We start from the raw sequence: 71656 nt of genomic DNA, 5'->3' as shown, positions 1-71656 counted from the left end.
AAGAATTATTTAGCCTATTAAAAATCTTTTTTATTCCTTGATAATATGCAAAAAGTGATAAAAGATCAACAACTTGTTATCATACCCCACTTTTAACATTTCCTTCAATATGTCTGCAACTGTACTTTCTTATTGCTGTTCCTTGTTCCAGAAGAGGTGTTTGGAAATGCAGGAAGGACATTTGATTATCCAGCACCAGCCTATGTCAGAAAATCATACTGAATAATGATACTAAGCTGGGGAGAGTCACAAAATTAATTATAATTTATATCAGACCTTCAGAAGCAGAGAAGTTGATAAGAATTAGATTAAGGTTTGGATAAACATTTACAATTTCTACTTTTGTGTTTGATAGCAACAGCTATAATCACCAATTTATGTTTCTAATAAGGAAAGTTACATTCTAACTTGTTCAGATTAAGTAAAAAGTTGCAGACAAAAGAAATAGAGTCCACTTTAATTTTCCACCTTACAGCAAGGCATTAGTGGGCAAGTTCAAAGGCTTAAAGACTGTGATCTCTTTAAATTAGAAGACCAATATATTCTCACATGGTACAATATGTAGGTCCATGGTAAAAAATAAATACAGCCTGGCAATAAGCAGTGGTGAAATACTACAAGGGCATATTTAGGATAGAAGCTCAGGATTATTCACTGTTAGGCACTTGGAGATTGATTTTATTTCCACTAAAGTGAACAATTATGTTTCTCTTCACGTCCAAGGTAGAGATTTGACACTTTGACTAAATAGTTTCCCTGTTTTTTGACAGTTTTTTACAATAAAATGTGTCAAGCTGCACCACTTCCCAGCACCAGAGGTGTGTCTATTTATAACCAACATCTCCTCAAACTTGTGCTCATTCCAAACCACTACTATGTCCACGTTGCATGGACACAGTTTGGGTTTAAGTCTGCATAATCCCTTGATGTGTACTGAAAGAAGACAGTGGGAAAAGTTGCATCCCTGGTGTCCCTGAGCACAAGTCCAAATGCATCAATATCCAGTGCTGATAGCACAGATATGCTACATTTAAACTGTCTGCTGGTACATATCCTGCTTGCTCTTGGAGCAGTGGCTGAGCTCAAGAAGACTTCTCATCTACAAGGTCCTTTCTGAGACCCTTTTGTGTGCACAAATGATGCAAGTGCAGGCTATAGGCAACAATCTACACACATATCATATGAACAGCTCAATATTTACCTTCCTCTCATGGCAGAATCCCTTAAATTCACAGGAGAAGCAGCTTTGATGCAGTGAAGATTATCTATGCATATTCTTCCCATGCTTTGCAGGACATCTTCCATCTTCTCAGCAGCACCAGACTAACATCGGGAACAGAAGAAGTGAATAAAGGTCTCATAATATCTTCAGTGTTTTCAGGGGGATTGAGTCACATGGAAATATCAATATTAGCATAGTCTTGAATGAACATTGTTATATGGACTTTTTAGCCTGTACTCATAATTCTTTGCAAACCTGGCCTTATAACCTTCAATTCTGATGCCACAAATATTTACACAGACAAGGAGTTTTTGGGATAATCGAGTTTTGCTCAAAGTGCAAAATCCCACATTTGAAACAGAGTTCAGCTATGTATACATGTGTGTGAAAAGTGCTGCTCAATTTGGAGCACTGCCTTTACTACACCAATGCACTAAAAACATAACATTTCCTTTTATTTCAGGATGCCACATTGTTGGGAAGTGCTCTGAGAAACTCTTAGACAAACATCCTGTGAAGACTTTCAGTTCTGCAACTGCTTTACTCCAGGCACAAATAGTGGCACCTCATCCCATTGTGTGCACTGTGAATTACACTTTGTTCCTTAACAAACCTCTCTCCTCCCCTTCTGAGATGGAAACTGTTCAATTTCTTTTGCAAAAAGAAGAAAAAACTTGGATTAAAAAGGTAGCAAAATGTATGGTGATTTGCCTTTTTCCCTGTCTACTGAGAACTGTCCTGGAGATATTCTCCTAAAGTCAGACGAAATGGAATAATATATTTTAATATCACTGAAGGCTAAGTTTGACCTTTAAATATTAATATTTAAATATTAATGAAATAGCAGGAGAAAGCAGACTGACAGGTGTAATATCAGTCAGACAAAATAGCACAGTAAAATTATATCATGCATTGAAATTCTCATTAGTGATAATGAGAAATGCACCTATAATCCATGATCTGAAAATGTACTCCAGAAAATTCTAGTAGAATAAATGATCAGAAAAAATTTGCTTGAAGTAATTATTCCTATTTTATAACTTAGGGGGAAATTCTGAAAAAGAGGAAAAGTCAGAAACCTCTAGTTATCCATATAAGTGGACTTTCTCTTTAAATTGGACCCTACTGGATTTGTTTCCTGAAATATTTTACTCAAGGGTCTATTTCCATTCCAATAGCATAGGAAAATCTTAATCTTTCTACAGTTCTTCACATTAGTTCACTAGACTGTTCTTCACTGATGGAAGTGTATCTCTCAAACACACTGAGTACTGCTTATATCACTAAAGCTGACTCAGAATAGCAGCAAATTACATGCTGAAATTATAAACATTTTCCCATTAGGTGCAATATAACAAGAGGAAGGCAGAATTCTGAAGCAGGATCAGTTCTTCATTCTGCACTTTGACTGCTACATAGAAAGGCAAAATCAGAGAAGCCAGATGGAGACACTAGGAGCTTTCAAATAATGCTTAAAATCCTGTGTGTTAATCTACCTGATGATTTGAGTATGAAACTCAAAGAATCTGTATTAAAATCAATGAAAACACACCATAATAATGAAGGAAAGATTAACAGAGCCACAGCTGCTGTCTCACAGGTCTGTGTCTCTGCTAAAGCTGGCCTGTTTAAAAAAACTACGATGTTAGAAATTATGCAATTAAAAATTATTTACAATTAGTTTGTTTGTCCATCTTAAAGATGGTTAACTATCTAGAAGGTGTAAAGTTACAGAAGGTGTAAATGTGTAGAATTGCATGGCAGAGGTGAGTTTAACTTCCCTGGAGGAAATAAATATTCCACACTAAACTCAGGCTGGCCATGGAATTCAATTTGATACAGCTTCCAGTGTCTCCCAGCATCACCTCCAATGCCAGTCTTATTCAATGCTTTACCTTCTGTCAGAACAAAAAAAATAACACTATTTCTGTGGCACAATCACAAATATCTTTCATTTTGCAGATGAATTCTTATCCCAAGTAATCAGACTCTGGAGAAAGCCTCATAGTGACCAACAAACAGCTGTACAACATCAGCCAGAGTCAGAGTACTGGAAAATCATGTACCTAGAATACAACCAAAAATGGAGTTTTCAAAGGGAATGTCAATTCTGAGCAGGCCAAAGAGAGAGGCACCACTGTGAGGCTCATGTGACATTGGAACTGCATGAAGTGAGGGTCTCTGATACTGTCCACAGTTAGATGGCAGGAATGAGATCATGAATGATTTCTTCCAATCATGTGGGATGTCTGTGGCAAGGGTAGAAGCTCCACATGTATTTTCTGAGATCCAGTCCTACAGCCAACCCAAAAATAATTTGATTATATTATTAATGTTGCTTTTGTACACCTATCAATTTACATGAGAATGTTTTGAGCTGTCAGAGAATGGGGGAGCTTAGAATGTAGGCTGTATACCATCACTTTCTTTTTGATTCATGCAGATCCTCCAACAAGGCTCTGTAATTATAATACCTGGTATGTTCTTGCATATCCATTAAATGACCTGTGTTTTACCACTATGAAAGTAAAGATAGAATATCTCTCCTTGAATTACTCAATGATTTAATAATTATTAATGAGACATTATGCTTTTAAACATTTCTGGGAAATGATTAAGCTAAGTGTTTGACATGGCTTTTAGAGGCCTGTAGCATGATGCTGCCTAGCAACTGAAATGTCATATACTCTTTCTGATATTTCTGATATTTTGTGATGCAGATAAAATAACAAACTTTGGTAAATATACTCTGTGGCATTCATACATCAAGGAGTCTTGCCATATCAAAGAGTTTTACACTTTCAGTGTATCCAAATTTTCAGTATTCCACACCTGTACCCAGATACTTTTATCACATACACAATTCTTACCTGCAGAATCCTGGCAACTCCAGACATTTGTGTTCCAGATGTGAACAGATCATCTTCCTGCACACCAAGTTAAAAATAGGGCTCTGCTGGGAGAACCAGTCATCTGGAGGATGCCAACAGGCATGGATGCTCAGGAAAACAGTGCCAAGACATTGAGTGCACCAAACTGAAGGTGAGCTGCAGAAGAAAAGGACCTTTACACAAAAACATGACCTGGAAATCTGTTATCAATAACTTGAAAAACCAAAGCCTCTCTCTTACACTACTGACAAATGCGATGAGTAAGAATATAGCTGGACATTTGCACCAATTTATTGTTTTCCTTCTCCTTGGTTCTGCAACAAGTTCACGTAGCAATTGGAATACTTAATAAACATTAGCTAACTTCTATATCCACTCCCCTTACTTAACACTGTCTAAAAGAATGCATTCATTTTACTATTGTTAATATTTCTATTAGTCAGTCATGTGTTGTTTAAGAGAAATTGAACTATTTTTGAAGTTCAAAACAAGAATTTGCCCCAATGAAAGACAAAGTATTGGCCAAACAACGTATGGGCCTGATCTGGTTATGAATAATAACAGTTCTTGGTCTTTCCACACATTCCCATGCATCTTACTGCAGTTCAAGGGAAGCAGTGGCAATGCTGACAGACAGCTTTGGGAGTCCAAAGGCCATGATGACTGGGGAGATACAAGATTATTAGTTTGCTAGAATTAAATCTATCACAGGTTCTAGTAAATAATTGAAGGCAGATCATGGTTTTCCTAAGCTCTGTTTGAATTGCACTGTGTCAATAAAGACAAAGACTTAATTTAAGCCACGTTTGTGCTCTCCTGTGCCACTTTCTGGTGCTTACTCTACAGAATAATATAAAGAAAAGTGAGATTCATGCTTGCAGCCAACAGCTCAAAATAACCTGGTATCTAATACTGCCATGATGTAATTATTTCTCCAGTAACAACAGACAATTACACACCAGGACAGTGTTATCCCACTGGGTTATAACCAGATATGACACTGCCTTTTGTGACATTACATAACAGAGATCAAAAGCACCACAGCACTAAAAACCATCTTGATCCCCTGAGGAAACACTGAGTCGTCCAAGAATGGTGAAACATAAATTGAGGGACAAGTTAACAGGGAAAGAGAGTAGGTCACACAGTCTCTGGGTTACTATGCTTTTGCTGATTAAACATACATGAATGAATTGGGTTTTGTTTCTAAGCTGGTTTTCTGTGAAATGGCCTGCCTTCAGATCAAGGGCACATTCTCAGCAAGGCTGGCTACTCACTGGCTTCTCCTCTGTGTTACCACGGAACAGAGAACTGTAATTCAGGGATGTTGAAACAGCCAGGTAAGAAAACTTCACTAAGGCCAATGAACCACTGTCTACCCTGGATTTATCAAGATCTGACAACTGAAAGAAAAGCCTCTGGAAAATAGCAGAGCACGCAATGGTTTCCTGTGCCAGCAAGACAAGAAATGTGGCCCTTCCTTCACTTCATATTAAAATTTTTCCCCATCCTGGGGCACAAGAACAGAAATTGTAGTCACCAACAGACTAAACAGTGATCCATTAAGAAAGACTGCCATCTCCTGGTTTCTTCCTCAACAGTCTTCCTTGGGGAAAAAAAAAAGAATCGGTTTAGTTAAAGCTTATGGTTGATCATAAAGTCATGCTTGCTCTGAACCTTTAAGGGAAAATGTCACAGTTAATAAAGGACAGGTAAGTGAAAGCTGGAAAGGCTAATGCATTATGACTGCACGATATAGGTTAAGCCAACGTGTGCAATAATTATAACTATTACAGCTTGACACAGTTTATAAAGGCCTGAACCGTAAAAGCTCAGAGCCCAGTAACACAAGCTACTCAAACATTCCCTTCTGGAGTGCTGACTCCCCAACCTTCTGCTGACTTTCAATCAGAAAAAGCAATATTAAATAGTGGTTGATAAGAACCAACCATTCTCATCCTCAGGGATATTAAATCTCCTTTAAATGCCAATCTGAAAGGGTCTTACTAACAGAAGTGATTTACACTGGGTTTAAGGACATGCAGAACTAGGCAGAGCAGAAGATTTCTGTAAAACTATGGATGTATGAACATAATAATGATATTGGCAGGGAGGGGTGAGCCACTCCAAGGAAAATGTGGCAAGGAACTCTTCTGATATTTTCTTGAAGAATGGACTAAAAGGACAGCCAGATGAAGGCACCACAGATTATTTGATATGATCTGTGTTCCCTATTTAGTTTTCTCCTATGTCCAGGTTGACGAGAATTTGTTCCCACTATATGTATACTTTGCAATAAAATTGTATTTTACTGCCACTTGTATATTTAAATTTTGGTGGTTAAGAATAACACACTTTTGTTTGATCAATATTGCAATAGTGCCCAGAGCTCCCTGATACACATGGGCCTTCTCTGTCCATTACAGACTCTGTCTTTTTGCAAATACCTTTTTTAAAATTGCTCTTTCTTCAAGGTCTTGCAATCTAAACAGGCAGTTTAGAAGGGAGTGGAGAAGTATGGCTATCCTCACCTTACTGATAAAGATATTCCCACTGTGGGATGACATAAATGAAATGAGAATGACCACTTAAAGTAATAGGAGCATCTAGAACTCAACAAGACATTGAGGTCTGTCCTCACAAATCCCACACTTGGGATGTCTTCAAAGAAACAAACATTTAAAGCATAAATGTCACTTTGAACACAGGCATACTGTCTGCATTACTGAATTCAGAGGCCTGAGCTCAAGGAGTTAAATTATAATTAGAAGAATGCTAATACCCATTACTTAATCAATGCTTTGCTTAATTCAAAATTTCAAGCCCCTTCTTCCTCAAAGGAAGAATGTTGCATTGCTTAGAAAGTAAAGGGAATTTCAAGCTGTTACATACAGAAATTATTACTCTTAAGTACAAAAAGGTTTATGCATTTTAGGAAGAAATGTGGCAATTCAGCTCATTATGCTATCTGAAAGTTTTTTCACAATAGTTACCATTCCATCCTTCTATAAGCTTTAAGACTTCTGGATAAACGTATGAAAATTAATGTTACTGAAGAAAATTCAGAAATATATGGATCTTTGTTCTCTATCATCTTTTTCACCAACAGTATTAGAAACATAAGGTTACTACTCAAGGAAGTAAAATCTGATACCAAATTTCAGAACCTATTTTTAAAAAGCAGTACAAAAACTGATGAATGGTATGAGAGAATTTTCTTATAAATACTCAGCAAGGTGGAGAAAATTTTGCAGTGAAACAGTGTTCCAGGATAGGTAAATGAAGGAACACATATGATGGACAACTTAAAAAAAAAAATAAAAAATCTTTCATTCTCTTTCCTCTTCAGGTAAAAGCACTTGTGTGTTGGAGCTCTCTCACAGCGAGGGTGACATCTTGTGTTCATTCCAGCCACAAACTGCCACTAATCAGCCCCATCCAGCTGCTATGCACCCAGAATATCCCTCCCCTTCAAATTTTACCTCCAAAACAGCTGCAGAGAACTTCAGCTGACTCTATACATTTCTCTTACTATATCAGATTTCATACTCTCTTTGAGTTTAATCATGACTTTATATCATTTGAACAGAGCTACTTTAAAGGAAGATCTGTAAATGATAAAGCAATATAAAAGGCACACTCCTTCTGAATAGGAGACAGTAATACATTTACTAGTATTCTTTAAATTAGTAAGGGCAGAGTAAAAGGAATGCCTTTTATGCCTGAGATAATTATTATTTCAAGGGTTATGAACCTGTCAGTCTGTAAGTTATAAACTAGTTGCTACACTTGCAGTTTGATTAATCTGCTAATAAATCACTTGATCCTAATTGTAGCCTTTGCAGCATTTTGAGAAACCTTCACTGAGTCTTTTCAAAAAAGAAAAATGTTAAAAATTGGTAGGTAAAAGAAAGAATATTGTGAATTTACATGCTATCTTAATTAAAGTGGCTGTAATTTACTGCCATGTGCAAACCAGGCTATTTATCAACAGCTGCTAGGGTTTGTGGAACAGGAGAAGCAAACAACTGTAAGCATCCTCCAAAAATAGAACAGAAAATGTTTGATTATTATTTCATCTGATTGAGAAAAGTAGCCTCTGAGGACCCCAAAATATTTTGTAAGTTTAAATTGCAAATATCAGAAACAAACTATGAATAAAAATAAAATTTAATACATAAAATAGAATCTAAACTCTTCAGCTGTGTGCCATGCATAATTTTGCACTCCAGTTATCCTCATGGTACCCACCTGCCTGCCACTGATACACTACAAACTGTGAACTTCTCTTGCATTATGTATTTTTTGTTCTCTCATTGCCTCTGTGAGGATAAAAATGTGTATAGCACCTTGTTTTCCTGAAGATTTTTTTGTTTGCAGTGTGTAGGTGATAAACATAAAATAATCTCTTACTGCAAGGAAGAACTCCAGCATTTCATACAAGGTGGAATTTCCTGGACTTTGGTCCTCTGTGTGACAAAGAGGAGATCATGCATTAGAACACTTGCAATGATTTCAGTTCCAGCTGTAAAATATGGGCTGAATGAGAAATTCCCTAAAAAAGTCACAGATGTGATTTGAATCCAGCTCTATTGCCACATCCACAAATTGCTGCTGATGTCAGTTATAACTGAGACCAGACTTTTAGAGTTTACAACTGAGACCAGACATTATCTGAAAGAAGTATGAAATAAAATCCCTAAAAAGATGTGATTGTGATAGTTTTGATAGATACTTTGCTTTTTCCAAACATGGGTACCTTACTCTCATTGTAAGTCATACTTTGAATTCCCTCACAGGTTCAGTGATACCCTACAAAGGAATGATTTGTACCAGTAACTTCTAACTCACATTAACATTGACATGTTCCATAAAACAAGTCATATATTCATGTGATGCATCCAAATATACCTGTATCTATGCCATTTCTATCAGTTCAGGTTTGGGTAACTTTTCTTTGTCAAAGTCCACATTTCAGAATTATATATCTTCACTAAATTAGAAAATTTATTATTTCTGCATATATCTTTGTATCCATAATTTGCATATTTACACAGATTGGTAAGGTAGACACATTAAAAAAAAAAAAAACCTCTGATTTTAAGCTAACTCCCTTTGTATTACTGTCTGACAGATAAATTTGCTCTAGTATAGAATATAATAATCTGCTAAAAATTAAAAGGCAGTTCTGAACAGTTTTCCAGTTTAGCAATAAAAGCTTTTGTTTTCTAGTTCAGAACTTTTAGCTGAATGGTGCATAAATTACATCAGTGTTGATTTTCTTCATGTCCAACTTAAAGATGTCAAAAAAGCATTTTTTCAGGAATTTTGATTTCTGAAAATAAAAGTTGTCTTCTTCAATTCAGCTCTGTCATATTAAAAATTACTACATACTTTTGTTTCATTATCTTTTCTAGATGGGATTTTGGCATATTTTGTATAAATTACCACCTTCTACTTGAAATTATACAACTGAAATCAATGACTACTTCTGTGTTACATTTTAATCAACCCAAGTTAGTTTATGGCAAGCAGGCACAAATATTCTGAATTTGGCTTTAAGGATCAATTAGCTCTGGGGAATAAAATACTAGATAAAATTGGAAGCTCATTAAAAATATTCATCTTCAGAAATAAATTCAGAGTATCTCATATGGACTTATTCAGCTCCATAAAGGTTTTACTCACACAAAACATATTTCCCAACAAACCTTCCTGCAAGATCATGTGCAGAAAATTTGAGACATTTTGACAACAACTCAATAACCATTTGAGAAAATCCTATTGTTAGTAATGACTGCCTGATAACTCAAGCAATTAGGAATGAATGTATTGGACAAAACTGACACTTGTACTAGAGGGGATTCATTGCTATCTAAGAAGTGCCAAAATTCAGAGAAAAGCTATTAGCAGGAGTTAGTGGTTTAAATTACTGTCTAGACCTGTCACAATAATATTATCATTATTATCTTCCAAGTCTTTTTTTTTTTTTTTTTTTTTTTTTGGTGACTTTCCACAATAACAGCTTGACGAAATATAAGTAAATACTAAAAGAAGGAAGCTCAAAAACATGTTTTGAAATGTCCAGAGAAGCACATTTCTTTGTTAAGTCTAAGTAACATGTTTTACAAGCTATTGAGAAAAATTAATTTTGGAACTCATGGTAATTTGCCACCTAAAAAAAAAAATCTGTAATTTCTGAATTCTTATACAGAATGCCCTGACACCTGTGTACACAGATGCAAGACCATCTTTTGTCTATAAAGTTTTCCTTGTGTGCCACGCTGATTTTAGCCAACAGACACAGCAGGTCAGTGGGATCTGACTAACTTTGCAGGGCATTTTATCATTGTGGGCCTTGTGCCACACTAATGTGATCTCACAGTCTTGCCAAGTCAGCCAGAACCCAGTGTGGACACTGAGGTGAGTTCTTTTATAAGGGATTTTTATCTGACCAGAGTTTCCAGGTCCTAATACTTGACAGAGCTGGGGTGTGATGACATGAGTGAAAGCAAAAATAGTGATGATCCTGGCACTGCTGGTTAAGATGGGAACATGAAGACCACGCCATGCCCAAAGGACATAACTTTGTCCTCCCTCAGTGTATTAGTGTCAGCTCCCTGCTGTCCAGATATTTATGCATTTTATCTGTACAATGACTATATTCCAGAAAAAAACACTGCCCAGGGTAAATCTGGATTCAAAGAGTAAACCTCATCATATCCATATAAATCAGTACAGACTAGGAAAAGCAAACCCATGTCTACTTAAAAATGCATTCTGCAAATGCATATAAGGCAGCTGGGGAGGAAATACGCACAGAACCTAAATTACACTGAACTGCAGTAAGAAACTTTCACCTGTTAAAATTAAGCAGGCAAAACTGAGTTCCTTTGGAATCTGTACCAAAAACTTTTCTTGCTGAGGATGGATCAGTTCAATTGAAATGCAGCTGATGGAAATAGCAATAATCCATTCAACTTATTAAAACAGTGGCCAGACACGTTATCCAGTGTGTGAAAGTCCAGACAGCATGGCAGGGTTCACAGCCTGAAACTCTGGCAAGACAAATTTAATTCTCATCCTGGTGATTACAAGGCAATAATTACAGATGGTGAAAAATTACTTTCGTTACTTAATATAGAATTAGTTCCGCAGTTTATTCTGTGTTACAGGAAGGTATCGAGAGCTGAACCTGACTCGGTTTGCAGTCTCGGGTCTCTCAGTTGCTGGTTGTTGGTTTCTCGGTTGGTTTCTGGTTCCCTGTGCTCCCTGTGCCCTCTGCTGTCGGGAAGCAGCCGCGGGCGCCGCGTGTTTGTTTTGCCCTCGGGAATCCCCCTTTGGAAAGGCTGGGAAGTGATTCTGGCCCGTGCTCGGCACCGGTGATGCCACAGCTCGAGCTGTGCCCGGCTGTGGGACCCTCAGCGCCGGGGCTCCGAGGGGCTGGACGGGCGCAGAGCGGGGCGGTGCGGCTGGGGAAGGGCTGGGCACGGCCCGATGGGCAGCGCTGAGGGAGATGGGGGTGCTTGGCCTGGAAAAAAAGGCCTGACAGGAGAGGGGTGTCGGGCTCTGCTACCAGAATACAGTGACAGGACAAGGGCACATAGCCTTAAACTGCGAAGGGAGGGTTTAGGTTGGATATTAGCAAGAATTTCTTCACAAATTGTGATTAAACATTGGAATGAACTGCCCGTGGAGGTGGTAGTCACCATCCCTGGAGGTGTTTAAGGAAAGCCTGGACATGGCACGGTGAAAAATCACGAGAAGGTCGTAAGTTGGATTCGATGATCTCAGAGATCTTTTCCAACCTGATTCTTTAATTTTGTCTCTTTCTCCCGTTGAACACTTGTAACCATGTATGGAGGCAGCACTAAGGGGCAGACGGGTGTTGTGAGGCTGGGGGATCTCTGTGGGACACGGCGAGCTCTCTCCTCAGGGAAACCCACGGCGTGCTCCGCTGAGGCGGCTGAGGCGCAGGGCCGCGAGCGGAGCAAGGGCTGAGCTCGGGAACGGGGCAGGGATCGGGGCAGGGATCGAGACCGGCAGCAGAGCAAGGAGCGGGTCCGGGATCACGGCAGGGATCGGGACAGGGATCGGGGGCGCTCCCCGCGGCGCTGCCTCCGCCGCGCCCCCAGAGGGCGCTGCCCGCGGCCCGTGAGGCCCCGCGGGCGGGCGGCGGTTCCGGCGGGTCCGGCCGCGGCCTCTCACACGTGTGCCGGAGCGCGGCGTTCCCGCTGCCGCGATGTCGGTGCCGGCTGCTGCCAGCAACCTGCCCATGCGGCTGCTCCGCAGGAAGATCCACAAGCGCAACCTGAAGCTGCGGCAGCGCAACCTGAAGCTGCAGGCGGCCCAGGGGGCAGGTACGGGCGGGCGGCGCCGCGGAGCCTCTCCCGGCTGAGCCGTGACTAACTTTGTGCTCTGTTCTCTCTCTCCTCCTTTCTCTGTCTCTGCCCTGCAGTGCCCTCGCCGAGCGAGGCTTCTCAGGGACCCCCGGAGGAGGAGCAGGAGGAGGCGGCGGTGCCTGAGGTGGGTGCAGCGGCCGAGGAGGGCGCGGAGCCTGCCGACGCAGCCGGACCCAGCAGCGGGGAGAAGAAGAAAAAGAAGAAGAAAAAGAGAAAAGCGGTGGCCAATGGAGGAGATGGTGCGTGTTCTTAGCAAAGACAGTGTGCCTCCCAGGGCTGAGTTAGTCTGGGAGGCCCCACAAGCGCCTTCTTAGCGTTGCCGCCGCGTCGGGGAAAGTTTAGATGCCATGTGCCGGTCAGGTGTGCGTTTTAAAGTACCTGAGGTTTCTAAAGCTATACCTGTTTCATTCTAGCTGCGATATTTCAGTTCGTAATTCATATTAGTAGCCAATTTATTTGTTCCGTAGGATTCTTCTTTGTAAGGTTGATTGGATGTTTTGCTTTATTATTTAAATGCATGTCCTGTGTTTCAGGGCTGTGGTATGTAGATGCTCTCTGTACTTGGCTGTGCAGCCAATACAGCTTTTTAATAATATGCCCAGCCTTTAACAACCTTTGTATATTATGAAACTGAAGTATACTGAAGAAAACTACCAAAAAACCCAAAAAAGGGTTGCTAGGTTTGCATATGTTTTTCTATGTATAGATTTATAGATATATATACATAGACATACATGAGAAATAGAAGCTTCCAAAGTGTATTTGATTTTTGGGACATGCATCATGGTTATGCATGGTTATTCATCGTGCCAATGAAGAGGTGCTTTTCTCTCTGAAGATTCAGGTACCTAAAGTGCAAATTTTCACATATCCTGAGCACATACGGTGTGGGAAATTTCATGTCTGCATTGCAGATGGGAAAGAATTTTGTAACTGGTTTAAGGACAGTTTATCTTGCTTCTACACAATATGTCATATGATATACATCAAGCTCCATTGTTTCACTATGTAAAGTGGGCTGTGTGGAAGGAACTTGGGGATTTTTTGCTCTGTGCCTCAGAAGATTCCACAGAAACCCCTTCCACCCCATGGGAAATCATGATCTTTGTACATGGCTTACATACTAAAGGAAATTCAGTCAGTGGAACAACTTTTCATTGTAACCATGGCCTTTGTATTTCTAACTGACTTATCTTCTGTATTATAACTTTCCAGCTACAGAAACCAAAAAAGTGAAAGTTGAACAAGATGAGTCTGCAGAAGTAGAAGATGGAGGAGATAAGCAGGACTCTGGAGAGAAAGAAGTGGAAGAGGAGGAGGAGGAGGATGAAGTGCCCAGTTTGCCACTAGGTTTAACAGGTATCTTGTGTTCACTTTTTCATATACAGGCAAAATCCCAAGGTCTAACACTTTCCTTCCAGAGTTGCAGTTTTCAAGAGATCTTTGCAAGTCAAGTGTTTGAATACATGATGTGATACTGGCAGCTGTACAGCTCTTACCCACCTCCTGTTCTTGGAAATTTGCATTATATCCACACCTGTTGGTCCTACAATTACTACTGAAATTTTAAACTTTTTAAACCTATGTACACATACCTGTACAGAAAAGTCCATGAAGAGCAAGCTGGAGTTGTAGAACTAGTAAATCTGACAGAAGAAGCAGTGCATCTTATTAACTCTGTGTAGTTTACTTATGAACTCATTAATACAGAGTATTTTGCCAGTGTCTTTGGATTTTGTGGAAGAATGCAATAAAAACAAGTACTTAGATTTTTTTTTTTTCATAGGTCAGTTTGAACTGGTTAATCTCAGATGGCAGAAGAAACAGAAGAAATAAGTTTAAATATTTTTAATTTTGTCCCTCATTTCAGGTGCTTTTGAAGACAACTCCTTTGCTTCCCTGGCTGGCTCTGTCAGTGAGAATACATTGAAAGGCATAAACGACATGGGCTTTACACACATGACAGAAATTCAACATAAAAGTATTAAGCCTCTTCTGGAAGGCAGGTAGGGAATAGAGCTTTTAAGTAACTCTAATGACCCCAGATGTTTTGTACATTTTGTTGGCAAACTACACACATGAATCATAAAATCAAATAATGCAATCATTAAGATGGCACCGATTGCTTTGACCTGCCTCTGCCAGGAAGCTCCTTGTACCAACTCCCCTGCTCTTGCTTAAGCCATGTTAGGTTTTTACATTGTCAGTATGGATCAAAGTGAGATGTTCTTCTCTTGGTATGGTCAGCTAAATACTTCTTTTTCTTACATTGCTGCTTACAGGGATATTTTAGCAGCTGCAAAAACAGGCAGTGGAAAAACACTTGCATTTCTCATTCCTGCAGTAGAGCTCATCTACAAGCTGAAATTCATGCCTAGGAATGGTAAGGCTCTTCATTTCATAGCAGAATTTTACTGTAAAGCAGCCATTCAGGGGTTGGATGAGTTGTACCTGACTCCTGTCTGATTGATGTCTTTTTTAGGAACGGGTGTTATTATTCTTTCTCCCACTCGAGAGCTGGCTATGCAAACCTATGGAGTTCTTAAAGAGCTTATGAATCATCATGTTCACACCTATGGTCTGATAATGGGGGGCAGTAACAGATCAGCAGAAGCACAGAAACTTGGAAATGGAATCAACATCATTGTAGCAACACCAGGAAGACTGCTGGATCATATGCAGGTAGGTACAATATTGATGTCTAATCTAGTTATTAAAGTGTAATCAACTGCTTTCCCTGTCTGACTGGGAGTTTGTTAATCTTCTAGAACACTCCAGGTTTCATGTACAAGAACTTGCAGTGTTTGGTAATTGATGAGGCAGATCGAATCTTGGAGGTTGGATTTGAAGAAGAAATGAAACAGATCATAAAACTTTTACCAAGTAAGAAAAAAAAAAAAAAATCTCTCTTTCCTGGAAATCACTTGACTAGCATTATGTCTTCTTTCTGACTCAGTTATTATAAGAGAAGTCATTAATTTTTATAGTTCTGTAAATGAATTTCATAGTGTTTTTTTTTTTTTTTCTGCTAGCCAATATATATTACTTGTTCAACGTGTTTTATCTGAAGAACAGAGTTTTCAAATGCTCTTCAAAGATATAATTCTGCTCATATAAAATCCTTTTAGTTTAACATCTCCATTTTCTCATTCATCTTCCTCTGCCTGTTTGTTTCCTGTAACTCATTATTTCCTAATAAGGTTTAAATGCAAGGAAAAAGGTCTTCTGACTTGCAGTTCAATCTTTTTTGATACCTATAAGAGCAGTATCTTGAAAAAGTTTAAGTATTTACCTTATATTTTTCATTTCCCAATTTTTCATTTAGCTGTCCTTGTAATTGATGTATTAAATGCAATTTGCACTTTTTTAAACAAATATATGGTAGTATTTGTGGAAATTAATTTAGAATTAGAAGATTGATCTCTTTTTAACTTGTTGTTCTGTGTCTAAATTTGATTGCAAAGGATGATTAACATTTTTACAGAGAAGGAACACTGTGTTTTGACAGCAGTTGGGATTTTGGGGATGGGGATAGCTGGAATAAACATGGTGTACACCCCATAATACAGCTCCACCTCTTTCTTTGTCAGTAGCAGTATGTTTGAATTAGAATTTCATTGGAAGATTTGCCCAGGAAGTTTGCAGTTCGAGATTTTACAGACTTGCTATTTGAATTCCTCTTTAAAAAGTGGGGCTATCTTTCAAATATTTTCCAGAGCGCAGACAGACAATGCTTTTCTCTGCCACACAAACCAGAAAGGTTGAAGATCTGGCAAAGATCTCTCTGAAGAAAGAGCCACTGTATGTTGGGGTTGATGATAACAAGGAGAAAGCAACAGTAGATGGTCTGGAACAGGTAAGACAAACATCAGTGGGAGGGTTGAGATCTCTGAGGACTCCAAGCCCTGTTATCTTTTTACTTGGGATGGTTCAGATGTATTTCACTGTTTAACTATTTGATGGGTTTTTTTCACAAAGTAACTTTTGCCTGATGTAATTGTGTTACTAAAGCACAAGTTTGCACCTTACCACTTTTATTTAACATTGTTTAAATTTTTTGCAGGGTTATGTGGTGTGTCCATCTGAAAAAAGATTCCTTTTGCTCTTCACATTCCTCAAGAAGAACCGGAAGAAGAAACTGATGGTATTTTTTTCTTCATGTATGTCAGTGAAGTACCACTATGAATTACTCAACTACATTGATCTGCCTGTTCTGGCCATTCATGTAAGTATCTTATTCATTGATTTATTTTGAATTATTCTGCTAACACCTGTAAGGTGTTACTGGTGTACATGTACTGGTGTTTACATTTGCTTGCTTTGTTTCAGTTCAGTTTCTACACCCTGCTCACAAAACTGATTATGATCTTGATAAATCTATAGAGGATGAGATAAAGCAAAGGTTATGTAATAAGACTTCAGTAATCAGACTTGCTATTTTTTGAACCAGTGCTGAACACTGATTATGCTCTCTGTGTAGCAACTTTTCTGTTTTCTTCCAAGAAGTTACCTTTCATAAGCACTAAAATTCAGTATGTGGAGGGAATTTCTTGTCAGAGAAAGACAGAGTCTGATGCCTGAATTGTTTGATGCTTTTCCTAAAGCCAGGGTGATATTTGGATTTACTATGCCAATTCTTAAAATCTGGATGAGTATTGTAAATTTTTTTTCAAAACTACAAAATGCACAGTTTAGAACAAAGAATTAACTTAAAGTCTGTGAAACAGTTACAACTAAAGGACAGAAATGTCCTTTTTTATTTTATTTTGGGAAAAGATTTTTATCCCCAGTGTGTTTGTTTCCTTTCAGGGCAAGCAGAAACAGACCAAACGTACTACAACGTTTTTCCAGTTCTGTAATGCAGAGTCTGGAATACTTCTGTGCACTGATGTGGCTGCCAGAGGATTGGACATTCCTGAGGTTGACTGGATTGTCCAGTATGACCCTCCAGATGATCCAAAGGTTAGTTAAGGAAATAAACAAATGTAACAGCAAGAAATCATATCCTGACTACAAACTTAGTTGCAGAGAAGAGCTGAAACTGCTGCTTGGCAGAGGGCAGGATTCAGCCATGGTCATACCCAGCTGCTGGTTTCTTTCACAGCCCTTCACCAGCTCCTAGGAAATGCTGCTCCTAGCCAAGACCTTTGTTGCCTTCTTATGAATTGCATTTTAAAATATTGTTCATGCTGTGAAATTAAAATCTAATTAGCTAAACAACTAAACACTTCTCAAAGAGGAGTTTGATTTTACGTATGCGTCCCTGAGCTTTTCCAGTTGAAATTTTCTTTTTGTTTAAAGATAATATTCTTACTTGAATAAAAGTCTACTGTAAACAAGGGAAATTCAATAACTGCCAAAATCAAGGTTTAATTTTCAGTTACTGCAGACTAGAATTTTTTTCTTCAGTAAAAGATAAAATGCTTTAGTTGGGCTCTGTTTGCCTGATGTTGCTCTGGACCTTCAACACTTTTTTCCCTTATCCATGTGTCAGTGCCAAGAAAATGTCTTATCAAATAGTGAATGATGACATTAGACATTACATTGAGGTTAACTTTGGTGTATGTTTTGTTGGTTATTAAGACTGCCTGACCTTGTTGCTTGTTACTCTTTCCAAAAGGAATATATCCATCGTGTTGGTAGGACTGCCAGAGGAATAAATGGTAGAGGACACGCTCTGCTCATTTTACGACCAGAAGAACTGGGCTTCCTTCGTTACCTGAAACAAGCCAGGGTAAACTTCTGTCTACATTTATTTTTTTTTAACTGTATATCCAGTTTTTAAAGGCAAAACCTGTTGGTTTGTTTCATTTTTTCAAAGACCAGTTTCATTTTGTTTAATTCCAAAGGAAGCACACTCTTTTTCTAAAGATAACCATTTTAATAGAACTACACAGAATTTCTTGGTTGCTCTCGTTATGGACTTGTTTTGTGACTTCAGTTAAAAGTGATTTAACTTCTAAAGCAAAAGTGGTAAAAAATGGTGTCATACTGAGTGTCTCTATTACTCTGGCTTAAAGGAAGTGATAATACTGTCATATTGATGTAAAGGCACTTTACAGATACAGCTGTGGTATTAAAGAAAATCTATTATCTAGCAGGTGATTTTCTGTTTGTCCTTGGTCTTAAACATATCCTCTATATTTACACAGTGTAAATAATGTTGATACTTCATTTTTTCTTTTGTTTTTAAGGTACCACTAAGTGAATTTGAATTTTCTTGGTCAAAAATCTCAGACATCCAGTCTCAGGTATGACATGTTTTTATACTTCAATTGCTTTAAATATCTTTATTATATAATTTGCATGGAGAATGTTGCAGTCTATAATGACTGCAACTCAAAAATATGTGTGCTTGTTTAGGAATGTTAGTATATAAGCCCATGTGTATTTTTAATTAGTTGGTGTTAATAAAGCCCAGCATCAGCTAAATTTATTTTGTGCTCTTGTGCTACAAAAAAGCCAAGGAACACAAAGTTGAGTGGAATAGCATAGGTAATTCTGAAAATGTGAATTTCTATTGTTGATTACTTCTGTAATATTTTGATAAGAGTTCTGTAAAATTCCTTTGCAGTAACTTGAATTTAAAATAGCAAGTACAGGAAGCAGTGAAGACAGTCCTTACAGAGAGAGGTTCCTAATTAAGCATAATCAGGAAGAAATTATGCCTAATGTAGCTTATTTTTAGAATGCTGAATTAATGAACCTTAAACATCAAATGAGGCACTGGGATCTCATGATCCAATGAGTATTGGGAATATGGCCCACACCAAATCTACCCTGGTGTATCTACATTTTTGGTTTAGAATTAATCCTGCTGATTTCACAATGTATTGGCACCATAATAAATCAGACTGTGCATGGAATTGCATGGAATCACAGTTCAGGTGTCAGGCTGGCAGTTCTCATACACACTTTCATGGTGTATTGTCCTTGATTAACTTGCTTGGACAATCCTGTTTAGTATTTAGTAAATTTTCGTTTTGCTGAGACTTTCTTTGTACTGTAACTCAGCTTCAGGCTTTTTTGTTCCTCTGTTTATAAAAGCATTTTTACAACTGTATGTGCACTTTGATGTCACAGGGTTTTGCTGAAGTGGGGAGTGAATGTCATTGCCACTCACACAGTAAAAATGAATGAATATCATGAATATCAGCTATAATTGTTTATGTCTCTGATGGTTTTCTTTTCCCCTCACCAGCTGGAAAAACTAATAGAGAAGAACTACTTCCTTCACAAGTCAGCCCAGGAGGCTTACAAAGCTTACATCAGAGCTTATGACTCCCATTCTCTGAAGCAGATCTATGATGTTAATAATTTGGATCTTCCCAAAGTCAGCCTTTCATTTGGTTTTAAAGTTCCTCCGTTTGTTGACCTCAGTATCCTTTTACTGCAGTGTTTCAAAGTTGAATTTCTGCATTATAAATGTTCATTGCAACTTGCTAAATTCCTATGGTACCTCAGGTTCTGCTGGTTTGTTGTTGGGGTTGGAGTTTTTCTGCTTACAATCATAAAAACACATCATGTTCCAACAGTGCTTTATCAAAGGAAATGTAAATATTTCAAATAAGATGCCTGCAAACATCTCTTTTAGCTCATGTCCATGCTGTACAGGCTTCAGTTGCTGTTGAGCAGTTTCTGGAATACATCCATGTTCCAAAGTGTTGTTCTCCATGCAAAATTATTTTCATTGAAATGTGCTTGCTGAAGTTTCGTAGTCATGAAATATTGGCATAGAGGGGCAAAAGCAGGAACTAGAAGACTGTATCTAATTACTGTCAAACCTGACAGTGGATGGGATTTGAAGTAGTAGTACATTGGACAGTTTAATTGGACAGCTGGAGGAGTATTTAAAACCACAGGCACAAAGTTCTGGGTTTCTCTATAATTAGGCAGCTCATCTTTTTGTGTAATTATTCTTTGTCACATCAGTAACCCTTAGTAAGCGCAAAATGCAGTATTTCAAATCACTCCTTTTTAAGTTCCTTAACCAATAAAATTTCAGATGTGAACAGCAACCATGGCAGAAGACTACAGAAAAGAGGTGGAGGTGGAGGATTTGGCTACCAGAAATCAAAGAATGTCCACAAAGCAAAAATCTTCAAGCACATCAGCAAGAAATCTGACAATCGGCAGTTTTCACGTTAATTACGGTCATTAAAATGCCTCGGGGCCTTGGAGCCTACCTTGATCAAAACCATCTGGCAGTTACTTCCAGTTAAAACAACTCCTTTCCCATTTTTAGGTCTCTTGAAGGATTTTTTCTTTTCTGGGAACATCTTTTATTTTTCACTTCAGGAAGACTCTTCAGAGCTGAGGCTCAAGGAGAATATGGCCAGCGAATTTTGCCATGCTGGTTGTAAGGAAGAAGATGATTTGAATTACCTTAAGTCAATACTACAGAGATTTTTATTAAAGAAAGGAAGAATACTTTTAGGTTTTATAGAAGAATTTGCTTTGCATTTACCCTTCTTTCTAAGCATACCTCTGAAAGTTGTTAGAGTGGACAACATAAGGACATTGTGAGATTAAAAGGTTTTACTCACCTGAATCATTGCAAGGGATTTTAATGCTACAGAACTCTGCTTTGGCTATCAAACATGTTGAAGAATATACCAAGATTGCTTTAGAATTGGACCATGGATGAATAACTAAAGCTGTATGAGCTTGTGAATAATTTCAGACATGGTATCTGTATAGTAAGTACAGTGTCCAAAATAAAACAAATCTCTTGCATCAGTTTTGGGACATTATTAGTGCTGGTTTAATGTGATATAATGGTAACACTACAGTGAGATACTTGGTTTTCCTTCATGTTCAGTTTAAATCTGAATTTATTAATCTGGTGACGTCTGCTATATTCTGTGAAGAATTAAGGAAAGTATATAAATTAAAGCACTCAACCCAGGTAGTGTTTCTTAAGATGTTTCATAACCTTGATGCAGTGAGAAGTTCTGCAGTTGTATCTTGTAAATTACAAAAGTGAATTGCTTTCAAGTTATAGCACATCAGATCAGCAATGAGCAAAGTCAGAGGTACTGCCACAGGACTGGTGGGATGGAGAGACTCAAGTGAAAAAGTGAAATGGGGTATAAATAAACTAGAAGAGTACTTTGAGGGAGGAATATAAAACTGAAATAGAAGAGGGTGGAATACACATTGCAGACAGGAAAAAATGCAGAGGCTTCAGTGCAAGAATATGTTGGGTAAAAGAGTAATTGTATTATATATGTTATTTCCATCTCTCTGCCATTGTAGCAGTAGGTAACTGCTCTTTCCAGGCTGCAGTGGTGGTGGGAACTGTTTAGACTGTGTTCATGTGTTAAGGGAAGATTAAAATGTCACAAAATCCTGAAATGTGGGCCATGTGTGATTACAGTAAAACAGCTTTTAATTTACATTTAAAATGCTATCCAGGAGCAGTTACAAATACAATAGCATAAGTACTTATTCCAATATAAACTGGACTCTTACTTAGGTCTTCTGAGGTAGCATGTCAGATTTTAAACTAACACATGCATTGAAGTATTTTTTAAAAAATCAGTGGACTTTCTTTTCATCTTTGGGGAAAGCAGATGGGGAGAAATAATAGGACCATTCTGTTTCTAGTGTTTCCACCATTCAGAACTGAGCATTGTCTAGTTTTCCCTCTTATGAAATGGCTGACTCTAGACCCTAATGGGCTTTTAAGATTTTTAATATCAAAATAATTTTTTTACTAGAATTTGAATGTCTTGTGCTTCTAAGCTTGCAATGAAATAACAAAATTTTCTCTGAAGCATAAGCAGTGCTAAGTATGATGCCTGTCTCATTGAGTTCTAATCTTTGATTCTGGGTTTTCTTATGAATTTATAAATAATAGATATCAAAGTAATTTTCTTGTCTTTAGTAATAGCACATCTTAGGAGTTCTCTCTGAGATCTACATCATCATACAGTTTAAGGCTTCTGTTTATACCTGCCAGCTGTGCAGTTACTGTATGGGAATTAACTTTTATTAAAACAAAAGGAACGCTGAGGGACTCATTAGACTTAACTGCAAAATTAATTACTGGGAAAGAGATGTAAGCAAAGCTGTAGTAAAAAACTGTGAAGATCAGAGTGTGGTTATGTGGGCACAAGCAGTGGCTGCAGTAGTGTGGAAAAGAGTTGGGATGTAGAGTCAGTGGCCACCTGTCTGACCACATGCTCATGGCCAGAACTGGCTGGGCTTAAAAGTGCATCAAAATTCCTGCTGCTTCTAAAGTCTGATACATGGAGAACTGACAAAGAGCCTGCACAACTCCTCCCAGTGATACTTGGGTTGTATTTTCCTAATTTTCTAATGCAAAGAAATCTTTGAAGCAAACTTCTGGAGAAGATGCAAAGACTGGATGATAGTGCTCTAGAGTAATAGTAGCTTACACTGAAGAAAAAGTTTCAACTGTTACTTTAGCATAGATGTGTAATGACTTCAGCTTGCCTGTAGTAGCTACAAAGTTAGCTCTAATACACTGATTAAGCAGAAGAGAAATTCATGAGGTAAGTGGGAATTAAAAGCTTCCTGTCTTGTGCAGATGCAATTACCTTCTGCTTCGTTTATGAAATCATAAATGACAAATAGTTTCTGATGAAATACCTGTATTGGGCAGCATCTATTCCACCGTGGTATTGCAAGAAGTGCAAGAGATTGTCAAACTGGAAATCTAAGGTTTCCAGTTTCCTTTGCAGCTTTCCCTGTTATCAATCTTGTGAGCAGTTAATAGACCTCAGCCATCAGGCTGCTCTCAAGGCTTGTCTCATAACAGTGACCAATTGCTTGGGGACTAATACTGTATGCCTTGAGAAATTGCTTTCTTCCTCTGAGAACCTTGACAAAGAAATTGGACTCTTTAAACCACTTAAGGGGATGATCAAAACTGTCCTGCTTGAACTGGAAGATATTTTGACAGTTCTTGGAACAGGCCCATAAAGGAGCACTCTGCCACCGAGTTACTGCTCATAATTGTGAAAAATCTTGTCATGATTCAAGTTTCCTGTGCCATAAAGCTGCCAAGCTACAGACAAGCACAGCACTGGTCAGAAAGTGTTGCCATCAAATTTTTCAGGGTGAATGTCACAGGTAAAAGGCACCTTGATTGACACTGTAGAGCAAGATTAGTTGAGAAGTGGATAAGATATTATCTACTGAGGTCTGTAAATAAGAAGTGTGTTTATATTGTGGCAGTAATCAGCCTTTCTGCTTGATGTATGACTTGACGACTCAGTTTAAGTAAGCTACCAAAGCTCTGATGTTCTGCTTTCAAGCCAGTGACCTGAGGCTCAGGGAAAGCAACTCACAGGAAGGGTGAAAAGGGCTATGTGATTTTAAAAAATAGTGTTTTAGTAGAGATCCCACTGTGAAGGAAGACATGGTGCTGAGAGTCTGTGACTTTGCCTGTGCTTAGGGCAGTGTCAGAAGACATTGTCAGTCACTTCTAGTGTCCAAAACTTAGAAGGGATTTTACAGAGCCCTGAAAACAGCCAGAAAAGAGCCAGTTATTAGCCCTTGAAAGGTGGGCTGGTTGTTGGATGTGGTTTTTTTCCAAAGTACTGCTGAAAGAAGTCTATAAATCAAGGGGTTAAGCATACAGAATAAAGTCTATCACTGCTCCTGGCTTTTGCTCTATTAGCTTGCTTTTCTCAGGATTTTAGCTGACATGAGAATTCATGCAACACTTTCTGAGATTTTTATTTGTTTGATGCTTTTAGATTTATAGAAGATGTTAAGCCCTGACAATAAGAATCCAGCCTCTTGAACTGGAATGCTCTTAGTGCTAAAAAATCTGCTGGCTTGCATCAAAGTCATAAATACCATGATGCTGCTTCTGTCAAATCTCTTTATTGCACAGCCACATGGGGTAGAGATTACTTTTTTTTTTTCCTCCTCTTAGCCACCACGATAACTTTTGATGTGGAGTTGTGAGGAGAGGTAGAGGAAAGATGCCATTAGAAGAAGGGAAGACAAATGGAAGGTTGGGGTCCTGTCTAGAAACACTTTCACTTTGCTATATTGGTGTCATCCAGCTTAAGAACTGCATTCACTTTTCAAAAAAATCCCCAAACCTTAGCATACTCTTCAGTAGCAGTCCATCTTCCCAGACACTTTTGTAAGCTGAAACACTGAAAAACATAAGCATCTACTATTTTCACCCAGTTGGTCAGAATTTAAAGAGAAAAAAAAAAAAAAAAAAAAAAAAAAAAAAAAAGAATTTTAGGCTCTGCAAAATCTGCAAAAACCAACCTTCCAAACTGTCTTCTCTATTCTGGCTGTCAGTTAAAGATGTTGAGCCACCCAGGGCTTTATGGGCTCCTCTCTGGTTGCAATCACCTATGAATGTTTTTATTATTAATAAAATCAATACCAGCTGGCATCTAGATTCTCTTATCACATTTTCAGTTGTAAAAGTATGGAGCCATCTGTCAAAGGACTTTGGAAGGTTGTTTTTTTTTGTCTTGAGCTGAATTTTTCTATATATTTCTCAAATTAATTGCAGGATTTATATAACTGACTTCTTAAAAATATGCTTTAGAAAGGAAGCTGATTCTCTGTTAGAGGATGGAATAAAACTGTATCTGCTGGAAGCTTGTAGCACTTTTGAATCTAAAACAAAAAATGGAAAATAAGTTCAGTGTAGTCCCTTTATAATAGTCTAAAAATAATCTGCCCGTAACGGATAAAATCTAATTTCTGGAAAATGTAACATTAAATTTTATATATTTGCTATAAAAATACAGCATCATTTCACAAAATGGGTTGGAATTCTGTTCTGTCTGGATGAATCATCACCCTCCAGAGCTGTTCCTGAGCTGTGCAGTCCTTGGAAGTGCTTGGAAATGATGCTGTAACAAAGCTGGCCAGGGCAGCTGCTCCCTGGGGAGGACAGACAAATCCTCAGCACAGCTGAGCAAAGGGGAGCTTGGACACCAATTACAAGGATGCAGGGAGGGTTCAGCCAAGCTAAGAACTTGCAGACTGACAGAAAGAAATATGACAAGACTGAGTCTGAAAAGATTCAGCTAAAGAGAGTCCTGAAGTGATGTTTGGTTAAGTGATGGAAATAATGTTTTGCAATTCCTCACCTCTGCCGCGAGTCCATTTCTCATCAGTTCTCAGGTCAACAGGGAAAAGTGAGAACAGATACAAAGGAAGATGTAAAGTATTTAGACTTACAAGAGATTGCTCTTTCCCACCCTTTTATGTTTTGCATCCCTCAGGTTTCTCAAAAGTGCCACAAAGCACAAAACATCCAGAGGGAAAGATGACATTCCCTCGTATTCACTGCTAATTCCATTGTCTTCAAGCCCTTGGTCACGTATTTGGTGGCTTACTTTAAGAGCAGTGAGCAGGTTGGTGGGAGCAGAGGGGGAACAGGCAGGAAGGGGCTGTGAGAGCAGGGTGTCCCTCATGGGGTCCCTGGGGACAAGGGGGTGCCTCGTCACCACCTGGGTCTGTGGGACACAGACTATCGCTGTCTGCACATCTGAGCATTGCCTCCAGATCTGCCTCTTCCACACGGGACAGGCAAGGAGCTACTGGGGAGGGTCCAGCAGAGGCCACGAAGGTGAGGAGGGGTCTGGAGCGTCTCCCTTACGAGATTCTGGAGCTGGGCCTGTTCAGTCCGGAGAAGACGGAGAGGGGATCTCATTAACGCACATTAAAATCTCAAAGGTGGGTGCCAAGAGGATTGTGCCAGACTCTTTCCACTGGTGCCCAGCGACAGGACATAAACTAAAACACAAGTTTAACCGTAACGCGAGGAAGAACTTCTTTACGCTGAGGTTGGCAGCGCACTAAAAGCTGCCCGGGGTGGGGATGGAGTCTCCGGTGCCATTCCGAACCCACCTGGAGGCGTTCCTGCGACAGCTGCCCGAGGTGGCCGTGCCGGCAGGGCGGTGGCAGGGGGCGATCCCCCCGCAGCCCCGGCGTTCGGCGGCTCTCGCTCCCCTCACGGGAGCCGCAGCCGGGGGGCGGCGCCTCCCGCCGCTCCTCACGGCCCGGCTGGGGCGGGGCGGCGGCGCCGGTGCCGCCCGCCCGCCCGCCCTCGCTGCCCGTGCCGGAGCCTCGCCGCCGTCCCGCCGCCTTCTCCAGCCCCCGTCCGTTCTGCAGCCGCCCGGGATGGGCGTGCGGAGCGGCGGGCGCGGGCGGGAGCCGCGGCGGCGCACGGCGGGCGGCCGCTGAGCGGAGCTGGGCTCCCGGGGCTGGGGACGGTGCTGCCGGCAGCGGTGAGGGGTCCCGGTATGGCGGAGAGCCTGAGCCCCTGCTCCCCACGGGGCCAGTGCCAGCCCAGCATGGGCGCCAACACCTCGTCCGCCAGCATGGACACCAACGCCTCCTCCTCGGTGGTGGGCGGCAGCGCCTGGAGGGGCCGGGAGCCCTTCTCCATCTTCACCGTCCTCATCCTGACCCTGCTGGTGCTCCTCACCGTGGCCACCTTCCTCTGGAACCTGCTGGTGCTGGCGACCATCCTGCGAGTGAAGGCCTTCCACCGGGTGCCCCACAACCTGGTGGCCTCCACGGCGGTGTCGGACGTGCTGGTGGCGGCCCTGGTGATGCCGCTGAGCCTGGTGAAGGAGCTGTCGGCCGGGCGGCGCTGGCGGCTGGGCCGGGAGCTGTGCCTCGTGTGGGTGTGCTTCGACGTGCTGTGCTGCACGGCCAGCATCTGGAACGTGACGGCCATCGCCCTGGACCGCTACTGGTCCGTCACCCGGCAGCTGCAGTACACGCTGCTCGCCCGCCGCCGCATCTCCAACGTCATGATCGCTCTCACCTGGCTGCTGTCCGCCGCCATCTCCCTCGCCCCGCTGCTGGGCTGGGGCGAGACCTACAGCCCCGAGCAGGAGCGCTGCCAGCTCAGCCAGGACCCGTCCTACACCATCGTCTCCACGGGCGGGGCCTTCTACCTGCCCCTCTGCGTGGTGCTCTTCGTCTACTGGAAGATCTACAAGGCGTCCAAGTTCCACATGGGGGGCCGCCGGAGGAACGCCGTGGTGCCGCTGCCCGAGGCTGCCCAGGTAAGGCTGGGCGAGGGGACGAGCCCCTGCTGCTGCTCTCAGCCCCTGCTGCTGCTCTCAGCCCCTGCTCCTCTCAGCCCCTGCTGCTCCCCCAGCCCTGCTGCTCCCCCAGCCCTGCTCCTCTCAGTCCCTGCTGCTCCTCTCAGCCCCTGCTGCTCCCCCAGCCCTGCTGCTCCCCCAGCCCTGCTCCTCTCAGCCCCTGCTGCTGCTCTCAGCCCCTGCTGCTCCTCTCAGCCCCTGCTGCTGCTCTCAGCCCCTGCTGCTCCTCTCAGCCCCTGCTGCTCCCCCTACCCTCAGCCCCTGCTGCTGCTCTCAGCCCCTGCTGCTCCTCTCAGCCCCTGCTGCTCCTCTCAGCCCCTGCTGCTCCTCTCAGCCCCTGCTGCTCCTCTCAGCCCCTGCTGCTCCTCTCAGCCCCTGCTGCTCCTCAGCTCCTGCTCCTCTCAGCTCCCGGCCCTCTCCCCTGCCATGGTGGGCTCGGCTCAGCTGCGACGTGCCCTGGGGCTCCCGTGAGAGTTTAACTTTGTCACAGACTGGACGTGAGCAGGAACTAGCCAGTCAAAAAGTGCAGCTCCTGGAAGAAGAGCTTTATTCTCATTTTTTCCTTATGTGTTGTAAGAGTAAGGGACAGTTGCATTCACTGCCACTCAGGAGAGACATTTGAAAATTGTCTCTTGGTTCTGCATTTGCCATTCATTGGGGTTTCTTTTTCTCTCTATGTTTTTTTTTTTAAAGCGTTGGTGGGGTAAAAAAAGACATAAACAGACCCCCAGGTCCTGTACCAACATAAATGCACATTTAACTACCAGCACAGACTTTGTATGTCTGAACAGATTTTGATAAGCAAATTACACACTATATATGATGGATAGATAGATAGATAGATAGATAGATAGATAGATAGATAGATAGATAGATAGATAGATAGATAGATAGCTTGGGCTATTTTACCCTGAATACTGCTCACTGCATAGTGTTGAAGCAATGAGCAATCGTTTCTGGCTTAAAATTACCTACTGGCTGCAAAACCATGTTTTCTTTATCCCATAGATTGTCTGTAATCCTGCAGTGCCCTTGCCATTTGGAAGGTCTTGTTCATTTGGGGGATGCACTTTGCTGACAGGAAGGCTGTGTCCCTTCAGAAGGGTTGGGGTTGGCTCCTTGTGCTCCATAAATCAGGCTCTCTGCTTGATGCTGCTGTCTTCCCTTCCATGCCTCCACCCTGCTTGACTGTGCTCTCTGTAAACTTTCCCTGCTTTCTGTCACATACTCTTCCTCTCACTCCTACCAGTCTTCATGTTTTTGTGATTGCATGTTGCACTTCCTAAGCCCAGTCCCTTCCCAGTAGCCAGAGATGAGCTGTGTAGATGTTAGGGATACTTATAGAGAACATTTCTGTCACTGGGGCTAATCCTGTGGGAGCCTCATTCCCCTGCAAAATTCTGTCTTTGATTTGGAGTCAAGGGAGCACAATATTATGGTCACAAGTAAGAGTCTGTAGGTTGTATCCCCAGATTCTTGCAAGAGATAACAGCACTAGCAATTATGTGTGATTAGACTCACAGATTTGGATCATAATGTCTTGAAGATACTTTTAATAGATATTGATTTATGACAGTATCTTCTATAAAAAATGTCTCTTCTAGTGGCATTTTTTTCCCTACGATCTTCAGCCCCTAGTTTGCACCAAATTTCTTTCAAATTGTTGTAAGTATGATGGAAGTATTGCTTGGAGTTAATGTATAATCTCTTCAAGCACAAAAGCCAGCTGATTGTTTGTAGTGGTTTTGCATGCTCTTTTATATACACACATACCCATACAGGACTAGTTGTTTGGAATCTAAGATTCTGGGAAGTGAAATGAGCTGAGGCATTGCTGCTCAAGCCAGTGGAGAGACACATGACATGGCAGTTTTAGCATGACAGAGTCTAGCAAACTGTCATGGTTCTGTCTGCAAGAGCCCTGCGTGGGCCCAGCATGGCTGCCAGGTAAGTGCTTTGTGCTGATGCAACCCAGTCTGGGGCTGGTTTAGGCTGCACTGACAAAAAGGCTCTGTCAGAGTGAGCCAAACACCCATTTTGGAGGGGTTATTGCAGTCCCAGCAAAATGCTCAAGCCAGTAGGTCTTCTTTCTCATGTTGGTGTGATTGACATATTAACTCCTCCTAACAGGGATTCTTGAATCTGCAGTTGGTGTGTAGTGGCAACTTCCTCTGTTGTCCCAGCAGCTCCATTTGCTGATTTAAATTAAAAGACTTCTGTGATTCAGATGCAAACTTTACTCCTCACCAGAAGGAAGAGCTGATGCTGCACATGTGTACTTTAAATGAACTCATGGATCAAGCAAGCTGGCATTCAGCATTCATTTCTTGTTTTCTTTCTAAATTAAGACACTGAGATTTACTCACCAAGTGTTATCCTGATCCTTTTTAAGCTTGTGGTAGTAGGATCCATCACATCCACAGGAAGAGTAGCAGCTCCCCAGTGAATTCTGGAGGGGAATCTTCACACACATCACTACTGTTCTTTGGCAAAACCTTGTTGTTTTTTTAAACATGCAAACACATTGCCAAGCTTTGCTTTTCTGTATGCAGGGTGAGTAGGCTGTCAGTATCAGCTCTGTCCTCTGTGATGGGGCAAATTCTGTTCTGCTTCTCATGGTTTTCCTGTAAAATCATTCTTATTTTCCCTTTTTTTCTCCCTTGATGTCTCTCCTCCCTCTACTTTCTTCCATCTCCATTCTCAGAGAATGCTCACCTGTCATGCTCATCCTGGCAATATTTTCCTTCTGTCACTGTGAGTCTGGATGTGAATTCCCCTCTGCACCCATGTCAGTTCTCACTCCAGGTGCCCTGCACCAGTTCATCTAGCAGTATTAGGGATTTTTTGGTAGGCAATGCCAAAGGCTGGTAGTGCTTCCCAGTCTGGAGGTGAGCAATAACAGCAGTGATCCCTGCTGGGAGAGACCTCTGTGCTGCACTCAGGAGTGTAATGGTTTGGTTTTTTTCACAGAGAAAGGGCATTTCTTTCAAACTGGGAGTTGGCATACATACCTTATGTTCTTACACTCTTACAGAGCTGCTGAATAGAATAGGTACAAAATAATTATTCTGAGTCATCCTTCAGTTAAAATTTTACTTGTGTTTTTGAAAAATTTCAAAACCTTTGAAAAAATTTGGGGGAGGGAGATGGGTGTGAAACATCTGAGATACTTCAGGTTTTAATGAAAGCTTGGTTATTTGTTTTCCTTTCAAATAAAAGAATTGCCAAATTGGGATCCTAAATTAAACTGGTTTTCTTATAGTTGTTTGTTTGCCAATTATGAAACTCCCTAAAAAGTGAATTCTGCAGGCAGCACTGACGTGGGTGACCCTCATTAAAAATCTAGTGACATATCATCACTGACAGAGAGCTATGCTCTGTCACACCTTGTTGACAGCAGGCAATAATTCTCTCTCTAAAGAGTCCAATTGAAATAAATGAGACTGCTTGAAAAACAGCAGATACTGCTGGATAATGCCCTTTAAAATCCATGAAATCCCTTGTAGCAGAGGGATAGCCCAGCAAAACCAAGGATGATGGGATTTGAATTACTTACATGTAGCAGTTGCAAAATCAGGGTTAAATTTTCATATGAGAAGTTAAAAATCAAGTTCTGTTGATGATTGGTGGAGGTTTTGGGGGTTTTTGTTTTGTTTTGTTTTGCTTTTTCTTTCTCCCCTGTCAAAGTACTTATATAGTGTATAAAAACATTAGGCATGATCCAAACCTTAGAGTTTTGTGAGAGTTCTTCCCACTGTGGATAACATCAGGCTCCACAGGTGCTGTGTTGTTCTGCACCTTGGCCCATTTAGCTTCTCCAGCTCACTTAACCTGTCAGGACAGTGTGGGAGAAAAAACAGATTCTCCTTTTCTGAGGGGGTCACAGGCCTTTTATTTCTTATTTCTGCCTCTGTACAAATAGAAGAGATGGGTCAGGCAACAAAGATCAACTGTCCAGAAGAGCTGCAGAAAATGTCCAGAAAAAAGTGAGGCAGGAAGCAACATGGAGTGGGTAGTGATTTCCTGGGAGCAATAGGGTTAGTTCTGCTTACAGCATAAGAAAATCCTGTGAGAGAAAGCAGGTATTCTTCTCCCTGTCAAATGAACTGTTTGTCATGTTGGTGGAGCATCCAAGAGAGTGTAGACATTTATGTTTTGATCCTTTGTTGTGCATTTAGTTTCTTGTGTTCTTGTTCAAAGAGCAAGAAGCTCACCCTGCAGGGTGCAGGGCTGCACTGAGGCAGCAATGACCTTTGCTGAATGCACTGTGATAGGCAAAGCTCTGAATTTGTGCTACTAAGCCAGATTTGTTTGATGTTTATCATCTTTACTGTTGTTTTGTTATTGCAGACCCTGCAGGTGCAGGACAAACATACACAGAGCACCTGCCATGAAGGACCAGTAATAACAGTCATTAAAGCTATAAGGAACATTTTAAATCAAGGAATTTTGTCAGAAGCTCCTTGGTGGCATGTTTTCTATGGCATTCTAAGAACACAGGAATTGGGAACACGCAGCTCTGGAAACAGGTAGCTATTTAGGAGTAGTAATTTACTGGGGACAAACAAGAGAAGGGGCATTGCACTGTAATGTCAGTCAGTGTACAGAATAATAAATTCTGGAACTAAAACCAAACTCCTTTGTGACTGTAGAAGGATTCGTACTTGAGCTCATTTCCTTCATTTACTCTTTATTTTCACAGAACAGCAGTCGTCTCTGCACTTCTCACAGCCTGTAGTCCTGTAAATAGCTGATTTCATGAGTTTAGAACTAAATTCTGGCCTCAGAGCAGCAGTCCTTTCATCCCAGCTATTTCCCCAGTGTTCCTGACTCCCAGCTCCTGGAGCAGTGCCTGGCAGAAGGAAGGAAATCTGTGCCTGAGGCAGAGTGTGCTGCTAGACACTGAGTGAGAACAGTGTGCAACACTGCAGAGATGGCTCCAGCTATACCCAGGGCACCTCTGTGGAGTGCTCTCATTTACAGTCTGTGACCATCTCTTCTGCTGTCACAGCTTGATTGCTAGTGCTCTTCAGTAAGCCCAACATGGGGGTAAAGGTTTTATACTTACCCTTTGTTCTGTGCAGTGCAGGATAAAGGTCAGCTGTTGTGGCTTAAATTAGAAACTGGAGCCATGCAAAGCCTCTGGGACTGGCACTGGGAACTGCAGATTTGGTACATTCAGAGCTTCATTTAGTTCTAGCAAATAATATACAAAATGTTCCACGATCTATTTTCACTTGCTGTTTGTATTCAGAGGCCTGATGTAACAACCAATGAAATTTGTCAAAACTCCTTTGACTTCTGTAGGAGCTTGACCAGCCTGTACATGTAGGCTTCATTGTGGAAGACATCTGAGGACCGAGGTAACTTCTAGCAAAGGAAATGAAATAACTTTTTCTTACAATATGTAATTAGGTGATAAAAGGGTCACTGCTAGTAAATTCTGCAGTCAGAAGTAGTGAGAAGGCTCTGATTTGATGATGGCACACAGCAAGCTCCATCTTCTGAGCAAGAGTTAAAGGTTAAATACAGCACTAAACTGCTTGTGATGCTTGTGAGGATGTCCTTTGTATGGCTGTTCCCAAGAGGCACTTAGGTAACTATTCCTCAGGGCTGACATAATCTTTCAGGGCTGCTTGTCACAGTTTTGTCCCCATGTCATACATTCATCCCTTTTGTAGAGTGTGATTAAGGACATGCAGAGCAAGTCTTTCTGCAGACAAATGGTGTGATCCTTGTTACATGAGGGCTGTCCCATTTTAATTGTTAGAACAGATGTGATTTTCATTTTCCTCCATTATTTGCCTGCGCCCATAATCTGCTGCTCTTACATTGTGCAGCCCTGTCTCATGTCTGAGGTGCAGACAGGGATATCCATCCTGAAGAGTGATTGTTCAGCCACTGCCAGTGCTTCACTCTCTGAATTGCTGTGCCCATTCTGAGTAGAGGCCTCCATCTATTACAAAGGTAGCACATGAATGTGGAATATGTAGATAATTTAACAATGACCCGTGTCTGGGGTGCTGTCTTGCAGTGCCAGAGAGTTTTCACTCAGGCAAATTTTACAGCCTTAAACTGTTGCTTTTATTGCACTCTCTTCCTAACTGTAGCACCTAGAAGAACTTTAATATCATGTACACTTCAGTCTTCAGATTAAAATCACTAGGGAGTGTCTTCATCTGGTCAGACTCAAAGCACATAAATATCTTCTACACAGGAGCTGTTTGCCCCAGAGCACTGTGCTGTACTCACTGTAGAGATCAATGTTTTGCCCTCAGTGAGACAAGACAAGAAGCACTCTTGACAGCCTGGAGTAGCTGAAATTTTTTTCTCTCTTGTATAACTTCTTCTGAAGCCACAGTTTGAACTGAAGGCAAATTGAAATGGCATTTTTCTGGCAATGAAGTATTTTTTGAGAAAGTTCAGAATAACAGAATGGTCGGATTTGGAAGGGACCTCTGGAGATCATCTCACCCAGGGTCCCTGCTGAAGCAGTTCACCCAGAGCAGGTCTGAAGGCCACACAGCAGCATGAGGCTGGTGCAGGGACAGGCAGCAGGCACAGGCCTCTGTTAGCCTGCCTTAACAACCTGATTTCCCCCTAGCTATAAAGATTTATAATAAACTGAAAAAGAGTCCCACAGCACACATGGCACCAGGTACTCTTTATTTAGCTCTGTCAGTTACACTTGGCAGCTTTTCCAGTGTAATGAGAAGCCTACTAACTTTGGCACTCTGGGGCATTTTCTTTCTTTTAGCATGGAAGGAATGGAGTTCAGGCCTTTTGTGGTAGGTGCACAGATGTTGTGCTGTCATTTAAAAGTAATACTTCACTCAGACAAACTGTCGTGGTAAGAAACTGTGTTTGCTTTTGTTTGAGGTGAAGGAAGCTTCACAGGAACCACAGATGGTGTTTACAGCTCGTCGTGCAGCTATCACTTTCCAGACAGATGGAGAAACATGGAGAGAACAGAAAGAGAAAAAGGCAGCTCTGATGGTTGGCATCTTAATTGGAGTTTTTGTACTGTGCTGGATCCCTTTCTTCATCACAGAATTAATAAGTCCCCTCTGCTCCTGCAACATCCCTCCTGTCTGGAAAAGCATCTTTCTTTGGCTTGGCTACTCAAATTCTTTCTTTAATCCTCTCATTTATACAGCATTTAACAAAAACTACAACAATGCCTTCAAGAACCTTTTTGTAAAGCAAAGATAAAAAGGGAAACAGAAGAGAAAATGATTATTGCATAACAAAGAGATTTCTTGAGAGAAACATGCCTGTGATACGTACAGTTTTCATGCACAAGAGCTACCTGAGGGGATTTAGGAGCAGTGAAAAAGAAGACGGAAGGTGTCTGGATATAAACCTACTGAGAGTTTACAGTTCCCCCTTAGAAGTACATATGTGCTACGCCAGTGTTTGGCAAAGAAGGTGGAAGCAGGGAATGGCTGCTGTCGGAACCGGGCTGGGACTGCCGGGGCGCGCTGCGTGTCCCGAGCCGCGTGTCCCACCCAGCGCGGCTGCTCCGCCCCCGCGGAGCCCCCGCGGCAGCACAGCGCCCGCGGGGCGGCCAACGGAGCGCCGCTGGCCTGTCTGATACGGGCAGGATGCTTCGGCTTTCAGATTGATTTTGGAACGGAATAAACGGGCTGCAGTCAATCGGGCCTTGAGATGATGTGCAATTAAAGCAGATGACCAAGCAGCTCAGAAGCACCCCCTGCCAGGACTGAGGGGCTGTGTGCTCTGCCAGCAGCCTGGCTCGATGGGCAGGCTTGGTCAAACAGGGGTCAGCTGTGTCCCCTGGGGTTAAGTGAAACTTAAGTGGCCAGTATATAATTATTCAGAGCCCCTGAGAATGTATTCTTAGTGCTTCCACAGGAGGATCTAGTGAGGATTGTGTTGTGTTGTCCTCTCTCACTCTGCCAGGCTCAGCCTCTCCCTGTTTTAAGAAACCTGAGTGAGCTCAAGATAGACACCAACACCTCCAAGTGAGCGGGGACTGTATGCATGGTTATTTCATGCTACCATAAAACTGAGCAGGCACCTGTGTTGCAAACACCAAATGGGATGTTCAGTCACACCAGGTGTGCTGGCAGCAACACATGGCTGCTTGGATGAGTGCCTGCACCGTGTCTGGGGCCCTTGCACCATAAATGTGCTCATCACCCAAGCTGGGTAAAGTCCACAATTTGTCAGCTGGCACCAACTTCTTCCTCCTGTAAAAAAGGTGTTGATGCCATCAGGTCTGGCTCCCCAAAATCCAAAGGGACTCAAACCCAAGACTTCAGTCATTTTCCCAAGATCCGACAAACCCCCTGACCCAACAGTATGTACATAAATAATCCATTTCCTTGCATACTGCCAAGTCCATCTTGCTCCATATTTGTTCTCTGGTGGGTTTCACTTCCTCCCCTGCTCTGAGTGGGAGAGCTGACAGCATCTCTGAGTATTTCTGGCATGGCAGCTTTTTACTGACACAGAGTCCCAGGAAGCTCAAGGGAGCTTGGCTGCATCTCAGTGTATGGTGAGGTCAGGCAGTGCTGTAGCTCACACCTGCAGTGCTGTGACAGTCCAGTGTGACCTGCTGTGCCTGCAGCCACAGCCACAGCATGTGTCTTGCATTCCTGCAGAGGATGCTTCTCTCAACTTCAGTGGGAATTCAGAAGTTTTAATAACCTAGAATTTAGAAGAGTTGTTAGATAGTGACTCAGACTTAACTTTTAAATAACTTTCCCTTGTGACTTCCAACTTGCCTGCATATGGAATAGCTACTATTCAAACCAGTGTTTGGAGGCTTAATTAAACCAGAAGGAAGGCACATATGTAAGAGACTGAATGTAACTAAAACCTGCAGCCTTATTCAGAACCACTGACAAATTTTTCAAGTTAATTGAATTTTTTCCTGTAGGAGAAGAAATGCTCTAAAACCTTTAATACCTTTAATATTCAAACAGATGACATGGAAGGAAGAAATGCAGAGGTCATCTTGAGCTGGTGTTCAAAGCATTCAAATCTTCTGCATGTGGCACTCCTGAAGTTTCTAATAATCATGTTTTGGGTAAATTTTACTCCTTCAGCCTGGTAAGCTAAGCCATTACCACCACACAAATCCAATGCCAGCCCTGGTGCCCTGGCCCATCCCAGTGTGGCTGCAGGAGCTGCAGTGATCTCCAGCTGACTGGAGCAGCACCCAGCTCCAGTTCCAGGACCCTTCCCTGAAGCAACACAGGCTGTGAAGGCACCTTCTACCATGTCTTGGCCTCTGGAACTTGGGAGAACACCCCAGAGCTGCAAGGCCCCAGGTGCAAGGCACTGCTGCAGACACTGACCTGCAGCAGAGTGCCTGCAGCAAGCAGGAGAGCTGCAGCAGGGCACTGACACAGCTCCCCTCCTCCTCCAGGATGAATTTAGCTCCCTTAGGAGGCAAGGCTGGGCCTCTGGGATTTTGCTGTGAGAAGTTCTGAAGATAAGCAGCCAGTGCTCTGCCCACCCAACATCTGTGCCAGCAGTGAGTGTTACAGTGACAGGCTCGCACAGCCGGCCTCTGCACGCACCCAGAGGACACCAGAGCTTTCATTTCATTGCAGTGCATTTAGAAAGCTCTTCACAAAACCAACTTCCCACACTGGCTCTAAATGCAGACTGCATTTAGAAGAGTAGCAGCGCATATTCAGGATTTAAAATTCTGGTTTTTAATCACAGCTTACTGTGGGGCAAAGAAAATGTTATCGGCAGTTGTTGCCTAACCTGCTGCACACTCCCATGTGAACTAAGATAAATGGCACAGTATCTTGACTATCTCAACAGAAAGAACATAAAAATCAGGTATTCTAAAGGGACATCATTTGGCACAGCTTAGATGTTATGGTCATTTATTTCCCCACTTGAAGCTGCCAATTTGGAGTACACCAGTCATCTCTGCTGTAAGCAGTGGACTACTAGTTTTAAACTGTTTCCTGACACTGAATTTGCTCCTAGAAAAACCTACTGGAGCCTATTGCTCAGCAGAAGGGCATTGTTGCATCCTGCAGCAGCTGTGCTGTGGGAGCCCAGAATGTGCAGAAATTAAAGGGCTTTGGAAGATGAGTGTGAGCAGACAATGCTAATAATCCTAATTAAAAAAAAATAAGTTTTGCTGCAAGTCCTGTAAATGTTACTTTACAAGCCTGGTAACACCAAATGAATTCAGGGCAAGACCTTTCTCTTTCAACAAGGAAATCCAGCAATACTGAAGAAAAATTCTGAGAAAGTCTCAGTTCCTCACTTGCACCCAGCTGAGATGGAGAATCAAGGCAGATTTCTCCCTGTTGTTTCCTCTCCAGGTATGAGAAATGGCACCCAACTTGTAGAGCCTGTGCCAGGAAGCAAGGAACAGCTATGGAACTGATTTCACACCCTCACCAGCCTCCTTTCTTCTCCTTGTCTCATGGGCTTCACACCAAAGGCAGTGGCCCTTTGCCCTGGGCTCCATCTACAGCAGACACTCAGTTATGATCTGGGCTCTGAGTTATCCTTTGGGAGCAACAACTGATCTTCACAAACCTCAGATTTATATCTTAGTCAAAAATCACAAGCTCCTAGTCAGAGTAACTGATCTCACATTTTTATATTCTTTGTGGAAGTTTCCAGGTTACTGTATTTGTAGCAGGTAAACATAAACTTTAACATTATACTGAACAAATAATCACATCATTTATTCTACATGCAAATTCATTATTTACCCTACCTAGGAAATTTTGCTTGATGCTAAAAAGCAATTATGATTAAAATGATAAATCCCAAATTGAAATATCCATTCAAGTTATTTTTTAGAGTTGCATGGTACACAAACACAGCACAGCTTGTGCTCCTTGGTGCCAAAGTGGACTTCTTCAATTTACAAACTAGAAAAGCCTTACAGTTTTTATAGAAGGCAAAGTGTGTAGACAAAAATAATGCCTCCTAATATCAATTCTGCCTACAGAAAGTCTTCAAGCTGCATTCAGTACAGCTTTCCTTCTTTGAAGGGACTTGGAATCTGATTTTTCCTTTGTTATTTTGCTAGCCCTGGGCAGACTGACTTTTTGATCAGATGCAAGAGCAGCAGCCAAGATCCATTCTCTCACTAACCTTGGGGTTCCAGCTGGAGCAGTGGGAAGATTTTGTTTGTGCTGAAGGAACAGGACATAACAAAAACAGTGACTCATTTGACTATGGACACCATTCATTTTTTTAATGCACTTGTAATTCAAGAGCCTGGGAAACTTCAAAGGTGAGTTCCACCTTAAAAACACGATAGCAGAATGTGATGGATTCCAAACATTCTTTATTTTATATTTGCTGCCATAGAAAGTAATCAAACAGCACTGTCATCAGTGTCAGTGGGAAAAAGGAACATGGGTTTTTTCTTCTCCTGAAGAAATCATGGACATTAAGAAGTCAGTCCAAAATCCTGGTGTTAAGTACAAAAAGCAACTGTTTGAATTATAAAATACTGTATATACAGATATAAAAATGTCTCAAAGTGTCCCACAAAGTTTCTGAACTTTCAAGAGCAAATCTTCAGCAGGGTAAGTAGGTTGTTGTCTTCAAAGGTGAGCATCAGTTGATTAGAGCAGAATGTTTCAATCTTTATCTTCCTATATTACAGGTGACAGACTTTGATTTTCATCCCAGCCAGGGATAAGGTGGTGATCCTAGTATTAAGGTGTTTTTTCTTGGAGCTATTAATTTAACAAGCACACTCTATATATAAAAATGAAATTTCAAAGAAATTTATACAACAGCTAGACTTTATAAAAATATAGATCTATAATTTTACACCAGGAATTATCCAAGGTAAGTTTTTCTTAGCCATTAGAAATTAATTGTTATCTTTTAGAATACTATCTATAGCTAGAGTGTAAACTAAAATAATGTGAAGTTATTAGCTGGTTGAAGACCCTCATTCTGTGGGCTTTTTTTTGAGCCAAAATTTATAAACTACTGCATTCTGCAGTGCTCATCCTGTGGGGTGGTGGACATACTACACAGTACATGTAAACTTACTCCAGAATTTTCACCTAATTCAGCATTAAAACCCAAATAAAAAACATTCCCACTGTCCTTACTGCAGGAAAAAAAAAATAAACCAACCCCAAACCCAAATAAATAAAATTAGATTTTGCTGTGCTGTGTTAACTCTTTACTGTGTAGTGGAGGCAATAATGAATAATACAGCCATGTGATGAGGGAATGTAAACTGAACACATATTGGAAAAAACAGACTTTTACAGCTGTGTGTATATATATTTTTTATATATATCTATATATATACATCTACATTGCAGTTATAACTGTCACCTCACAAAAGAGATTCAATGGACTGGACAATCTTCTATACATTTCCCCAGCTGGAGTTCTTCAGGAAGAACTGGCTTTCAGCTTGGACAGCAGCATTTCATTCTTACGGCATTCCTGAGAACAGAGAGCAAACATGTAAGGAGGAATTGCTCCTAACTCTGCTACCTGGACCTCCACATCAGAGCCAAACCCTTTCTTTCATTTTGAAACATCTCCAAAATCCAAAGCAGCCTGCAGCTAGTGATGAGTTGAAGATAATTCTGACTGATCCATTATGCTATTCCAATGGCAATATTCATTAAACTTTATGATATGTAAGCCAGAAGGAACACTTGACCACCCATCTGAAGTTGTTACATGTAGCTAAAGCAAACTCAGCTTTTTACTTATAAATAGAATAAATGTGAAATGGAAATTACTTGTAGGTGATCTGGAACTTTGCAGGACAGAGTCAGTGGTCAGGGAACAACTCAGTCAGGAAATATATTTACATAAGTACACCTGTGTTCAGTGCCATGACCATGACTTCTTTTATTTTTAATAGTAGCAGAGTTGAGAAAAAATACCCTCACATGGCAATGGAAAAAAATAGGTAAAAAACCTAAAAATAAATCTACCTACATTCTGCAAGTAGGATGCAAAATTACAGACAATTAGCTGAACAACCCCTGCCATTCAGCAGAGTACACTGTGTGAAACAGGAAGGAGCTGTCTCAGAACAAAGCAGGAATAATTACACAAAGGTGTTTTTCCTCAAACATATGAAGCCAAATGACAATTTTGCCTGCAGCATTCCTTTTCATTCATTCATTCTCATGGAGACAGCAAGTAACAGAAGCCCATGATGATTAAAAGCTTGGGAAAGGCTAAATCAATGAAGTGTTATACAGTGCTTTCACAGCCATCAGGCAACAAGGCTGGTTCCTGAAAATTAATGACCAAGACCCTGCACTTCCTCCTTATTCACACACATTTCCACACCCCTCTTTGCTCCAATACCTAACTGCTCATAGATCTTCAAGAGATTCCACTTGAAAACCTAAATACACCACTTGCTTGATAACCTCTCCCTATAACATGGACAGGTGCCAATCTAGCAGTGAAAGAACTCGAGAATCAAATTCAGAGTCCAAGATTCACATAGAGAAAACAACCAAGATACATCAGGATAAGCATCACATCAGGAAATCTTGTGCATGTATTAATGCAAAATCACATCAAAATGGGTCACTGGACACGACAGTTGAACATAGCAGAAGTGTTCTTACCTCTTTAAATTCTTTCACTGTTTTGAAGTAAAGCCTCTGTTTCTCTAGAAGCTCTAAGTATTCATCATTCAGCTGGTCTCTTCTCATTTTGTTTTCTTGCTTCTTCTTTTCCATCTGTTGGTATGCAAGAAGGGTAAGAGATCTTATGTATGGGATACACATGGACACACTGCATAAGAACAACTATCTATAACACACAAGGGGAGACAGATACTTCATAAATGATACCCTGGCTCATGCTTGTAATGCAGTGAACATCTAGGTCAGCTCTTAAGGATTAAAAGCCTAATGCTGAAGTCTCAGTACCAGTGGCACTGTCAGTGCAACTGGGACAGGGGCACATGATGGTTGGGATGCTGAGGTGCCCCTGACCCTCTGCAGCAGCAGAAAGCAGCTTCAATCAGCTCCCACAGACTGAGAAACTGCCTGAGGTGCAGGTCTGACTGCACCCACACAGTCCAAATGGAAGAGTTGTCACTAATTTCAGTGGCATTCAGCTGTCTCAGGCATTTAAATCACTACACTGCCAGTAATGAAGTTGAGGGGTATAAGATTCCTGTCAGGACAGAGGTGTTATAACACCTCTGTCATACTCTATTCATTGACATTTAGTGGTGAGAAGTTTCTGACAAATGTGTAAAGAAATAATGCTTGTTGGTTGCTTGCCTAATTTGCACCTCATATAATGGATCTTTCTATGCCCAGTTATTATCCAAGAGGTTTTGCTGAGATAATTCCCAGGTTCTAGCAAAGAAAGTGAGAGGAGCCAGACCTTCATTCGGTTCTGTTTGATGCCTTCTACAATCTGCTCCATCTGCCGCAAAAACTGCTCCCGAGACCCGGACGATGCCATGGCTCTGGAAAGAAAAGGGAGCACCTGACAGGGATGTGGGACACTGTGTCTCAGCTGCAGCTGTCTTGCACATCTACCCATGTCCAAAGTTCTCACTGCTTAGAGTGTAAAAATTCATCCCTTTAATCACTGGTACCACTGACAGTGCAGCTGGTGTAAGCTACCAAAGAGAGGGGCGCAGAGGGAGCTCAGAGCCCATCTCAGGTGTTCTTGTCTCCTCCAGTCTGTTCCTTCCTCTCATGTGCTGTACAGAAAGCAACTGCTAATAACCAAATTAAAACACAATTTTTTAAGAAAAGCCTCTGTTGTGAATAGTGGTCTAGGAGAACAGCGAATGTTATACAAAATTATTTCACATTGTAATAGAGAAAGTCTAGAAGTCATTTTAGAACTTGAAATCATTAGACAAAAATAAACTGGCTGATTCACAGACTGATATTTGACCATGAACTTCCAAGGCAACCACAATTTTTCCTAGACTGCACACTAAACCAAAATCTTCAAATACAGAGGTAGTTTATAATAAACATGTCTGAAATATGTCCCAGTCTAATGTACAGTCCCTGTATATAATGTAATAACCACAACTCCACAAAAAGGAGGAAAAAATTTAAATTAATTCCAGGAAATTTATGACTGAATTTCCACATCTAAAGAGTCAGACATTAAAAACATATGTTGGCTATAAAAGTTACATAATTCCAAGTCTATGATTCCCCAAACTGGCTTAAACAGAGTTAATAAACTATTCTATAAATCAGTTTATGACTATAAAATCTAAGAAATTTTTAGTCTTTGTAACCGATGCCTACTCCCATTTGTTTAACCACTTCTACCACTCTTTGCAACTATTAAGAGATAAAGATCCATAACTTACTGGTGGAAGTTGTCATAGATAGAATTCAGTAAGCTAACCTATAAGAAAAAAAAAAAGAAGAAAATACACATTTATCTTTTCTGGAATGAGCTTTCACAGACAGTAAGATGAATTTTTGTTTAAAAAAAGGCATTACTGCATAATGCCCTCAAAAGCAGACAGATGTACAAAAATCACGAGTTTTCTTTCAGAAGATAAACCACAATCCTTTTGATTTAGTAAAATCTATCCCACTGGTGGAATGTCAGAAGCAGAAGCGTTGGACCACAACTGAGATTTTTAATTTTACTGGCACTCAATTATACCACTGAGCATGATGCCTTCCCAAACTAAAGCAATAAAGTAAAATGTCCTGTACATGTGTTCAACATGTGTTAAAAACTGACACAAAAGCACCTTGCAGATGCTGGTCCAGAGTTCAACAGTGACTGTGCACAAGCACATCACAAACAAACAAGGAAAAAAACACTTCTGCCTCAACAGATTCTGAAGAACTATTTCCACACAAGGCTCTGAAGACTCTCCAAGCAGTGCAGGAGCAGCAGGGAATTCCTGCACTGCTGTCCTTGTGCAGGTGAGGTTTGCAGGTTTCCTACAGCCAAGCATCATTACTCACTTTGCTTTTGTGTATTTTACTGGATGCTAAAAGGTGAACTGGTAAAAAGGACAGAATGGCATTTCAGAGGTGTGGCTTCTCTTACAAGACAGAAACATTGCACTGAGTGAAGATAAAAACTGACATTTATAACAGCATCCCACGAATATTTTGCTGCTTGTATAAAGCCCCCAACTAATAAAACTACATGGAATACATCCTATGTAACTGTCTTTGATTTTTTCCCTGTTTTTTACATATTGCTGAGAGCATTAAAATTCAACAACTGGCAATTAATGTGAGCCTTTCTCTCAGCTTTGAATACATCCTGCAGGTCTCCTGTGGTTAAGCCTTCTGAGCAGTTTCTCCTTTGGATGAGTATTTGAAGAGTTCTGCATTAGGCAAACCCAGGGGCTGCAAACAGAATCACCTGCCCCACTGCCACAGAAAGCTGAACTCATCTTTCTTAAATCTAAAATCCTCCACCTGAATGAGATAGCAATAGTCATGGCAGAATTTGCAGGTGTTTCTGACCTTCCCTTGGAAAATTCAAACAAATTCTGAGCTGGCTCCCAGGCAGCCAAGGTGCTTAAGAATTCCTGCTATTTACAGCAGTGAAATTACTGAATAACTCATCCAGATTTGCCATGGTCACATCCCTGCCTCAAGATATTTCCACTAAGCCTGTGCTTGAGAACATAATTACAGTTTATACCACAGCACATTTGAGCCAGGAAAAGTAACTGCACAGCAGTGCTGCACAACCAGTGCCCAGGGAGAGTGTGGATGTGTTACACTGCAGTGAATCAGCATACACAAACACTGAAAGATATTATGAAAAAAATTACTTTTGAAGACTTTAAAAAATGCATCTTTCTCAAAATAGGATTAAATATGAGCCATGATCACAGTGACCTTCGTGTCATAACCAAAATTCAACTGTACAATAATTATCTACTATTATTGTTTTAAAGCAATGATGCTCAGCATATTTTACAAAGGGGCTGGTTTGGGGAACAAAAGGGGGAAAAAAGCTCCCCAAAGCCCAGGAACAAGACAAAGTGCAAACATATTCCAGAAATCTTTGTGAGGTACAGATGCCAAAGACACTTTTTATCAATATTTACTTGCTGAAACTTTGCTTCTAATATTAAATGCATCTCAAGGAAATCTCAGTGATATTATACATTTAACTGAGTTGGCATCAGAAGACATTCAGAATTCCCCCTGTGAACCCCCAAAACAATCACATTATTTTGGCAAGAATACTCCTGGTTTATACAGCAGGGAAATAAATCTGTTCTATATTATGTTTCTATATTCTCTATAATCTGCTTTTTATGTCCCCATTTCAAAACCAGTCTCTCTATAATTTTTAAATTTTCAGGTTTGCCCTCCAAAAAAAAAAAAAAAATTGAAGATAAAACAAAAACCCTAAGCAAATAAATCTATATTAAATGCTAATGTAGGGGAGAAGTTAAGGTCATGTTAAATAATATAGCTTCTACTTCATGCATTTTTTAAAATATGGTATGTGACTTTTCTGAATGGAAAAAATAAAAACTCCCAAACATGGATTAGAATCAGCTGCTTAAGGGAAGGAAATGGCTGCTCACAATCTCCAAAACAGGATGGGAAAGGACACTGGAAAGTGTCTTTACACAGTCAGAAATTTGACACTGCTTGTCTCACAAACTAAAGAAACATATCAAAATAATGCAAAACTCACTAATCTTTTCTTATTTCATTAGAATAAGCAGAGAAACCTGAGGAATCAAAAGTCATATTTTTTATCTCCTCTTGTTTCCTATTTCTCCATCTTTACTGAAATCAGACACTTGTCATTGCAAAAAAGAAGACTGAAATCTCAGTTATGCCCAAGAAAGAAGTGAACTCTACATATATGGGAAAGAAGAGGGGGAAAAAATATTCTTTCATGAAAACTATCCTTCTGACCCAGTAAAATCACCAGCAAATTAAGTGTAGGCAGCTCAGACCCTGAGAACTAAATCTGATGTTGCTGACAGCAGCTGGAATTTGCTGTGGTCTGAGCTCATAATAAAAGGTATTGACTAAAAGGAGAAAAAAGGGTGATTTGGTGCTGTGACAGCAAGACAGGTATTTGCTGATCAAATGTTATTCATGTTTAGAGAGCACAGTGAGTGGTTTAAATATGCTGCACTAACAGCAATTCTTGTACAACACAGACCATTTCTCCTCCAAGATTACAAATATTCTTATGAATCAGTTGTTCCATTTTTGTTTACAAAGACCAGTAACTCTGCTTTGATAGGACTCAATATGGTAAGTCATGCAAAAACTTTTTATTTCCTTCCCCACAGTCTGAATACCCAGAAAATAGTAATAAAATTTCCTTACCTCCTTTTCCAAATATACTTTCTTATCATCCAGTGTATTATAAAGAGTAAAAAATTGCTTTGTTTCTTTATGAGTTGCTGAGACTGCAAACAAAAAAAGGGGGTAGAATAATAAAAGAATATGAGGTAAAATGGAATCTGTAAAAATACCCTGTAGGCTTTATCTAACATATTTTCCACTATCAATAATGGAACACACTAATGTACATGCAGCAGGAATATCTTCCAGAGTTTCTCTCAGCAGGGTTTCCAGCTATCATCTCTAATAAGAACACAGCTCAGTGTCTAAATTAAGCCCCAACTGCTGACAGCCTTTCTGCCAACACACACTGGCACCATCAGCTGCCTGCTCCTGCTTCCTTCCCAGGCCTTCCCCTGCAGCAGCCAGGCAGCTGTGCTGCCCACAGCCTGGGGTGTTGGAGGGGCACAGGGAAGAGCACATAATCTTGGTAGTACTGTGTGAAAAAAAGTGCATTAGGCTACAAATGTCAAGCTATAGTGCAAGATGACTAACAAAGCTTTTGCTGTTTTCAAGTCTTTTTACCTTCTTATAATCTATGCATGGTGCAGAACTAAATAATACTTTCTGGTTTAAGTGGTTACAGCAGATGTTGGTCAGCTGGCAAGGCAAGGCTCTGACAAGATGGTAAACAAATCTGCTGAGTGTTCCCCTAGTCTTTAGTTCTTCAATGCCTAAGGAAATCCAATATATTTGTGACTCCCAAGGAAAGAGTTCAACAGGCAGCAAAACTGCTTCTGGCTAGAAACCAGAAGCTGGAAAAAGAGTATAGGTTAAAACTGATAAACCTCAGTGAAATCATGCTCATTAGTCTGAGATTTGCAGAACTGTTGCCAAATGAAAGAGGCCTTTCCCAAACCATTTCCTGCATTCAACTCTTTCTGTTCTTCAGCAGCTCTGGTAGTCACAAGTCTTTCATGAGCTGATTCCACATTAACTCAGAAAAACTTTCAAGATTTCCACTCTGCTTGAAAGTTGTGCCAACTTATGGAGCCTTGTGGGCACACAGCAGAACCCATGCAGGGTAAAACAGACAAAGGGAGAAGAGGAAGAGGGAACCAATTGGCTCATTGATTGTCCTGAATGTTTTCAATGGAAGAGGTTCAGCTAGGTCAGAACCAAAACACCGAATATTGTAACTGAAAAGGATTATGGTACAAAAATCACAAAATCACTAAGATTTGAAGTTAGTGCTGAAGATTGCCCTCTATCCCCTTGAAGCAAAGTTTAAAAAAAGAAATGTGTTTTGGCAACTGAAGGTCACCTGAATCTGGCTAAATGAAAAACTTCCAAAAAGATCACAATCCACAGAAAAACTGTCTAGAGAGCTCCATCTCAATTTCTCTAGAAGCTCAGCCTGTATCACTCAGGTTATCCTGAGATACTACTCACACTTTGTACTTTAGAAAACAAAGTCCCATAAAATTCAAAGCATCCTAAAGCTACACCCAGAGCTGCACAAGTCTCTTTGAAGCTGGTCTCTCTGTACTTCAGATAGAAAGGAAGCTCCATCTCCTGAGCAGGTAGCTCTGACCAGAGCCTTTGCATTAGACATGACAGAGAATGTGCAGAAAATTTAATAAAAAACAACAAGTTCTTTATAGCTGGACTTGATTAAATAAACTGCATGGGACAGCAAAGAGGGGAGAAGTACTGGACCTATTTCATGTACTGAGTTAGACAATACACATGGAGGACAGCACAGGACTGTGCCACTGCAGATGCCTCACCAGGACAAGGGATTTGGATCACACTCAGATAACCATTTTGGAACTGCTCACCCTTCCAGAGCATCTCTGAATCATCAGCTAGATTTCCTTATGCTAACATACAAGCTAGTTAAATATATACACCAGTAAGTGTATTAGTCTGTTATCAGTGTAATGAAACAACTCTGAAATGTTACTCCATTTGCATCTTTTCCAATTTTAGAATTTCTGATCATAACAGCTAAAGATAAATTGTATTCTGTTCCAAGATATTCAGGACTGTGTTAATAAAACATGAAAGAAACCAATCCTTTCAAGTGACTGTTTTTACTCTGTAGTTCTTGACATTCTTTGGTCCAGAGCCAGTTATGGCATGTCAGTGGAAACAATGAAAGCAATGTAATGGTAAAGCAAATTAATTAAACACGATTCAAACATACAGCAACCTCATCTATAAGTGCCCTCCTTTCAGGGCTTTAGCCTTCAGCAGGATGCTCCTGCTTGATATACATACCCTGACTGTAAAGTTCAATAAATCTCTTCTGATACTGTGTGAGCTCAGCTCGGCTGGGTACTTCATCAATCTTGCGCTGTAAAATGGCAATTTCTCTGTTCCTTCGTGCCTGAATAGAAAGTTAGGAGGGGAGAAAACAAAGCCTCTTCTTGTTCTCTTCTTAAAATGGATGAAGCCCCCCAAGCAATACTTTGTTATTAAAGAATTGATTTTAAAAGCAAAAAGCATTGGCTGAGGATCAATTCTTTTGGTTTTTTTGCAATTGATTTGTGACAGAAACACTAGTTAAAATTAGAACAATGAAACAAACTATCAGAAGTTACAAGATAAGCCAAACATGGACAATTTTGTACAAGTAAGAACACAGAGTTACTCACCAGTAGCAGGCGGATCTTCTGAAGTTTCTCTTTCTCAGCTCTGTACTGCTGTTCTATAATCTTATTTGGCTCCTGGAAGTTGAGAACCCAAAACAATTGTGTATTAGAGTAGCATAGAAGAGCTGCAGTGCAAAAATGGGCAGATTTGGTTTGTTTCCTGATTTTGCCATCTTTGGCTCCCACAACACCACTCTTGGTTGTTTGGGGTTTTTAAAAATAATAATTCATTATCTCTATTAAAAGCCTGACATCATGTGCTGTAATCAAGGACATTTAGATAGCTTTTAATTTTTGATATTTTAACTTTTAAAATATCAACAGTTTTTGCACTGTTTTACAACAGTCACACTTTAAAAGAAGATACAAATCCAAAGACTGTCAGTACCCCTTGTCTGAGTGTTTTCACTTTGATTCAGTGGTAGAGTTAAGAATAAACAAGGCACTTGAGCAGAATATAAAACCCCTGGCATGTGTTCTAGATTTCCTACAGTGTGGATTTCAAGGTAACTTTTTCTTGCTAAAAAATTTAAGATTTTGATTTGCACTTTAATTTTTTCATGCTGTGTTGAGAAGGAGAACAGCATCATGGAATTTGTAATCTGCCTTGTTCCAGAGGCATGAATGCATCAAATGTTTACCCACTGCAAGTAGAGTCATTGAAGCTTTTCCTTTCCTGTTCATTCATTATTCATTGCCATCAGACTGGATGCACTTGTGTTAAAGCCTAACTTCTGACAGCTGCTCACTGCATGCAGTGCACTGAGCTTGTGCTTTCATCCTTCAGAAAAAGGATCTAAGAAAAAACAACCAAACCAGACATTCTTTCTGAGGAAGGTCTCTTTCTGTCAGATTATATGCACAGCTCTTAGCACAACACCCAGGGATTCTTCTCTGATACTACAAAGAAAGAATTAAAAGCCACAAAAGCATCTATGAGCAGAGCCCCATGGATTCTGTAAAAATAACAGATAATGCAGTTGCTGTTTCCAGACTCTTGTATTTCTAGGACTATTTGCCTGAACTGTGGCTTTACCGAGCTTTTTAGATATTCCAGCAGATACTTCAATGCTTATAAGAATGTCCCAAAAGTCAGAAACTCTTAAACATTTCAAAATGCAATTTGAAAATAAGAACTTAGACTTTTTACCTGTTCCTCTCCATTTTCTGCTGCTTCAGCTTTCAAATCCTCAATATTTTGTTGTAATCTCTCCATTTCTTCCTTTAAAACAAACAAAAGTTGATTTTTTTTTTTTTTAACTGAGACCTCTTCTCTTAAGAGGGGAGAGAAGGGTCTTGACAACTTCTAACAAAATTTCAGAACTGACCACTCAGATAATATTTAAATATGGAATATTAAACAGCATTCCCTGAGTAAGGGTAAGGCAGCCATTAATATTCACTGCATTAATGTCTGCTTTTATCAAACACAAGAACAGATTTATTTCTTACTTGCAAATATACCAGATTCAGCTATGACAACTAATGAGTGACACGGAAAATGAAGCTGAAAAAGCAAAGCAACATTACAGCAGTGTGACATGGGAAAGTGATGTGTGGCATGGGAGAAATGAATGAACCTAAAGCTCCTTGCAAGGAAGTTTCCAGTACAATCTTTCAGAGCTTTCCAAAGTAATATGTAGGAAAGCAAGGTTCTACACTCAGACTAGGCCTCAGAATACTATTCAATTATTTTGATTCTATTAAATTTCATCCACTATTGGTGGAATAGAAGGAGATGAAAACAATTCTCTCTGACCCAATCTCTGGGCAGTCCATAAACACAGCAGTACAGGACACCAATCACAGGACTTAAGCAGTGAAACAACAACTCATCTGTAAGGTGAGTTATTTACCAAGTGTTAAATTAGCCCTTCTAGGAGACATTGGAACTTACCCTACAATGTGCTTTGAACTCTTGCTCCTGGCTTTTTAGGTTTTCATTCATGGCCACCAGTGCTCGCAGACTCTGTAATATACTAAATTTGAAGATCCAGTAAACTATGTTAGAATTTTAGTTTCTAATTTAAACAGCTGGAGAATTAACATATATTAAAACAAGCTTAGTTCTAAATAAATTTACAACAAAACCTGGGTAAATTAAAACCCCACATATCAGCACTGATGGCTTTACTAGGTTTTGACCTCATTACAGAGAAAATTTTGAGAGACTTCTATTTAATTTATGTGAGAAGAAGGCTTCAAATATGAACAAAATCAATCAAGAAGGCCTCATCTACTTGTCAGATGTGTCTATGGTTTTTCTGCTTTAAACACTTATAATTATTTTGAACTACAGACTGACACTTCATTCTGAGTCCTATTGCAATATTTCCCTGTCTGTGGAAAGCAAGCTAGAGAATGATTTTAATTTTTAAATTTTAGTTATTTGTTTAGGTTGACAAACCAAGAAACATTCAATGTTTCATTTAGAAAAACATTGTTTTTCATAATTTCAAAGGTAACAAAAGAAGAAACTTACCTAGAATCTGCTTGGGATTCTATTGTTTCTAAGGCTGCCAATTCCTTGTTCAGCTTTTCACTGTAACTCTTAACCTAAGGGTTACAATTAATAATAAATTGGTAAATAATAAATTAACTTGCCCACACCATGAAATCAGTGAGTTAAGCTGACAAACACCTTCACTGTTTAATACATCCCTTCATGCACAGAATTTCTAAAAAAAGTTTCAGCTACAAACAGCACAGAAAAAAAACAAAGATTACCTCTGTTAATGTCTTTTTTGCTTCAGTACATTTTGCCTGCAGATCAGCACATTTAGCTTGCAACTGTTATGAAAGAGAAAAGAAAGAGTTGGATTCTATATTCACACTAATTACACCTGTAATGGAGAGCAGAGAATATTTGAGCTGTTCATAATGGTTGTCTGTCAAAGAGCAGGCCAAGCATAACAAACACTGTCTTTTCTTGTCAGCTACTCCTGCACCTGACTGCAAGAATTCTGATTGAATATTTAATCACTAACAGCAGACATTTACCACCTAATCTTTTAGGTGTGTAAAGTCCCAGAATAAACAACAGCTTTTACAAAATAGAGGCCAACAGAATAGTGACTTATTGGACAGAATCTCTGCTAAATTTCTCAAACTTTTCTAGCCTGGTTGTACTGGCCTAGTTTAACACCAGCCTAAGAATGAGTTCCATTTTATATTTCTCCAAATAAGTCAGGGCAATTCAAGACTTGCACAGAAGCACCATGGCACCAAACCACAGATATTTTCACACCAAATAACTAAGCTGCTTTATGGTTTCCTTCTGTGCAACTATGGAAAGTCTATTAAGGCAGTTCGCAAAATATGTGTTATAATCAAATATTAGTTATTTCACTTGTCAATTAATTTACAGAGGTTAATTTTAGACGAACATCCCTCTTTAAACTCTTTTTGATTTAAGATAACACTGAAAATAGTAAGAACAGAAATGGGATGTGGTTTACAAAAGTAGAACAAAAGTGAGCAAACAAAAAATGCACATGTAGCTCAGTTCCACTTCCTCTCGTGCTGCTTTAGTTTGCTGTTCACAACACAGAGCTGTGACTTAACGCTCCACTCTTCCCTTTCCACAGCCAAATTATAAAAGAAAGTTTCTTACTCTACTAACTGAAAAAAAAAATTAAGTCTGCAGTCCACATCTCATGAAAACTGATGTGAATTACCAGTTTTGAGATATCTTGCCAAAGCTTACTGCAGTATTGAAGCCAGAACTCCACAAATATTTTTTGAATGGTGGGGTTCTTGACTGTCACTGATTTCAAAAGCTGCTTTTGGCAAGTGACAAATAAAATTCAGTCAGGAAATTTTTACTTTAGTGAAGTGATAAAAGGATTATATTTGGCTTGCAGCTGTTAGTACATTTTTCCCCATATAAAAACAGCACTGAGATTGTTATGTACTGAAAACAAGCTGCACAGAATTAAAGGGCCCTCAACCGTTAAAATGACAAAAGCATGGTCCTCCCCTAAATTAAGGCTGAGCTAACTGCCCCAAGAACACAACCCATTCTCACAATCCAAGGGCAATGCAAGCAAGACCTTCAGAGAAATCAGTGTTCAGCATGACAAATTGCTGGTGCAGAAGACACTTTGCAGATATTTTCTGGATGGCAAAAACTTTGTGATCAACCACTTCTATCAGTGTTTTCTTCTTTACTACACACACAGTGCTTACCTCTTCGAGGAGTTTGGTTTTTTGCAAAATCTGCTTGTTGAGAGATGCCACCTTCCTTCTGTGCTGCTGGGCAGCTCCAAGCCTTTCTGGCCGCTCCTCAGCAGAAAGCTCAGATTGCTGAAAAAACAATAACAAAAACCTTTTGGACCTCAGCATTGCTTTCTGCTTCTTCAGCAGCTCAGGAAGTACCAAACTGGGACACACCTATGATATTCCTTATCAAGAACTGTGTCTCACTATCCACAAGAATGACTTATTGATTCACATCAAAATAAGGAAACAGCTGAACAACTGAATTATATTCCCAAATTTACAAGTAAAGTAAGCTAAAAAAGTCAGGTGCCCTGACACAGGTGGAAAATACTACAGTGTACTAGAGGACTTTTTTTTTTTTTTTTGCATCAGCATTATAGTCAAACCTGGTAGAGTTCTTCAGTGGAAAAAGTATGAGTACTAAAAAACATGTTAAGCATTGGTATTCACTGAACTTGTTGAATCAGAGATGTCCTATACTCCAATAAGTAACTCCAGAATTTTCAGAAGCCTTGAACAATAGTGTATTCTGAAATAGAGGCTTGGATGAATCTTCATGCTGAATGACAATGACATTCTCAGTGTGGTAGATGCATTTACCACCCTGGGGCTTTTTGTGTGTCTGCACGTGTGTTGCTGACACCAGCCTTAGAACTACTCAATCCAGCCTGCATTGCCAAGAGTGTCTCATAAATGCATAATAGAGACAGCAATCTGGAGCCAATCTCCTCTTCTCTCTGAATTGTGAAAGCAAAGCTGACAGAAACATTATTTATAAAAAAAAAAAAAAAATAGAAATTGTATATTTGCAGTAGACAAAAGAATTATTAAAAACAGCAGTAACTTGATCTCTAAGGGATTATTTGCCTAAAAATTATTTGTACCTTTTGAAAGTCTTTAATACTTAAATCCACCTGTTTTGGTAATTTGTCTCATGCACTTAGACTTCTTTTTTTCACTTAATCCATTTTCCAATATTTCATTAGAAAACCAGTTAATTTTCAAGTACCTCAAGTGCTAATTTACAGCCTGTCAAAGACTTCAATACTAAGTGCTTTTTGAATAATTACCAAATGTTGACAACTGCTACAGTGCATAATCAGCTAAAATGCTACAAGAAGTGTGATATACTCTTCACTCATATTTGCTCCTGGTTCCACTCTAGGCAGATGGGTAAGCAGTTCAATTTTAAATGAAAATAAGAGGCAAAACCTGTCTTCCTCCTCTCCATTTTCTCTTATTCATATTGAAGAGCAGCATAATGATCTGTTATGTTTTTATATCCACAGCAAAAAAAAAATACCAATTCTGATGGCTTAACTCAATAGTTCTCAGGCTTTCTTTCCTTTTGTTAGGGAAGGAAGAAGTGCCTCTAAGGAACACCTGTGACCCTAAATTACTCAAAAAATACACACTCAGTCTTACTCCTCACATTATTTAGTCAAATCACATTCCTTCATCATTTTATGCAATGCAAAACCTCATCCTTCTCACCACACATTTATCCTCTTAAAGATATAAATGGAGAAAAATGTAAATGCAAAAGAAACATGAGCTAAACCAGTTTGAGACTGATATTTGCAAAAACAGTAAAAATCCATATAGTACAGCTTTGGCATTAAAAAAAAGTAGATCCTATTTCAAGACATGAACTTTACAGCTTGCTTTTTGAAAATAAGAAAGTACCATCAATGTCTCTGACTGTTTAAAGATGATCAATTTGCTACTTGATAATAATTTCCTGCCAGTATTTTTAGAAGGTGAGGAATGACATTACAATCTCTCCTCCAGTTCACTCAGCAGGTAAACATGGCAGCAGAATGGAGGGGCAAATGCAGAAAATCACAAGCACTGATCTTCTGCAAAAATACCTCTTGTAAGAAAGGTCCTGGCCCATGGCAACATCAGAGCTAGAATTTGGCTTATCAGGTATCTTCACTGGGCTTGTGGGTTCTATTAAGACAAATAAGCACTGCTCTGTTTCTCAGGCTGTGTCCAATTACCAGCCTGGGGCTAAGACTATTAGAATTATATCCAAACATTGCTGATGCTTCTATAAACTCTTTGATAACATCCTTAATTCTTCTCCTGGTGCATGCATACGTGCACAGAAATTCTATTTTTTTTATCACATCCCATAGATTTGAAAAGTGATCTGGTTTTGGTATGACTTGAATCAGTTCTTACTTTTCAGAGTATTAATCATTGTTCTACTATAATAGTCAAGGTCCTGCTCCCTTCTCTCAGAACAGAAGAAATGTAACATTGAAATATGACCCTTGGGCTTCTGCTTTTCCAATCTTTTAAAATAAAGAAAGGGCAAGAATTTGCTGTTGAGCTATAGGGTTTATCTCCAAAATGGGAAAGCTCTATACCTCAAGTGTGTCAACAAAAAGGAAGAAATATGAGAAGACTATTGGACAAGTAAGAACAACCTATAACTCATATGTGGCAGTGATGTATTGTATGCATTAATTGCTTGAAGAGCCAGATTTTCTTTTCACATTACTGCAAAAAACAATCACAGCTGAACACAGCAACTGGAGCATTTAATTGCTTTGACTTCTCAAAGCAACAAAGGTTTGGGTTTGATTGGATAAGACTCAAAACTTGAGATCCAGGGCATGCTGAGAACTGGAGTCCAGGGCAAACATTTGAAAATCTGGGTGGAGGATGCCTAGACTTTTCCATTTTAAAGCATACCAACAATTTAGGCCTCTAGCTGGAACAGATACAACTCAGGCCCCTCCTCATTCATGAAAGCATTTGGGCAGGTCACAAATGCAATTCAGGGATATGTACTATCACACTAAAAGCCTGGGTATGTTTAAGTCTTTTTAAAACACTTTCCTGAACTCTGGCTGTACTGCTGCCCACAGCATGTAATAAAAAGTGAGTTTCAAGAGAATCATGGCAATGAAGTGGCAGCTTAAAGCCTAAATTAACAAACTATCAAACACCAGGTGGTTAAACCCACTCAGGTAACACACTTACCTTCTCAGCATATTCAGACACAATTTGCTTGATCTCATCTGACTGGAGTCCAACAATCTGGCCAACTGTGCTCGCTGTCAGTTTGCCCTGCAATTGTATCAAGGAAATGCTTGGAGTTTTGGAACTGCCTTGTACTTCTATATGACAGTTTCCAATAAGTTCTAATTTTAAACAGAAATTTGCATAAGGAGTAAAAATCGTAAGAAAAGTCCAGGAAAATTCCACCCCCCCAATCATAATTTTGCTGATAGAAATTTCTCACTTAAATCTTTTGAGCAAATTTTTATTTGTATTTCAGAAACTTTTCTTTATACTGAATTTTGCATTTGGCTAATAAATCTCTAAGCATGCAGGTATGTGCAAGAATTCACCTTTAAAATGCATGCATGTATAAAATCAGTTTTCAAACAGAACTGAATTCTACAATGGATTTCAGTAGAAAGCATGTCAATCAACTCAGGGACTAGACTAATTATTACCTTTTCCTTCATGACTTCAGCATATATAGAAACAATGGTTAACAACTGAATTTACTGCCAGTCCTGTCACCCAGAAATCAAAGAACATACTGCAAGTTCCATTATAATATTAAATACAATGAATTAAGATACATATCCATTATTTTCTGTCTTAGACTAATGTTGTTGGTTTTTTATAAGTGCTTTGAAAAGAAACATGAAAGGCACAGTTTTCCAGCACTCTCCCCAGTAATCCTCTGAATAACTTCACAAGATGGAAAGTAAGATAGTGCATCTTGGATAGCTGCTGAGTGATGCCTTTCCCCTGAAATTCTTGTAGAAACCATTTGAAAGAGGCATTTATTTATATTATCATCATCATTTCAAGGCACATGATGAACTAATAAGCCTTATAAAATTTACTGTCTTCCTAATTCTTATGCACTCTCCTTATGAAAATTTCAACACAATCATTCCAAGACTTCAGATCTGAATCAGCAGCCTCATTTTTAGAATAATTACCATAATCAACCATAATTTAAACAAAGTTTGAATGCACTGACCTCTTCTGTTGCCATTGCAGCCATTCCAGTCATCAGAGTTTTAATGCGAAGCTAGAGCAGAACATGAAGAATTATACATAACAATTTAACTTCTATCATTTAGCTATTTTTCTGTCAGGGACACATACTATAATTAGTATCATATAATGTGTATTTTAAAACATGGCAGTAAGCTTGTGAAAAGAGGAGGTGGCTAAAGCTGCCAAATTTAAGGAAAATTTTTTCTAACAGTAAGTATTCATTCAGATTATTCAGGTCCCACTGTCAACCAAAAATTGACCTCTTAAAAATGCTCTGATTCAAGAAAAAAAAAAAAAAAAAAAAAAAAAAGAGGTTTTGGGTATTAAAAATCAACAAGCATTAATTTTGTGCATCAATTTCAGGCTCTTCCCATGGGAAGCAACTCTCACTTCAACTCACCATGGAAATTTCCCTTCTTTTGGAGAACAACTGAGCAGGCAAAATTGCTGCTCTCCCCACCCCCAGGTAGTAACTCCCATGCCTCCTGTGCCTGGGGCTCACCTCTTCAGCAGCCTGAAGGTCAACTTCATCACAAGGCTCAGCCTTCCCTGCTGCTGCAAGCCCTGGAGGTAGCACTGCTTTTTTATCTTCAGCCTTTTAAAGAAAAATCAAGACATTATTATACCTAGTTCCAATATTCTAAAGTGTAAAGAAAGACATCATGGAGAAAACTGGAATGTAGCTGTTCTATTTATATGAATACATTTCAGCTACTGGATTTCAGCATCCTCACCCTCCAAATCATGCCAACTGAAATGTAAGCCTTCCTGATTTCTCACAAGTATTCCAACTGTTTCAACTGTGACTCAGGTTTCCTATGGACTTATCTGGTCCAAGGATTCCTTATTCCACAGCCTTCTGAGAGCTGCCAACCTCAGGAGACAACCCAGAATATGATGCCTACTACACAGGACAAGAATGAATTTTTTTCTACATAAATCACTTTTGCAACTTAACATTGGTCTAACAAACATACAACATAAAAAGTGCAAACATGCCTGGTTCAGTGAGAAGAATTTGTACCACTGAAGTAAAGAGAATTGGGAACAGTCAGACTCAATTTCTAGGTCACCCTACTGCACCACTAACACATTTCACTGCCCACTTCTGCCTTACTGGAGACTCAGTTTCCACAACAATCATGATGAACATCTAATATACAACGTTCCAAAGGCAACAGAATTTTTAAAGTAAAAAAAATGAACTCCATAAACATGACTAGTGGTTACTCTGAGGGGAAAACAGGCATGCCTAGATTGGGAAATATCTCTACTTATAAAAAATGTAATGTGACATTTGTATGTGGAGTATTAAGATAATGAAGAAGAGCAGCTTTAATCTACTCAATATATTGTTGAGTCCATGACATATTTAATGCATTATCTTCATTATCTCTGTCTGTAATAAAAACTTGTAGACAAATTAATATCTGCACCGAAATAATAAAACTGCAGGTACCCTGCATTTTATGGACATTTTAAGATTCCACAATCATCAAAAGCACAGCAAGGATGCTAATTTTCAAGAAGGACAATGACTTATTTATGGCATCAGGTTTCTCCATCACATTAAACAAAGTGGTTTGTAATAAATTTCTACAATATTTCTTACCAAACTGAATGGTTCTTGAAAAAGAAAAGCCTTTTAATGATTACATTATGGAACACTCAGTTAAAACATATTAAACAGAAAAGACATGTCATTACCTAACAGTAAAAGTCAATCCAAAACAAACAATGCCCAAACCTTCTTTCTTCTAAATAACAACAACAAAAAAAAAGTTTGCAAAATGTGATCTGTGACAGAGATGAAGGAAATCCTTTAAAAAGGGTAACCAATTCCACCTTTCATGGCATGCAAATTTTTAGTTCCAATTAGCCATTTTTAAGATCTGTTAATAATAGCAGTTACAGCTGCTTATTCAGCTGTATTCAAGACTTAGGGCAGTAACACTTCAACAACACAGTTCTTCCCACAATTTAAGAATTTTAAATGAATATATTTTTACCTGTTCTGTTTTTCCTGCTTGTCTGCTAAATCCGTATCTCCTAAAAGAACAATAAAAGAACAAATGGAGGAAAAATACTGTTGTTTATAACTTCCAAAATTTTCAGTGTAATATATGCACAAAGAGCCAGGATCAATTAGTTTTGAAATGTTTCAAATTATCTAAATAAGCAGGTACTGGATTATATTTACAGAATGGACTCACATCCATCATTTGAATATTCCATATTCATTCTAGCAAGATTTGCAAATCTTGACTTTCCATAAAACACTGTTGTGTAAAGCTCATGAAAGGAAAAAGCAATGCCATTTGAAAGTTATTCCTGAGCTATTACACCAAAGTCCATGTTACTGTTAAAAGGAAAGTACTCAAAACAGTGAGAGAAATAATCAAAAAATCTATGGCTTTGGGGGAAAAGAAGCCCCAGAAGATCCAAAATGGAATTCAGATGTCATCTGCACTAGTTAAGTATTAAGAGCTCAGACAGCAGACAAGATGTTCTTACCACTAAACTATGAAAAGAAAACTGGAAATAGAAACTAGAAATAGAAGCTCTGTAATTTCATTTCTATATGTTTGGAGAGCTCTCAGTAGACCAGAGGGACTTTCAGAGATAATGGAAAAGTGAACACCTTGGTAACTTTGTCTCTGAATGAAATTTTGCAGGAAAGTGAGAAGACAAAACATTCAATCATGATTCAGCCCTCTGATGTAGCAACCACATGAGAACTAGAAAAAGAAGCAACAGCAACTGCAGGTCCTTTTTCACCCAATTTTCAGTAGATTGCTTGCAAAAAACCAATATTGATTGATACACACTACCTGGAAGGATGATGAATTTAAGCCATTTAAAAAAAAAACAAGTATATTAAAAAAAACACATTCTAGAAGGAGCATAAAACCTGGTAGCCCATTGTACAAAATATGGCTCACAAATATGAGGACTGTCCAGTCCCCAGGGAATTTACAGGGTAAGGAAACAAAATCTGAAACTAAACAGGAGTAAATCTGAAATAGTTCAATTCTGTAGTAGGAAAAACTTACTACAATCCACATTTTATCTGTACTGCTTGTAATACACACTATAAAACCCAGAGAGAGTTAAATGAAGCCTTTCACCTGCCATATTCCAGAAGTGTAGAATGAACCTTTGATTCCTCATCCAGCAGTTCCTCAGCTCCTGTCTGACGTTTGTATTTTCTCTGGGGTTTGTAAACCTCCTGCAAGACAGTGAATGAGCTCAGAGCTTGTAAAAGGGTTTCTAAAATAAATGTGGAATTGTTATCTGAAGTGATGTATGTTGGCTTTCCAACTCAATATACTTACCCAAATAAACATGCTTCATTTTCTCTTTTTGGAATTACATTATAAAACCTTACTGAATTAATTTCTAAGCAATTTACTATAGAAATTATCTAAGTTTAACAAACATTATAAATGAGTATTTAACAAGAAACAAGGCCTCAACCACCTCCTCTGTCATGTTTGAAAGAAGAGTAAAAGGTAACACATCAACACCTGTTAAAATGATTTGGCTAATGCCAGTGTCTAGAAATGCTACATTCTTTGTGAGTTAATTCTATTTTTAAAATCTCATAATTACATGCAATTATTACTTATTCAATGATCACATGTTACAATGGAATTAAAGGAGATTTTATTGCAATTTAAGGAACAAAAGCCATACAAGATGTTTGGTAGTCAAATGACTTTAATCTCCTGCTATGCAAGTGTAATCCAATCCATCAAATAAAACAAGAATTCACAATTATTATTTTGCACTGATAGAGCTGCTTTCAATTTAAAAACAAAAGAGAGAACATTTCCTTTTTGATTTGGTTTTCTGTACCACACAAACTATTATTTTCAACAAACAACTTCTGTACCATAACACTACTGAAATGGCTTCCCATCTTTTTCAAAGATGTAATCCCAAAGTGGAGATTTCAAACAAGTGAAAACTGACAACATTCCTTGGCAGGCTTCTACTGAACCTGTTGGTTGCCCTTTGCAATTTTTATTTCATTTATAATCTTAATTTCTGTCATCTTTGCTTGCAGCTATTCAATCTTGTTACACTTTTGACTGTCACACAAAAAAAGCTTTTTACGACCAAGTATCTCCCTCCTCACACTAAATGGACTTTCACATGTAAAAAGAGGCAATGTAAGTCAAAAATAATTACAGCTTTTGTGATGACATTCTCTTTTATACCTGTGCTATATGTAGTGCAGGCATCACACTATAAACATTAGTCTTGGCAGCAGGCAATTGAGTGGTTGAAGAAAACCACTGCAAGACAAGCTCAGTTCACCAGCCAGCACCTTCCAGTAGCAGCAGTCCTTATTCCAATGACCATCACTGATATTGAACATTCCCTTTTCCAACCTTGAGATCATCACCATGAATCTCAGTGCACTGTCCCCTTGAGGAAAAAGTGTAGGTCCTTATATGAGTTACAATAATTAATTCACACAACTCACTAAACTTTCACACTTGCTGATCCTCTTTTAGGAGAGTGGATTTCTCTTCCAACCCCAATGCACAATGATTTAAAGGTGACCTGCCAAAGAACCCTCATCTAATGGCCACCTTCTCCTCCTGACAGCTCCTGTGGATAGATAGGAAAGCTTGTGCACATTCTGCCTTGACAACTCATTTTATGTGATTTACACTGCACTCATGCCTAAATGCCATAAGATCTCATGAACTAATCTTTTGTTAAGATCAGGTGCCAGCTGTAGAAGACATGATCCTGACAGAGCTCATCTAAGACTTGTTTCAAGAATGAAGATCAACATGTAACTTAACTGGGATCTTCTTTTGAGAAGACCCAGGACCGGCTGCATAAAACAGAATTAGCCACCTCCAGGTCATAAAAAAAAGAAATCTAACATACTTACAAAGATATCAGTAACTGTTTTGAGTGCCTTCTCTTTTCTTTGCATGAATTCTTCATCCTGAAAGACATTAGTGGAGTTAATTAAAAATACCAGGAATGGTGACTACATCTCACACATTCTAATGATTCTGTGAAACAAACCTGTCAACAGTTTCTGAGTTTCCCAATCATTTGGTGAAATGTTAGTGATTTGCTGTAACAGAAAAGATTTTGCTTCTGCCTTCAGATGGGAAATAGGTCATTAAAGCTCCAGATGTCCAGATCAGAAACCTGGCTGCTCTCTGCTTAGGCAGCACCTGACACAAAAGCAATCCAGCCCACTACTGGGATCTCCAAGCCTTATTAAACTATTAAGAAATTAAGCTGGAATAGACTTGATGTGGAAAAAAGAACTTTCCTCTACTATTATTTTAGTTTCTAAGCATTGAAGATAATAATTTGTAAAAAAATCAAAATCAAAACCACCTCAAGTTAATAAAATCTGTCTATCCTAATACTAGGGACATCTACTTTTAATGCTGTTACTAGGGGACAAAACTTGGGTTCCAGATATTAAAAATGGAATTGCCTTGTGATATGTATGAACAGAACTGATGGCTTTGCACTACAGGCACATATCCAAGCTCATTCAATCTCTCCTGCTCTACCAAGGAAACTTCATCACATTGTTGAAGAACAGTTCAGTTTTTGAAAAAATTTTTTACAAACCTAGTTTTCAAAAACAAATTTTGGGGTTTGGATACAGGAAGACAAGAGCTACATTACAGCACTCTCAAAGAAACCCCAAATTACAGAGTATTAACAGCATATTAATTCTCACTTAGCTACATTGTTTTTTCCACAGCATGCTGGGTGTTTCTGAACAGCTTGAATGATACAAGTACATGGCAGAAAAATTAAGGCAATCATTAGGCAAAAGTTAACCAGAATATGCAAAATTTCTGTCACAACAATGCTTCAATTTTTCCCAGATAATTTTGTAGGGGATTGCTTCAGGACTCATTCATAAAACAATGGCAAAAGCAACTCTGGAAAAAGTGTGCAGATTTCAGAGCTGTGAGGCTGGTACTGCAACTGAACATCTGACACATAACAGAAACAAGAAGTGCCTTGATCTTACCTCTGGCAGCCTGTGAGTTTTTTGAAACTGTGATATAGAGTAAGAACGGACATAATCCCCCATTTCTTCCCTTGTTTCTATTGCACGTTTCACCAGCCACTGAAAAAAAAAAATTGTATCAGCTGAAAACAAAAGAATAATAGTAGCAAGCACCAAACTACTGTCTAATCTTTTAACACATGATAAAAGCTAAAAGCATATTTTTAAGCACAGAAACAAGAATATGTGATTTATTTGTAAACATGGCAACTCTTTGGCCTAATTCTAAGCAAATGTGTCACTATTGCTACTTTATAAACTTATCAAAACAGTTGCTACTTTATAAACATTTCTTCTGCTTCTGTGCATATGTCCCTTCTATGAAATTCTCCTACTGGTTTAAAAGACTACAGCTCCACCATGAAAAGATGTATCTTCAATCCTATGAAGTGTTCATGAAGAACCACATGCCTGTGCAAGAAAAAAGGCTTCTTCTGACATTTATAAGACCACACAAAAAGCCACAAAATATTGAAGTACATTTTAAACAGTGTTGGCAAAGATAAATCTTGCAGGCTGTTGACAGCCTGTGCAGGAGGTCAAAGAAGAGATGAGATCAATTGTGGGATCCAAGTCAGAACCAGCAACTGTTTCCTGTGCTATAATCATGAACCCCTGGAAAGTGAGGGGAACATGATGACAAGAGATGAAAATGAAGATTATTAATTACCAAGCACATCTCAACACAAAACTGTGTACATACTTTTGCCTGTGATCATATGCAGAATTTATTAGGAAGAACAATGACATTTCTGCTCAGTGGAATATTTGTTAGACTTTAAATTTTTTTTAAAGTTCTGCTACAGCCTGTGGCAGTGAGCCAGCTCAGCCTAATTTCTTCCTGTAGGGAAGGATCCATCTAAATTCATGCACAAGTGCAAGAGCTAATGGGATACAATGCCAAGTTTAAGAGCAAACTTCTGTATTATTTGGAAACTGATTTGAGACTTACAAAGAGCAAGTGCAATCTTGAGTTTAACAGGGCATTGAAAAAAGTGCCATTATCAAATATGTGATTCCTACATGGCATAGTCAGCATTTTATATTTTGCATGGCCTGCTTCAGAACACAGTACTCTGGTGACACTAGTGAGTTTTCTTGAAAGCCTGTCTTGGCTGGGATGAAATGAGGAACCTGCAGAATGTGAAGCAGGCAGAACTTCACTGACAGAATTTTTAAACAAAGATCCTCTACATACAAAAAAAACCTAAACCCATCAAGAAGACTTCATCACCAAGCATGGGTCAGCTCTACCACCTACTGGCCAGCTACAAATACTGAGTCACTGCTCCTGGGGAAACTCAGAAGCAGATTTCCTCCCTGTTTAGAATTAATATTTCTCCTTTCCAGAAGTCATAACCCAAACCAGGATTTGGGATAAAACAGGTGAAAGAAAAGAAGTGCTATGTTTTTACAGAAACAATTTCTCTTTTACAGAAACAATTTCTTATAAATTTCTTATGAAAGAAACCTTGTGTTTGATAAATGTAACTATTCATTGCCATCAAGTGACCAGGGCAAGAAACTCACCTGGGTTGAATTTTATGTTTTTTTCTGTGTAGGAAATAAGGGTTGAGAAGCAAAAACTAATATTAGCAAGATACAAACTTTCCAACTTAAGCAGCATCATCACAGCCTGAAAGCTGTGTAAGATGCCACAGAATGTTCTGTGGGGACTGCAGTTAAGTGTGGCTTTCCTCAGAAGCCTCCAACTAAAAGATAACAGGAAAGAGCACCAGGAAGTTTTCCTCAATTCTTACAAACTGAAATTTAGATGCAATTCTTACTTGATAAATTCCTTCACAGGCATGAGGTAAGGAGATATACAATGGAAAAGAAGCTTGCTTAACTGTTTTCATTTTCCCTATCTGTCAAAGATACCTCCCCATGGGTAGATAAAAGAAAAATAAAAAAATGATAACAACATTCCAAGGATTCTCAAAATACCACATGTACCTGGAACACATCAAGAGTTAGCTTAAATCTTAATACACTTGAGAACAATGCACATGGTGAGTTAGTGGTTCAACAAACACACAGTAAGAGGATCACTTGTCAGAGCACAGTTTTTAAGCAATAGGAAATAAGGATGAATTATGCTTAAAGAAATGATCCCAGTGGCTTTTGCCTTATTCATATCCTTCTGATTCTATCTGCATAACTTACTCCATAAACTTAAACACAGACTGTAAGGTATTTGTTCTGTTTCCTAGTCTGCCAAAGCAGACTATCAGATTCCACAACAAGATTAAACTTTGGTTTCTTTAAGCAGGCAATCCACAATAGGCACAGTCTGACTCCATTGCAAATAATTCAGAGTTTATTTTGCATACTTTCTAAATGTGGATTAAACAATACTTAAAAATTCTATCATTCATAATGTCAATTCATTCTTTAGAAACATTAATTCAAATAACTTCTCTGTGCTTATTTACTCCAAAGTTAAATAAAGAGCCAAACAATAATACAAAGCTTTGTTCTATTTTTTATGCAAATTTTATGGCCTTTTTCAGCAAAGTATCAATACACCATGAAATTATTACCTGTACAACAGGAAATATATGAATGAAATCCAGCCCCTGGATCTGATGTGGTTCCAAACGATGTGGACATTTCATTTTTGGTAATACTGACACGATTTTTTCAGTTAAGGCACTATTATAAAAACAACAAAAACATAGATATATACATGCTACAATTTTCTTTTGTAAATTACAGGTTATTTTTGCAAACACAGTAGTTCAAAGATTCCTTCTAGCGACTTTCACTATATATAATGAAAAGCAATCAATCTCATTTACAAAACAGCTTTTACAGGCACTATTTATGTCACCAGTCTGTGAAAGAGGTGATTAAACCCCACTTACAGCCCATCTTACCTTGGAAATGCTTTTAACTATAACAGAAAATTTCAAGATCTGCATGTCTGGACAGATAAAATACCCATATTAGATACACCTACAAACATCTTAGCATGTCACAGTGTACATCCAACATGAAGAGACAGTAGCTTTAAAAAAAGCAAGGTTAAGTAAGAGATGTGGACTCCAAGAAGTCCAGAATCAAATATAAGGACTTAAAACTTTATTTAGCAGAACTCTCAAAATATATCTTGATGTTACTCCTGAAACTTTATTAATTTAAATACATACTGCACTTAAAGGCTAATAATACACAGTACACTTCACATACTTTTCAAGTGACCAGAAGTGAATTTCCTGGCAGCAATCTCATTCTAGAGCTCAGTAAGAGCTGGTTAAGTGTAAGGATTACCCTGCCACAAGGGATCCATCTGCAAGAAATTCAGCCTGTTTCCACTGAATACCTAATTTTAGGGCAAGACTTTTTTTTTTTTTTTTGCTGTCAGTGTTGGCAAGTACATTTTTAAAGCAGGTGTAACTACTGAGGATGAAAACTTTACTTGGAAAACCAAAGTTATTTCCCCATGAAGGAAAAAATTTAACTTTTCCAGTACTGATCTCAATGGTATTTAATATTGTCCAAAAGGACAACTAAGATCCTGGAAGAACAAAAGGGGATCAAGAGATGTGAGATATTACTACAATCTGGGAATAGAGCCTGAAACAGTTTACTTTCTAAAGGGAAGTGAAGCACAATCAAAGCAAATGCAATTAAAACAAAAGCTGTTTATCCAATAGATGCAAGATCCTCTTTTAATGTATGTTTCTATGTCTATTTATGTATGTTTTCTATGTCTATTATGCCTATTCAGGCCAGCAATTAAATAACAGGACACCATCACAATGGTGTAACACCATCCTTTTGGAACAATACTGAGAAAACACAGTTTAACTTTCCTTTATCTTGAAAACACCAGAAGTGCCCTGAGCCTCTACCAACACAAACATTACATGGACATCAAAACACTCTATGCTCCTATGATTCTGAAGACTTTAGATTTACAAATAAATCATTGTTGTTGTTCTGGGAGAGGAGCCTGGTTTTTGTTTTGCCAGTTTTGCATCCAATCAGAATATTTTGAGAACAACTTAACTACTTCCTACCCTGTTGTTCTCAAGGATAAAAAGACAAAAAAACTACCACCACCATTTTCATTCCTAGTCTTTGCTTAGTTCTTTGACTTAGCAATGTTTTATGTAGTTAGTTATCTGTGATGATTTGAGTGTCTCCAAATACAATTGCAAAACCCACAAATATTTATTTTGAAAAGCCCTGCCAATGCTCTATCACTTTCAAGAAAATACAGAAATATGTTCTTTTTAACTACACTGAGTAAATAAGTCTCTTTGTGCCACTGTAACTTGTCAGGCTAATCTTATTAGCTGCAAATTTAAATTATGCCTCTTTTATCACAGATACACATAAAGAAATAATGGAGTTTAGAATGTGTTCCCTTTCCCAGCATAAACAATGTCTATAACCTCCCTGGTACAGGAATTAGCTGGCTTATGAGCAAATTCCATGCATAAGAAATGAATCAAAACAAAATGTTCTCATTGGGTCACCCTGAGGAAGGAAATCCTCCTCCTCAGTCTGGGGCAGGTAACTATTTTGGCAGCAGTCACATGCTTTAAATTCTGTTTGCTGATGCCTACAATTCCAACCCAGAACCAGAAAAGGGAGTCAGAGGTTATTTACACAACAGAACTGCAGACACAGGGAACTTAGGGAAGGTCTTCTAATGTTGCACTCCAGTTTCCAGCATTGTGGTTTCCCTCTGCCCTTTGCTTTGGCCTCTGCATCATCCCCTTGTGCCAGCACAAGCATCTGTACAGCTGCACAGACAACTGGATCCAGGAATTCATTCATGTTAAAACTATTTCTTTTTTTTTTCCTTCCAAAAAACCCTCAATTTTTTGGATTTCGGTTTTTTTGGGTTTTTTCTTGTATTTTAATCTGGATCAGTTCCCCACTCACTTCAGTGTGGAGCCACATAAATGCTTTCAGTGCTTAGCAGAGATATAGGAACATGGCAGCCCAAGGGGAATAGCCCTGCCTTTCTTGAAATAAGCTTCTTTCTGAATTTAGAATGTTTGGAGCTACAGTCTGAGAAACCCAGAAACCTGTGCAGTGTTTTGCAAAAAAACTCCTCAAAAGCAGGAAATTTGAACTAAAATTCTCTTTTAGAAACACAACACATAACTTCCCCCTCCGTGCCCACTTTTTATTTGCTAAGAAGGAGAAGAAAAATTGAATCAACCATTTAATCAACTTACATTTTTTGGCCAATAGTAGAGTTTTCCTGAAATAACAAATCCACGTCGATATCAAAGCTGCAGGTAGTGATACACCATGTCATGCCTCCCACCACCTGGCAAAGGAGCACAGCATGGTCAGGGCCATTTGAAACAAGAGATAAACCCAGGGACATCTTCAGGGCTTTATTTATTTTAGAAACTACATCTCAGTAATCTCACTATCCTCTCTGCCTTAAAACAGGCTCAAATAACATAACCAAATGAACTTGATACAATACTATGCAAAAAACCACATGTACAAGAAGACAAAAACCAACCCAGCAGTTATTAACAATCTAAATTCCTCCTTTAATTTTATATATTAGTTTTGAAACAGCTCTCATATTGAAAAAGAGAAAACCAACCAAACAAACAAACAAAGATAAACACAACAGCATGTTAAATGTCATGACCTCTAAAAAGTAACCATCTCAAAATTTTATCAAGGATGATAATCAATGCAGCTTTATATTTACCTTTTTATATACATCTTTGCTGCCCTCATTTCTTGCTTGCTGACACATGCAACACAAAGTGCTAGACACAGTATCAGCACAGCAATGGAAATCCCCAGCTCTGCAGAAATCTCTATTTCAGGCCCTATTCTGACACAGGCATATTTAGACTCCTGAGCCATTTCATCAACTTGAAACATAAATATTTAAAGACAACCTTGCATAAACATGTGCAAGATAACCTAAATGCATGCAAAGGCAAAGAAGAGAAAAAGGGTTTAAAATGTGGAGCAACTTGCTAACATCATGCAGCAAATGAGGAACCTTGGTTTCTAACAAGGTTTCTGACACATTACCCCTCTCACACATTACTCCCCTCTGGAAGTGATAACCTACATATCCCTCAGGCATTAGCAGCCTGATCATTTCCAGCAGCAAGGCTCATTTCGGTGAGGTTGAGGGCTCTAATAAAATGTTAACTTTGCAATTGTATTTAAGTAACTATAAGTGATTGCTGCACATAAATGTAACAATGTTTCATCCTATGGCAATCTCCTTGAAACTACTCGGTGAGCACAAACTCCTGAGCAGTGACTGTCAGCAATACCAAGGAGTTTGAACAAAATAAAATTTCATTGCAAAGTCAGGTTGTGCTATGATCAAAGAGCAGAAAACAGAAGGATCCATTTGAAGGCAGCTGTAGTTCTGTGTTTTCAAACCTTGGTTCAGGAATTTCTCACAGAGTCAGCATTAAATCAATTCAGAAATCTCTTGAACCTGAACTTTGCTCACTGCCAGTATCACACACTTCCTGTCTAGGACAATGAAAGGTTAACACATATGACATTCTGATATATGTAAAAACAGCTTCAAAATAATATCACCAGGCTAAATGTTCCATTCTTACACAGACACTTCCTCATTTCTCATCAATGTTGTTCTTAAAATTACCATGCTATCACCAAATATCCAAAGACTCCAAGTATCCAAAGACCAGGTATTCCAACTGCTGTTGGGAAAGGGACAAAAATTCCCTATACACAACTCTAGTATAGGCCATAGCACCCACAAAAAAACCAGGCAGCATTTAGTTTGCTTCCAATTGTCTCTTCTAAAACAGGCCTTGTTGCACAAAACCGTCTTTCAAGACTGAGGAGGTCCTGTCTGTCTGAAACTAGGTCATTTGAAGAATTATTCACACAGAGAAGCCTCATAGGTTGCAACTGTCTTTCATAAAGTCACCTAGAATTGCTAAGCAAAGCAGCAAAACATATAAAACTTTTATGCTATAAAAGAGGGGTTTAAAAATATTGTACTGGCCTCACCTTGTCAAAGGGTGATAAGCCCTTGATTCTTGCTCGAAAATACCCAGCAGCCACCAACAGTTCCAAGATTTCAGCCAACTTGATGTTTTGTTCCTCATCTTCTCTTGTTTCAACCTGACAAACAAACAAAACACTAATTCAGCTTTTCTCATTCATTTGAAGAGTATTTTCTGAACCTAACCCTGGCACAGACCATGTATCAGGCAAACCTGCCTTACATTAGTAACCTGGTTGTTAATTTTTGAAAGACATTAAAGAAACAGGTAACACATTTATTTCTACATGGACTTAACATCACATATTTTCACCTAGTGAAATACTTTAATCTGCTTTTGCCGTTCAAACTCCTGGTCCGCTGTTTGCCTGCAGCTACTGATGTCCTATTGCTACAAGCCAGTTAATTTATTCCCCATTTCACACATTTCTTTCAATTTCAGGGTTCATAAAGTCACATATCTCAATGTAACCTCTATCCCAGGCGAAACCAGGACACCCTTCTCTCTAATCCTTCTACACAAACAGGGGGGACACTCACAAGGAATTCCACTTATTAGGCAACGCAATTTCAAAGCACAGCAGTAACAAAAGTAAAGTGTGACGGGCAGCCGGACAGCCTCAGTGCTCCGAAGCCTCACCAGCACAGCCAGCCCGTCCCAGGGTTTTTGTCCCCAATTTCAGGATGAAACCCCACAGCTCCGGGGACACACGCGATTTCCTCGAGAGGCACAGAGCTCCGGGCACGCCGGCCCTAGGCCGGAGCGACGGGCACGGGGCGGCAGGTCTGCGCCCAGGGGCGGCAGCCACCCACCCGCACCCCCTTCCCATCCCCAGTGCTCCGGGCACCCCGCTCCTCTCCGCTCCTGCCGCGGAACCCGGCGAGCCGGGCAGGCAGAGGGGCACGGCAGGGCGATGGAGCCCCGAAGGTGACCCGCACAGCGCTGCCGGCAGCCCCGCAGGCCTCCCCGCGCCCGGCGCGCTGCGCCGCACCGACCCGCGCTCCCCGCCGGGGCCGGCGGCCGGGGGAAGGAGCGGCCGGGGATCCCGGGGACGGCGCTGCAGCGGGGCCGGAGGAACAGCGGCCGCGCCTCGGCAGCGCCCGGGGGCCGGGGGGCAGGGAGAGACGCGGCTCCGGTACCTCCTGCGGGGCCTGGCGCTCCTGTCCCCGCGGCACCCCCATCGCCCTCCGCCGCCGGCCGCGCCGCTGTCACGTCCGCTCCCCGCCGCCGCAGCGCCCCGGCGAAGGGGTGTTCCCGGCCGGCGGCTGCCGGGTTCCCCCGCCCCCGCTCAATGGTTCGCCCGCACCCTCCTTGCGTACAAGCGCATCCGGGCCGTGCCATTCGCGGCCGAGGGGTGCGGGGGAAGGAGGGCGGCGGCTCATGTGACCGACTGGCTGCGCGGAGCGCAACGGCCGCGGCCCCGCCCGCGGGCTGCGCCCTTGGGAGCGCCCCCGGGTGCCCCCGTGCCCGCGGCGCCTCAGAGCGCGGCTCCTGCCCGCGGGGCGCGGGCGCTTCCCCTGCGCGGCGCCGCGCCTCGCCCGCCGCTGATTCCTCCTTTTTTCCCTATTGCAAGGGGTCCGGAGGCCTCCCCCAGCATGGAGGACAAGTTACTGAGGGCTCTGGCAGCGAGGCGCCTGACGGCGGCTCATGCCCCGCTTCTCATTCATGACACATTCTCATAACCCCCAGCCGTGTTTCCTTTGGTGACCTAACAGCTGAAATGGGGTTTAATTCTGATTTTTCTCCCCTGCATACGGATCACAGAATCACTGAATCGATGAGGTTGGAAAAGATCTCTGCGATCAGCAGGTCCAGCATTGAACACCACCATGTCAATTGGACCG

General features: G+C 40.0%; 3 protein-coding genes across 3 annotated transcripts; 2 read left to right on the top strand and 1 right to left on the bottom strand.

The window, feature by feature from the left end:
• The first annotated feature begins 12271 nt into the window (after positions 1-12271).
• DDX18 (DEAD-box helicase 18) lies at positions 12272-21266 on the top strand. The gene is made up of 14 exons (XM_079311658.1): positions 12272-12473; positions 12572-12754; positions 13731-13874; positions 14386-14521; positions 14798-14898; positions 14998-15197; positions 15284-15398; positions 16232-16371; positions 16579-16740; positions 17325-17477; positions 18136-18249; positions 18710-18766; positions 19717-19894; positions 20521-21266. Exons 1-14 carry the CDS (start codon positions 12356-12358, stop codon positions 20661-20663), a joined length of 1944 nt encoding a protein of 647 aa, XP_079167784.1. The 5' UTR covers positions 12272-12355; the 3' UTR covers positions 20664-21266.
• Positions 21267-26768: 5502 nt separating this feature from the next.
• LOC306804760 (5-hydroxytryptamine receptor 5B-like) lies at positions 26769-37897 on the top strand. Its single transcript, XM_079311758.1, has 2 exons — positions 26769-27547; positions 34466-37897. Exons 1-2 carry the CDS (start codon positions 26774-26776, stop codon positions 34796-34798), a joined length of 1107 nt encoding a protein of 368 aa, XP_079167884.1. The 5' UTR covers positions 26769-26773; the 3' UTR covers positions 34799-37897.
• Positions 37898-39722: 1825 nt separating this feature from the next.
• CCDC93 (CCC complex scaffolding subunit CCDC93) lies at positions 39723-71159 on the bottom strand. Its single transcript, XM_079310527.1, has 23 exons — positions 70952-71159; positions 69817-69930; positions 68016-68110; positions 65361-65472; positions 62779-62877; positions 61660-61716; positions 59876-59976; positions 58757-58796; positions 57250-57342; positions 56728-56778; positions 55707-55793; positions 52680-52796; positions 51219-51281; positions 50974-51047; positions 50389-50470; positions 49642-49713; positions 48495-48566; positions 48118-48226; positions 45877-45959; positions 42903-42940; positions 41945-42029; positions 41173-41286; positions 39723-40018 (listed from the first exon to the last, which is right to left on the bottom strand). Exons 1-23 carry the CDS (start codon positions 70991-70993, stop codon positions 39965-39967), a joined length of 1854 nt encoding a protein of 617 aa, XP_079166653.1. The 5' UTR covers positions 70994-71159; the 3' UTR covers positions 39723-39964.
• Between the last annotated feature and the right edge of the window lie 497 nt (positions 71160-71656).

This window comes from Erithacus rubecula (assembly GCF_903797595.1).
Source record: "Erithacus rubecula genome assembly, chromosome: 8".
NCBI classification, from domain to species: Eukaryota; Metazoa; Chordata; class Aves; order Passeriformes; family Muscicapidae; genus Erithacus; species Erithacus rubecula.
This window is presented reverse-complemented; position numbering and strand designations above follow the sequence as displayed.

Coding starts and splice junctions, on each gene's coding strand:
- LOC306804760 (XM_079311758.1), top strand. CDS start 26,774: ATGGCGGAGAGCCTGAGCCCCTGCTCCCCACGGGGCCAGTGCCAGCCC. Junction 27,548..34,465: donor CGCTGCCCGAGGCTGCCCAG/GTAAGGCTGGGC, acceptor CTTTTGTTTGAG/GTGAAGGAAGCTTCACAGGA.
- CCDC93 (XM_079310527.1), bottom strand. CDS start 70,993: ATGGGGGTGCCGCGGGGACAGGAGCGCCAGGCCCCGCAGGAG. Junction 65,473..68,015: donor TCTACTATTGGCCAAAAAAT/GTAAGTTGATTA, acceptor TTTTTATAATAG/TGCCTTAACTGAAAAAATCG. Junction 41,287..41,944: donor TCAAACAGAACCGAATGAAG/GTCTGGCTCCTC, acceptor GCATACCAACAG/ATGGAAAAGAAGAAGCAAGA.
- DDX18 (XM_079311658.1), top strand. CDS start 12,356: ATGTCGGTGCCGGCTGCTGCCAGCAACCTGCCCATGCGGCTGCTCCGC. Junction 15,198..15,283: donor GACTGCTGGATCATATGCAG/GTAGGTACAATA, acceptor TTAATCTTCTAG/AACACTCCAGGTTTCATGTA. Junction 18,250..18,709: donor GTTACCTGAAACAAGCCAGG/GTAAACTTCTGT, acceptor TTTGTTTTTAAG/GTACCACTAAGTGAATTTGA.